Source organism: Rhineura floridana, chromosome 5 (assembly GCF_030035675.1).
Source record: "Rhineura floridana isolate rRhiFlo1 chromosome 5, rRhiFlo1.hap2, whole genome shotgun sequence".
Taxonomy (NCBI): domain Eukaryota; kingdom Metazoa; phylum Chordata; class Lepidosauria; order Squamata; family Rhineuridae; genus Rhineura; species Rhineura floridana.
The window spans coordinates 123,651,976-123,719,670 of NC_084484.1; the positions used below are offsets into that span (position 1 = coordinate 123,651,976).

At 42.2% G+C, this 67,695-nt stretch overlaps 1 protein-coding gene across 2 annotated transcripts; it reads right to left on the reverse strand.

The window, feature by feature from the left end:
• Positions 1-1,564: 1,564 nt before the first annotated feature.
• Positions 1,565-45,520, reverse strand: VGLL3 (vestigial like family member 3). 2 transcript variants are annotated; one of them, XM_061629504.1, is made up of 4 exons: positions 43,172-43,237; positions 33,043-33,298; positions 27,975-28,478; positions 1,565-3,308 (listed from the first exon to the last, which is right to left on the reverse strand). In XM_061629504.1, the coding sequence occupies exons 2-4, from the start codon at positions 33,272-33,274 to the stop codon at positions 3,265-3,267; spliced, it is 780 nt and encodes a 259-aa protein (XP_061485488.1). In that variant the 5' UTR covers positions 33,275-33,298; positions 43,172-43,237; the 3' UTR covers positions 1,565-3,264. The 2 variants fall into 2 exon arrangements, with proteins under 2 accessions (XP_061485488.1, XP_061485487.1); XM_061629503.1 differs by lacking the exon at positions 43,172-43,237 and adding an exon at positions 45,020-45,520 and having other exon boundaries at positions 1,566-3,308.
• Positions 45,521-67,695: the final 22,175 nt, after the last annotated feature.

The following is a 67,695-nucleotide window of genomic DNA, read 5'->3' on the forward strand; positions in this document are numbered from 1 at the left end:
CACAATTGGAGTGTGGTCAGGGCAAGGGGTTGACAGATTGCACCCCTTTGCCCGACAGGGGTTTGGGTCGCCCAAATAGCTGCAAGCAGGCTTTGCCTGACTCACCAGTTGAATCCCACACTTATGTTCCCCTTTGCAGGTTCATTATCATAATATGAATTTGGTTTAATAAAGTGGCCCGTTGTTTAACCCATCATATTGTGTCTGCGTCTTATTTCACCCCTGGGTCAAAATCACCCTATGCTGCAATTGGCAACACTGGGAGCTTTTTTCCTGAGACTAATTGCTGCATGGGACAATATTTGATGGGTTCACAGATGCGGAGGAAAGGGTTAGACCTTTTCCTGCACACAGTAGTCTTAGTGCAAATGCCCTGCACCTGTAATTAAAGAACGGGGAGGGGGGAGAACCACCTTCTTGTCTACCTTTTAGAAGTAATGTCTAGTTTGGCTCTAACTCTAGCAGGTGGGCAGCAGAACTTTTGTAGTTTTGAGTGAAGGTCAGCATTGAAAATGATTCTTGATAATTAGCACCAGAGCAGGAGCAAACTTTGCAATTGGGTGCTAGGCTGCTAATGTAGATGCAAAGGGATGTGGCTCTGAGCAGCAGCTACCATTGTGATAGCAGTACTTATCAACCTGACAGGGATTGTGTCAGTGGCTTTGCAGGGATCCTAAAATAGACCAGATATTCCTGGTACAGACACAACTTTGTTATACAAGTAAAGAGTTTTATGTGCATGTGTGTGTGTTTGTAGAGCACTTGGAAAAAAATGTATAGCTCTGCCATGCTTTGACAAAACAGGATTGTGCTTCACATGTTATGGTACAAACGTCTGCTTATGTTACCCCAGTTCAAGTGGTGCAGTTGGACTGAGATACCTGGCAGAAATGAGACTGCAAACAAAAAGCAATAGATGAGTAGTAAGGATTCACATTTCAAACTCACTACACCAGGGGTTACAACATGTGCCTGTTTGCATAATGGCATCCTTGGAGCCTTTCGCTGGTGTCCATGAGGCTTTTGAGGATCTTCTACTCACTGTCCCCCTTGGTCATGAGGTGATACAGGTGGTTGCCCTTTTCTCCCTTGGAAAGTACATACAGCTGGAGAAGAAAGTTGCAAGTGGGATGATCAGTCCCACTTCTTCTTTCAAGGTTCAGATTAATTCTGCTGGATCTAACTTTTACCGTGTGTGTGTGTTTGTTCCTGGAGGGTGGGGGACTGAGGAGGGGAGAAGTCACTGGAGGGTGTTTTCTTGTAAGGATCATCATCCCAAAGATGTTTAAGGGGATATTTGCACACAACGAGCAGCTTTTGTTTTATTCTTCCAAACAGGAGGAACTTGCTCTGCATTGGAAGCTCCTTCAAGTTTAAAAGCAGTTTGCAAGTGCAGGGGAGCTGCTGCTTGGCAACAGTAAGCATAAATCATGTTGCAGGCATGCTGTTTCATAACCTTGCTTTAGACCGCAGACTAGTGAGGTCTTAAATTTAAGCACTGGGTTAATTCTAGCACGTCCTCTAAATGTCTTGTAGAGCTAGGGACCAATAGGTGCACTCAATAGACTGCCAGCTTAGAACAGATTGTAGAAAATGCGTAGCTTTATTCCAGTATTTGAAAATACTGAGCTTTTGGGAATATACAAAGTTTTCTTGCCAAAAGAGGGCTGATTCAGAATGCAAAAGCCACCACTGGAAGGGTTTTCTCCCTTACAGATACCTTCAAAATATGCCCCAGGCTTTAATTCCTGTTAGAGTATTTTTTAATTGCAAGAATGGTTCATTGGAAATATATATTTTCCCCAAAACAAGACTAGCTAGTAAGTTTTATTATGAGCTAGGTGATTAATGGCCTGATACTTAACATACTTGTGTGCTCCATTGATATGCAATGAAATTTTCAATGAATATCCTGTTCCTATGAGCTACTAACGCAGCAGCTCATAGGATAAAACTTAATGGTCTCCACAGTGCTATAAAGTGCCATCACCAGAACTGTAGCAGTACCAATAACCGACTGTGCTGTGTTCATGCTTCCACTTATACAACTGTTCTAGTGCCTCTATGCAGGGCATTCTAGACAAATATATAAGCTACACAGACTGGTGCAATTGTTTGCTAGCTCTGGCCTGGATCCAAAGAACTGTATGACTAGGAAGGACCTTCTAAAGCAGTCTGCTTGAACAGGGAAAAAGTGAAAAATTTCACTGGGCACATCCAGTCCCTTGAACATGCTTAAGCTTGTTCTCTGGATCCCAGTTTGGATGTTCTAATAGGTACAGGTGGAGGATAGTAGGAAATTAGGGCAGGATCAGAAAGATTACCCCAAGCAACAAGGCACTGAATCTCTCTTCAGCTGCTGCCATATCAATCAACACCGTAGCTGAAGTCAATTTAAAGGCTCAAGCTGTTCATGGGCTTAGGATTTCAGTTAAAAACATCTGCACCTCCTTGTTTCAACAACGTACTGTCATTAAGTGCCCAGCTGAAAGTTGTCTTCAGAAGCAGAGGCAAAGTGAATAATCATTTTTCAATGATAGAGCACTGCCATGGGAACTATTTTACATCTGAACAATTGCTCAAGCGAAAGGCAAAGTACATTCAAGATCTTGAGGGATTGTTATATGTAGGACTGAACCATTTGATCATGACAAGTTGCTTCACGTAACAAGAACATCTCATACAAGTATATCAGACATCTAAAAACCTATGCATTTTACAATTTTGCCAGTGCATCTGAGAGCAAGTTCTTTAAACAGAACTTTAAAATTTCAAAACTTTAAATTTTAAAAAAATACATTGTTCTAAAATAGCCCATCAATGCTTATGCAAACTTTCTGTATTTCTACAAAAATAGATGCACAAAGAGCTATAAAAACTGTATTCCTGAAGGAGGACTACTAGTCAAGGCTAGGTCTCTCCTGACAATCGAGGATGTGAATTAGTTTATAGACAACATACAGCCAAGCAAAACACTGTTAAAAGGAGTAAAAAGAAGTTAGGCTGAAGAAATGCTGCAGCAGGCTCAGATGACAAATGATTATACAAAAGAAAGGTATTGGATTTTCTTTTCTTAACATCCTGGGATTTAGTAATGGCCTTCTGGAAGTAAAGGCTCAGTCTGAAAATTATGCCTGGCTGGATCATCATCTGCTTAGCAGTATGTCCACTGCCACTGTGAAGAGGTTGTAAAAAAAGAGTGTAGTATCTCCTTCACAAGATGGGAATGCTTAACACTGGTTACTGGTAAAATCCATTTGTACTTCAGAACCATGATGTCTCCTTACTTTTGTCCTGATGTTGGATGCCTATTTTGAAAGAAAGAAGAAAGCAGTTTAAACAGTTACACTTTGCACATTTTCAAAAGCCACCGTTTCAGTGACTTATTTTAATCAGTCATCATATTGCATTTACATCTCACCTTTTCCCATTATGGAACTTATGGCAACATATATGTGACTCCCATGTGGTCATTCATCCAGGCACTGACCATACCTGCTTAACCTCACTAGGTGGTGACCTCGTGCCATCAGAGTATAGTTTAGGACCAAAGTTAATTACTGAAATTTGTATTAGATTGTAGCTGATTTTTTTTCTAATTTTAACAAGTAATACTAGGTATAAAATATATTGATTAAAATCCTCTGACATGAACTTCATTTCTCAGTAAAACTAGATAAATAGCTGTTTTGTTTAAATATGTTTTTAATTACTTGTTTTTAACTGTTTTATTGATAATTTTAATGTTTTTTGTAAACTGCTTAGAGGCCTTTACATTCAACTGGTATATAAATACTATTAAATAAATAAAATAAAATAATCTGATGTCTATGTGTCTGAGATGCATCATAATGATTTGAAAGAGGAAGCATTGTTTGTATTGTGTACATTTTACCCACTTTTGCTTCTGGTACACAGATTGTTGCATTGTTTCAGAAACTTGCAAGGCCTGTTTGACAAGAGGAGACAGTGGGATAAAATTTGGCCAGCCCTACCATTAGGCCACGTGAAGGGGCCATTTCAGGTCCTAACGGATAGGGAGTGGACAGAGCTGCACTGGCTCCATGCCTTGCCCTGAAGCCCCCCGAGCCAGCCTGTTGCCATCAATTGCTTTGGAAGATGCTTGTCCAGTTGAGTCAAGCTTTTGGAATGGAGAATGGAGAGAGGATTCATCTTGTCTTTCATCTCAGACTTAAACCCATCAGAATTATCCCTTTCAAGCCACTTTTAACTCCTTTCCACACACTTTCTTTAGTTTTAGCAAACATAAAAGCATATACAATCATAAAACAGCAAATCAATACAGAATATAATATAAAAGACTATCCAACACAATAAAAACACTAAGAGAAAAATTAAAATAATTAACTTGCCAAACATAATAATAAAAATAAGTTTCCCAAAAATAATTTACCAAACAGATGAATCCAATAACAATCATTTACAAATTTAAGCAGAGAGAAAACTGAAAGAGCTGAGACTATTATCTGTTTCCATCTTAAATTATACTAAAATATTTCCATGAAATTGAAGATTGTGCTGAAGTTCCTGCACTCAAAGGGGATGGGTGGCCACAGTCTTGAAATTACTTACTGTTGAATCATTTCCTTATGCTTTGGTAGAACTGGCCCAGATTAATTTATGTGCACTTTTGTAATCTTTTAACATCAACAAGGTATTCAGAATTTGTATCTGGTCAGCAGCCTCCTCAGTTCACAAAGATGTCTTTCTGAGGAGCTAAGAGTGATCTAGCCAGTGATTCTTGAAGGCAGATTTGAAGTCTTTTAGGAAACAATATAATTTTTCTCAGTCACTCTTCCTTGGTAAGCATTCCCTTGAATGTGTGCAGTCTTATCTTTAATAATGCTAGTTTTCATTTTCAATCATTTTTAGGATGTAGTTAAATAAGATTTTGCTACATTGATGCAGATTCAAAAGAAAGCTTTGATGCTGTTAAATGGTGGTGGTGGAGGAGGAGGAGATGAGTTTGGGCAGCTGTTTCTTCCAGAAATTTGTGTGAATCCACTCCTACAGTCCCAGTGTTTATTGAACTGTTACGGCCCTTCTCTGTAGACTGTGGAAATCCCATCCCTCCTAGCAGTGTTCCATGGGTGTTCTCTGTGGGTCATCCCAATTGCATATAACTTCTACATGCCAGCCCTGTTGCCTCCAGGGATATACAACACTGCATGTGATTAGGGCAATGCACACCTGCTTGCAGAGCACCATCATAAGTAAATCCTGTTTTGTGGTCTCTGTGCACGGCTGTAATTTTAAAGCGGCATTTGAAGTCAACAAAATCCACATGAGTGCCCATTAGCTACTGAGCCAAGTTCAAGGTTCTGGTTTTGGTGTACAGAGCCCTATGCAGCTTGGGACCAAGATACTTGAAAGATTTTTACCTCTTATATACCCAGGTGATCACTGCAGCAGTGAGGGCTTCCTGAAGATACCATCTTATCAAGAGGTCTGTTTTGCACAACATAGGAAGCGGACCTTTAGTGTTGTGGCACCTACCCTTAAATATTAAATACCCTTGAAATTCCCTCCCCTTAAATATTAGACAGCTACCATCTCTGTTATCTTTCTGGCACCTACTGAAGACCTTCTTTCAACAAGAAACCTTATCCCAGTCTGTGTCTGTGTTGGAATTTCTTTTAAAAATATTTTTAAAGATTTTTTTTTAAAAAAAGATGTTTTGTTTTAATATGTTTTTAAAGATGTTTTATTTTAATATTTTAAAGATGTTTTAGAATATTTTAAGTTTTTGTTTGCCACCCTGGGCTCCTTCTGAGAGGAAGTGTGGGATATAAAATATATAAATAAATAAGTGGAGTTTTACTCTTGCATAAATCGTCTGATTGGACAAATGACTCTGCAGAATTTCGTATTTCCCCCTTCCCCTGAAACTTTGACTGAAGATCTAGGAATATGTCATATGTTTCACACCTGTTTTTGCCCTATTTCATCCTTTTAGGCCTGTTTTAAGACCCTTCAATTTCTGGCCCACATGTCTCTAGTCACTGGTATACATCTGCTTCTTCTACTGCTACCTCCTTGAATTGTTATTCCTCTGCCTTTTTCTTTGTCTTCACCTTTGCCATAGCCTCAAGCGGTACCTTTTGGTAAATGTACAGACCGCTAGATCTGACTCTAAACCTCTGCTACAGATTCACTTCTGAACTTTTCTGAAAACCCAGTTCAAGGTAGGTAGCATCTATGAGCTTATCCACATGGGAGCCTAACTTCGCACTAAAGAAGCTGCTTTTACCATTGCAATAGCTTTTCAGGGTCCACACTTCTTGCTCAATGGTAGCTTCCAATCTACTGTTTTCTTTTCACACAAGTAGGCCTTCCTCTGGAAAGGTATACTAGCACTGTTTCCTTGTGGCCCCACCCCCAATTTTACATGTTTACTCCCTCCAGAGTATCAATATTGCTAAAGGAGAAGGGGAGGTTTTTTTTGTCAGGTTCATTGTTTATTGTCAATTGCACGCCTGTTGGGCTTCAGCTGGGAGAGTGTTGGGGTGCAATGGACACCAAACTATATGAAACTGATTAGAGGAGGGAGGGAGTGAAAAGCAAAGGAGGCAGCGGCTGTGGCAGATTTTGTGGGTGGCAGACAGAGAGGGAATGGGTGATGGAGCATAAGAGAGCCCACCCACTAAAAAAAATCAAGCACTGACATGGAGGAGTGCAGCAAAGCTGAGATGCTTTTTCCTTTCCTTTTTGCATTATAATTGGACTGAGTTGATACAGATTTAAAGGGAGAAACTGTGTTATAGGTTCTGCTTGCCTGCAACATCATGTGAACCATACGAATTACAAAGGGATGCAAGTAGCACCAGACACACATAAAATCACCATGTGGATGACCCCTACAAGGCTATGTGTTAGTGTAATACCCTTTACCCTTGTCCTTATAAGGCTTTTGTATAACATCAAGATTCAGAGTGGAAGATCTGTCCCTTGCCTCTTCTTTAGGAGGCTACAGAGAGGTTTGCAGCTGATGCTACTCAAATGACAGGGCTCTGACACTGGAGAGGGCAAAAAGAGGCATTTGGGAGATATGTAAGGAGAGGTTGTGTATTTGCAAGATCTACAGCCCTTCCTTTCCCTTGACATATCCTGAAATGGGAGACAAACTATGCCAGCCCTGGAGCAGGCATAGATTATTTTATTTATTTATTTATTTACATGGTGCAGCTCGAGGAAGTGGACAAGGTGCTTGGAATGGTCCGGGCAACCACGTCTGTTCTGGATCCTTGCCCATCTTGGCTAGTGAAAGCTAGCAGGGCTGGAACCACCGGCTGGGCCAAGGAAGTGGTTAATGCCTCCTTGAGAGAGGGAGTAGTCCCTAGTAGCCTCAAGGAGGCAATAGTGAGACCTCTTTTAAAGAAACCTTCCCTGGACCCAGATAATTTGAACAACTACAGACCGGTGGCGAATGTCCCCTTTTTGGGCAAGGTTTTGGAGCGGGTGGTTGCTAACCAGCTCCAGGTGCTCTTGGATGAAACCGATTATCTGGATCCGTTTCAATCCGGTTTTAGGCCCGGTTTCGGCACTGAAACAGCCTTGGTCGCCCTGTATGATGACCTTTGTCGGGAGAGGGACAGGGGGAGTGTGACTTTGTTGATTCTCCTTGATCTCTCAGCGGCGTTTGATACCATCGACCATGGTATCCTTCTGGGGAGACTCGCGGAGTTGGGAGTTGGGGGTACTGCTTGGCAGTGGTTCCGCTCCTACTTCGCGGATCATCGCCAGAAGGTAGTGCTTGGGGAACATTACTCGACACCCTGCACTCTCCATTGTGGAGTCCCTCAGGGGTCGGTTTTGTTCCCCATGCTTTTTAACATCTACATGAAGCCTCTGGGTGCGGTCATCAGGAGTTTTGGAGTGCGTTTTCATCAGTATGCTGATGACATGCAACTCTATTTCTCCTTTTCATCTTCTTCAGGTGAGTCTGTTGATGTGCTGAACCATTGCCTGACCGTGATAATGGACTGGATGAGAGCTAATAAACTGAGACTCAATCCAGACAAGACTGAGACACTGTTGGTGAACGCCTTCCCCGCTCAGATGGTGGATGTGCATCCTGTTCTGGATGGGGTTACACTCCCCCTGAAAGAACAGGTCCATAGTTTGGGGGTCCTTTTTGACCCTTCCTTGTCTCTTGAGGCTCAAGTGGCCTCGGTGGCACGGAACGCATTTTACCATCTCCGTTTGGTAGCCCAACTACGCCCCTATCTGGATGGCGACGACCTCGCCTCAGTTGTTCATGCTCTGGTAACTTCGAGATTGGATTACTGTAATCCGCTCTACATAGGGCTACCCTTGAAGACAGTTTGGAAGCTTCAGCTAGTGCAGAATGCAGCAGCTAGACTATTGACGAGGACCAGTCAGTCTTCGCACATAACTCCTGTTCTGGCTCGTCTGCACTGGCTACCTATTTGCTTCCGGGCGAGATTCAAGGTGCTGGTTATGACCTATAAAGCCTTACATGGCGTGGGACCGCAATACCTGGTGGAACACCTCTCCCGCTATGAACCTACCCACTCACTTCGTTCAGCATCTAAGGCCCTCCTCCGGGTACCAGCTCATCGGGAAGCCCGGAGGGTGGTTACTAGATCTAGGGCCTTTTCTGTGGTGGCCCCCGAGTTGTGGAATAGCCTCCCCGAAGAGGTACGCCTGACGCCTACATTATTATCTTTCCAGGTACCTTTGCCAGGTAAAGACCTTCTTATGCTCCCAGGCATTTTAATCATTTTAATCTTTTTATCTTTTTAATCTTGTAATACTAATCCTTTTATCATCTTATATTTTGTTTAATTGTATTTTGTTTTCATTGTGTCTTATATGTTTTGTGATTTTATTATTATGATGTATGTATTTTATCCTATTATGTTTACCGCCCTGAGAGCTACTTGCTATGGGCGGTATATAAATGCAACAAAATAAATAAATAAATAAATAAATTTGGAATCAAATTTCAATGGAACCAGTATAATCAAGAAATAATAAACGAAGCATCAACTTCTTCTGCAGTTGACAAAGGAGATGTGTTCCTGGACATTATTTCTTTAACAGAAACTTTGGTAGGAATAACGTGGAAAGAATAGGGATAGGTTCCTACACCCACTCATAGATGGTAAGGACAGCTTCAACAGAGGCTTTAAAGGGTGTCTACCTGGCACCCCCCTCCTCCTCACTTCTCATCTCCTCCTCCTCTGAATCATATTGAATCCTTCCCTCCCCTGTAGTGGGAGAAAGCAAGAGATCTCTTTATTTATTTAATTTGTATCCTGCCCTTCCTCCCAGCAGGAGCCCAGGGCGGCAAGCAAAGCACTAAAACACTTTAAAACATCATAAAACAGATCTTAAAATACATTAAAACAAAACAGCATTAAAAACATTTTAAAAAACAACCTTAAAAAAGGATTAAAAACATTATTAAAAACATATTAAACAATTCTGACACAGATGCAGACTGGGATAGGTCTCAACTTAAAAGGCTTGTTGAAAGAGGAAAGTCTTCACAAGGCACCGAAAAGATAGCAGAGATTGCACCTGCCTAATATTCAAAGGGAGGGAATTCCACAGGGTAGCTGCCGCCACACTAAAGGTCTGTTTCCTATATTGTGCAGAACAAACCTCCTGATAAGATGGTATCTGGAGGAGGCCCTCACCTGCAGAGCGCAGTGATCGACTGGGTATGTAAGGGATAAGATGGTCTTTCAGGTATCCTGGTCCCGAGCTGTATAGGGCTTTGTACACCAAAACTAGAACCTTGAACTTGGCCTGGTAGCAAATGGGCAGCCAGTGCAATTTTTTCCGCAGCGGAGTGACATGTTGGCGATACCCTGCTCCAGTGAGCAGTCTTGCTGCCGCATTTTGCACCAGCTGAAGCTTCCGGACCAACCTCAAGGGCAGCCCCACATAGAGCGCATTACAGTAATCCAGCCTAGAGGTTACCAGTGCGTGGACAACAGTGGTCAGGCTATCCCGGTCCAGAAACGGCCACAGCTGTCTCACCAGCTGAAGCTGGTAAAAGGCACTCCTAGCCACTTAGGTCACCTGGGCCTCTAGCGACAAAGACGGATCCAGGAGCACCCCCAGGCTACGGACCTGCTCTTTCAGAGGGAGTACGACCCCATCGAAAGCAGGCAACTGACCAATTATCCGAACTCGGGAACCACCAACCCACAGCGCCTCCATCTTGTTAGGATTCAGACTCAGTTTACTGGCCCTCATCCAGCCCACCACCGAGTCCAGGCAGCAGTCCAGGGCTTGCATGGCCTCTCCCAAATCAGATGTTATGGAGAAATAGAGCTGGGTATCATCAGCATGCTGCTGACACCTCACCTCAAAGCTCCTGATGACTGCTCCCAAGGCCTTCATATAGATGTTAAACAGCATGGGGGACAAGATGGTACCCTGCGGCACCCCACAGCACAGCTGCCAGGGGGCCGAAAGACAGTCACCCAATGCTATTCTCTGAGAATGACCTTGGAGATAGGATCGGAACCACTGTAAAACAGTGCCTCCAGTACCCATCTCACCAAGTCGGCCCAGAAGGATACCATGGTCAATGGTATCAAAAGCCGCTGAGAGATCAAGTAAGAATAACAGGGTCGCACTCCCCCTGTCCTTCTCCCGATAAAGGTCATCCATCAGGGTGACCAAGGCCAATTCAGTCCCATAACCAGGCCTGAACCCAAACTGGAATGAGTCAAGATAATCTGTTTCATCCAAGAGCACTTGCAGTTGCTGCGCCACAACCCTCTCAATCACCTTCCCTAAGCAGGGGGTATTTGCAACCGGTCGGTAGTTGTCAGAAACCAATGGGTCCAGGGTGGGATTTTTAAGGAGTGGTTGAATCACTGCCTCTTTCAAGGTGGCTGGAACCACTCCCTCTCGCAATGATGCATTGACCACACCCTGGGTCCACTTGGTCAGACACCCTCGGCAAGCTTTAATAAGGCAAGAAGGGCAAGGGTCGAGAGGACACATTGCTGGCTGCATCATCACAAGCACCTTGTCCATGTCATCAGGCTGCATCAACTGAAACCATTCCCAAGAAGTTGCAGCAGACGTTGCACTGGACACCTCATTGGGGACTACAGTAGATGTGGATGGGGCATCAAGACTGCTACGGAGGCAAGCAACTTTACCCTCAAAGTGCCTTACAAACAATTCACAGTGGGCCTCCAAATGGTCTAAGACTCCATTTCCTGGAGTTGATGTCAACAGACCCCTGACAATAAGGAAAAGCTCCACCGGACAGCTACTTGAGGATGCGATGGAGGTAGAGAAGTGGGCCTTCTTTGCCACCCTCACCACCACACAGTAGGCACAGTTATGATGTTTTACTCATGCCCGATTAGCCTCACAGCACGTCTTTCACTACTTGCTTTCTAGCCGTCGTCCAGCCTGTTTCATTGCCCTTACCTCTCTGGTGTACCAAGGTGCAAGCCGGGCTCCACAGTGCCGGAGAGGGCGCTCGGGGGCAACCGTGTCAAGACCCCGACGCGCCTCGCTGTTCCACAGCATGACAAGGGCTTCAACAGGGTCACCTGCTCTATCTACTGGGAACTCCCCCAGGGCATTCAGGAATCCAGTGGATTCCATTAAGCTCCAGGGGTGGACCATCTTAATCTGTTCGCCACCCCTGCAGGGAAGGATCGGAGCCATAAGTCTAAACTTCACCAGGAAGTGATCTGACCATGACAATGGGGTGACATCCACCCCCGCTATCTCCAGACCTCCATCTGGGGCAAAAACCAAGTCGAGGGTGTGCCCTGACCTATGTGTTGGGCCAGTAACAAACTAAGACAACCCCATGGTCATCATGTAGGCCATGAAGTCCTGAGCCGGAACACTAGAGGCAGCCTCAGCATGGACATTGAAATCACCCAGCACTATCGTTCTGGGCTCCTCCAACGCCACAGCCAAGATGACCTCCACCAGCTCAGTCAGAGAAGCTGCCGGGCAGCAGGGTGGATGGTACACCAGCAGCAACCCTAGTTTACTGTCTCCTCAGCCCAACACCAGGTGCAGGCCCTCACAGCCAGCTCCAAGCCAGAGTGGTTTCCTGGTGACAGAGATGGAAGTTCTGTAGACCACAGCAACTCCTCCCCCTGTCCCTGCAGCCTGTGCTGGTGCTGCAGCGAGTATCCAGGTGGGCAAAGCTGGGTCAGATCAACCCCTTCAAGCTCACCCACCCAGGTCTCGATAATACACACCAAATCGGCACCTTCATCCACAATCAAGTCATGGATGAGAGTGGTCTTATTATGTACTGATCTGGCGTTAAACAACAACACACACAGGCCAGTGGGCACAGCAGATGGGCAATGAGGAACCAAACTATGAGAGGAGTGGCAGCAAGGAACAAGGCGCAGATAGCCTTGTCTTTGCCTTCTCTGGTAATTCACCACCTCCCCATGGCTATATTTCCCTCTGCCCGTAATCACTGAAATTGAGGTGCAATCACCCATGTTCCTCCGTACTAAGATTCCTCCTAAACACCTAATATGGGCCCAACACAAGCCCACCAACAAAGCCTGCTGGAGCGAATTATCCCAGTAGGCCTCTGCGAACAATCACACCCATTCAAACTTTTTCACACAGGGCCCATCTACTCCCCCTCCTGTCTCACACCCAGGGAAGGCCAGCCTTCTGCCAGTTACTGACTCTCACTCTGAAGGCATGTGGTGACTTTCTCCTCTCATTCAGTTCACTGCACAGGCTCCCACCCTGTGCAGGAACTACACATGCACCACAGGCCCTCCACACCACCAATCTCCTCTAGACTAGTTTAACAGAAAACAAATTAAAGGAAAAAACACAAGAAAAAGTAATAGAAGGGGGTAGCGCCCTCGGGACTCCCTAAGACAGCCTTTCCCAACCAATGTGCCTCCAGATGTTGTTGGACCACAATCCCCACCTTTCCTGGCCATTGGCAATGCTGGCTGAGGCTGATGGGAGTTGTGGTCCAACAACATCTGGAGGCACACTGGTTGGGAAAGGCTGGTATAATGCATGACCATATACAGATGTTGACAATCATTGTAATGTCCCACATGCTTTTAGGGACAAAAGCAAATGTCAGGATTGTGTATATTCACCAATGCAGATAGGGAGAAGCATGTGACCCAGATATAATCACTAACAGGCAAAAAACCTTGCGGTTTAAGAACATACCTGTAGCCCACAACTATTTCTATCCAACTTTAAAAAGCAGGGAAATTGGGCAGCTAGAGTGAATGCACCAGGGGAGCAGGAGACCTGACCTCCTCTCTGAGATATTGTACTGCCCTACAAATTTGTCAAAATGCAAACACAATTTGGGTTGGTCTTTCACAGTCCAATCCACTTGCTGTGTAGCTTGCAAGAATTTGGTAACATGTGCCTCTGAGCATATGGTGAGTGGTGGCAACACCTGCCATCTTCAAAGATAATTATATTTTTGAATGCTTGTTGGTGTTCTTACTTTGCTTCTTTCCTATGTTACTAATGTTTCTACAGAGAATCTAAACTAGAAAATTTTATTTCCCTCATTATTCATCCAGAAATCTGTGTCAAATTTATTTTATTAATTTCAAAGCCTTTTTATTGGTCAATCTCATATGATGGTGAAGACAGCCTTTTGTGTTTCAACTTGGAGGTTATGCTCTATTTCTCTTTTGGGTGCATTGACAGTTGAATCTGAAACTGCAGTTTGTTGTAATATCAGACTGATTACAATATGTTGCTACTTCAGCAATGACTATTAGCTGTGGGGGAAAAGAGGATGCATGTGTACAGCCTGCTATGTTTCAACCACTTCATTTAAAGCAAGGTGGGCACTGTCAATTAAAAACATAGAGCACACCTAGAATTTTGCTAGAATATATTTCTCCTCCGACTGTTTTCTCTTGTGCAAATTGAGACACTCCTGAGGTCCACTGGAGACTATTCTGCAGAAGTCAGTGCCATTATTCCGCAATTATGTTTGGAGTTTTTTTAGTGCAAATTTTGTTCTACTTCACATATTCACAGAAATAGAAACAAAAGAAAATGATTCCCTATAAGAAACTTCACTAAAATGGCAAAGTAAATCAGACATATTTAAAGTGACCATCTGAACTATATCAACTGTCTTAATATTGTTGCTTCCTCCCTGCTAAAACAAGATCAGCACAGCACATGTCTTCTTTCTATTATTTGGGCTGATTGCAGGTGTTGCCACCACTCACCATATGCTCAGAGGCACATGTTACCAAATTCTTGCAAGCTACACAGCAAGTGGATTGGACTGTGAAAGACCAACCCAAATGGTGTTTGCATTCTGACAAATTTGTAGGGCAGTCCAATATGTCAGAGAGGAGATCAGGTCTCCTGCTTCCCTGGTGCATTCACTATAGCTGCCCAATTTCCCTGCTTTTTAAAGTTGGATAGAAATAGCTGTGGGCTATAGGTACATTCTTAAACTGCAAAGTATTTTGCCTTTTAGTGAATTTCCCTGCTTTTTAATCCGGGAGGTAACAAATGGGATCCTGACCAAGTTTGCTGAGAATGGATTGATCATTTGCATGCTTATTGAGTTCAGTGGGATTTACTGCCCTGCAATCATGCTTAGGATAGGTGAAACTGACCACAGGGGATGAGGGGAGGAAACACAGAGGGGAGGACTCGGATGGGAGCAGGCAGGATGGGGAGGGAAGAAGAACAGGTTTGATCATTTGCATGTTTATTGAATTCAGTGCGATTAACTCCTGTGCAATCATGCTTAGGATAGGTAAAACTGACCGGGGGGGGAGGGAGGGAGGGCTGGAGTGGGCAGGGGAGGAGGAAGAAGGAAGAGGGGAGGGGAGGAGGAAGAAGGAAGAGGAGAGGGGAGGAGGAAGAAGGAAGAGGAGAGGGGAGGAGGAAGAAGGAAGAGGAGAGGGGAAGGAGGGAAAAAAGTAGGTCTGATCATTTGCATGCTTATTGAGTTCAATGGTATTTACTCCTATGCAATCATGGTTAGGATAGGAAAAACTGACCATGGGGGAGGAGGAGGGGGAAGGACTGTATTGGAGGGGGCAAAGGAAGGGGGACGGAAGGCAAGGTTTGATCATTTGGAGGCTTATAGAGTTCAATGGTATTTGCTTCCGTGCAATCATGCTTAAGATAGGTAAAACTGACCATGGGGAGGGGGAGGGGTTGGAGGAGGGGGAGGAGGGGATTGGAAGGGAAGGGCAAAGGAAGGGGGAGGGAAGAGGCAAGAGGGAGGGAATAGGAGGGAGGAGAAGGGAGGGTGGGTTTGATTGTTTGCATACTTTTTGAGTTGTAACTGATTTTAGATTTCTTATTTTTATATGTTTCTGTTGTATCATATTATGGAATTTTATTGTATATATTTGTATTCTTTGTTGTACACCGCCCAGAGAGCTATGCTAGTGGGGCGGTATAAAAATCTAATAAATAAATAAAATAAATAAATTTCTGTGCAATCATGTTTGAAAATGGAAATGGACTGCCTTCAAGTCAATCCCAACTTATGTTGACCCTATGAATAGGGTTTTCATGGTAAGCTGTATTCAGAGGTGGTTTTACCATTGCCTTCCTCTGAGGCTGAGAGGCAGTGACTGGCCCAAGGTCGCCCAGTGAGCTTCATGGCTGTGTGGGGATTCGAACCCTGGTCTCCCAGTTCATAGTCCAACACTGACGTGGGGGAGGGGCAGGGAGGGGAGAGGGAGATTGGGTGGGTGGGTACTGGGCAGAAGGGTAGCCTCTTTCCTTTATTTATTTATTTATTTATTTATTTATTTATTTATTTATTTATTTATTTATTATTTGATTTATATCCCGCCCTTCCTCCCAGCAGTAGCCCAGGGCGGCAAACAGAAATGATAAAAACACTTTAAAACATCATAAAAAGACCTTAAAATACATTAAAACAAAACATTAAAAACATTTTTTAAAAAGCTTTAAAAACATCTTTTTTTAAAAAAAATGTTAAAAACATTATTAAAGAAAACATATTAAAAGCAATTCTAACACAGATGCAGACTGGGATAGGTCTCAACTTAAAAGGCTAGTTAAAAGAGGAAGTCTTTGAAATGCGCCCAAAAGATAGCAGAGAGCAAAAGGAAAACATTGTGAACAGTATCATTGCTTTTCAGCATTTCCCCCACCGTTTTATTCTACAGCAGGCACATGTAGCCTCCCACCCAAATTTAAATCAAAGCTGTCCCTGGCCACATCCACACCAGGCCTTGATTTCACTTTGGACAGTCATGGCTTCTCTCAAAGAATCCTGGGAAGTGTTAGTGAAGGGTGCTGAGCATTGCTAGGAGATGCCCTGTTCCCCTCACAGACCTTCAATCAGAGTGGCTGACTGTTGAACCAGTCTGGCCACTGAAGCTCTGTCAGTGGAATAGCAGTCTCCTCTCAGCACCCTTCACAAACTACACTTCCCAGGATTCTCTGAGGGAAGCCCTGACTGTCTCAAGTGAAATCAAAATCTGGTGTGGGTGTGGCCCCCTGATTAGCCAAGTCCAGCAGCTGTGAGGCTTTTAAAACACTGACAGTTGGTTCTTACTGAGCATGCCCCGCGTTGTCATAGGGTTCCAGCCAAAATTTCTTAAATTAATTAAAAATCAGCCAGGCATTTTTTTAACTTTCAAACTGCAGAAGATGAAGGTCAGAGGATGGGGCAAGGTCAGTAGTAGGATTACAGGTACTCTGTGAACATGGCTGATTTTTAATGAATTTCAACAGATTATGAGAACTCTCAGAGAAAAAAGTCCAAAAGGGCTCTGAGGGTTTTTTCCCTCTTTTTAGACTTTGAACTCTCTATTCTCTCTGACTGTTTTGTGTATCACCATGAGAATGGAGAGGGTTGTTAAGCAAGCATTTCTGAGTTCAGAACTATAAGTTTTGTAAGGTTTTGTTTTGAAATGAGCTTATGGGAAGCATCAGAATGGCATGGGGGTATTTTCAACACTGCGGAATGTGAAAAATCCATGCTGGCTAAAAACTCTCTCTCTCTCTCCCTCTCCCTCTCCCTCTCCCTCTCCCCCCCTCTCCCTCCCTCCCTCTCTCTCTCTCACACACACACCCCCTCTCCACCTCCATCCTACATTCATACAAGCAGAATGATCACACTTGTAAGACACATTCCAACCAGGCAAAGACACTTGAGAAGTGCACAGTGCTGGGCTGTTGACAGGTGTGGCCTGGGGAGGGAGATCATGGAATGGGGACAGCCCTAGAAAGATCTAGAAGCATTCAGCTCCTGGGCCTGAGGTTCACCACTCTTGGGCTATGCTCTGTATTTCTTATAGCATTCTAGTTTATAAAAGAGATTGTAAAGGGTTTATCTTTCCCTTTCCTGCCTTTCCCCTTCTCAAAGGATTAATAAAAAGCAAATAAATGCACAGGAACTTGTCTGTGTCTTACATGTACGTGAAAAGCTTTACCTGCATTCAAAGAAATGCAAGTTAATTGATTAATATATGCTATATTGTGCAAAATGATAATTCATGATGTAACTCAGCTAAAGCAAAAGCCATAAATAAATGCATGAAAAATAAACATTATGCATGTGGTTATGGAGTGGATCTATCCTTGATGACGAATCTATGACCCGTATACTCCAGTTCTGAAACAAAAAGCTGAATTGGGTTATTAGTATTCAACTCTGAAAGAAAATTAAGTAATGACAATAGTTAGCTAAGAGCTATGACTCATCCACCCCAATTCCCCCCCACACCATTATATTAATTCATTTCTTGCTACTTTCACTTAGCCAGGAACAAATTGTAGCTTTTTTAAAAAATTAATCCTTTCTTTTAAAAATATATTATCCTTAAAACAAGAATCTTTCCTCAGCCTTGTTGTTGTTGTTATGTGCCTTCAAGTCAATTACAACTTATGGTGACCCTATGAATCAGCGACATCCAGTAGCATCTGTTATAAACCAACCTGTTCAGATCTTGGAAGTTCAGGTCTGTGGTTTCTTTTATGGAATCAATCTATCTCTTGTTTGGTCTTCCTCTTTTTCTACTCTTTTCTGTTTTTCCCAGCATTATTATCTTTTCTAGTGAATCATGTCTTCTCATTATGTGTCCAAAGTATGATAACTTCAGTTTCATCATTTTAGCTTCTAGTGATAGTTCTGGTTTAATTTGTTGTAACACCCAACTATTTGTCTTTTTTGCCAATTATTTGTCTTTTTGTCACATTTCAAATGAGTTGATTTTTCTCTAATCCACTTTTTCCCCTGTCCAACTTTCACATCCATACATAGAGATCGGGAATACCATACTCTGAATGATCCTGACTTTAGTGTGCAGTGATACATCTTTGCATTTGAGGACCTTTTCTAGTTCTCTCAAAGCTGCCCTCCTCAGTCCTAGCCTTCTTCTGATTTCTTGAGTATTGTCTCCATTTTGGTTAATGATTGTGCCAAGATATTGATTATCCTTGACAAGTTCAATGTCTTCATTGTCAACTGTAAAGTTGCATAAATCCTGTGTTGTCATTACTTTAGTCTTTTTGACGTACAGCTGTAGTCCTGCTTTTGTGCTTTCCTCTTTAACTTTCATCAGCATTCGTTTCAAATCATTACTGGTTTCTGATAAGAGTATGGTATCGTCTGCATATCTTAAATTATTGATGTTTCTCCCTCCAATTTTCACACCTCCTTCATCTTGGTCCAATCCCGCTTTCCGTATGATATGTTCTGCGTACAGATTAAACAAATAGGGTGATAAAATACACCCCTGTCTCACACCCTTTCCAATTGGGAACCAGTCGGTTTCTCCATATTCTGTCCTTACAGTAGCCTCTCATCCAGAGTATAGGTTGCACATCAGGACAATCAGATGCTGTGGTACCCCCATTTCTTTTAAAGCGTCCATAGTTTTTCATGATCTACACAATCAAAGGCTTTGCTGTAATCTATAAAGCACAGGATAATTTCCTTCTGAAATTCCTTGGTCTGTTCCATTATCCACCATATGTTTGCAATATAATCTCTGGTACCTCTTCCCTTTCTAAATCCAGCTTGGACATCTAGCATTTCTTGCTCCATATATGGTAAGAGCATTAGTAGAATCTTGAGCATTACTTTACTTGCATGGGATATTAAGGCAATAGTGCAATAATTACTGCATTCCCTGGGATCCCCTTTCTTTGGAATTGGGATGTATATTTAACACTTCCAGTCTGTGGGGCATTGTTTAGTTTTCCATATTTCTTTACAATTTTTTTGTCAAAATTTGGACAGATTCAGTCTCAGTAACTTTCAGCAACTCTATTGGTATGCCATCTGTTCCTGGTGATCTGTTTCTTCCAAATATTTTAAGAGCAACTTTCACCTCATATTCTAAAATTTCTGGTTCTACATCATACGGTTCCTCCATGAATGAATCTGTCATCTTTGCGTCTCTTTTATAGAGTTCTTTAGTGTACTGTTTCTATCTTCCTTTTATTTCATCTCGGTCAGTCAGTGTGTTTCCCTGTTGATTATTCAACATCCCTACTCTTGGTTTAAATTTCCCTTTAAGTTCTCTAATCTTTTGGAATAGGGCTCTTGTTCTACCCTTTTTGTTGTCCTCTTCTATTACTATACAATAACTATTGTAATAGTTCTCTTTGTCCCTATGTACTAGTTGCTGTATTATTGCATTTAGAGTTCTAACCATGTCCCTATCTCCTTATGCTTTTGCTTTCCTTCTCTCTTTAACCATTTTAAGAGTTTCTTCAGTCATCCATTGTGGCCTTTCTTTTTAACTAGAGGTATTGTCTTTTTGCATTCTTCCCTGATAATGTCTCTGACTTCACTCCATAGTTCTTCTGGTTCTCTGTCAACTAAGTTTAAAGCCTCAAATCTGTTGCTTATTTGATCTTTATATTCTTCTGGGATGTTATTTAAATTGTATTTTGGCATTATGATTGCTTTGTTCTTCTTTAGCTTTACGCTGATTTTCAATATTAAAATGTAAATGTACTGCCTTCAAGCTGACCCCGACTTATGGTGGCCCTATGAACAGGGTTTTCATGGTAAGCGGTATTCAGAAGGGGTTTACCATTGCCTCCGTTTGAGGCTGAGAGGCAGTGACTTGCCCAAGATCACCCAGTGAGCTTCATGGCTGTGTGGGGATTCAAAATCTGGTCTCCGAGGTTGTAGTCTCGTCCTGGTCTTGTTTTCACAGAAAGTATTCCTACTGTGTGCTTTGTACAACTCCATACTCTCCTTTCGCATCTGTGCGCATCAGCCTCTGGGCTTCCTTTCGGCTTTGACCCGGCTGCATCATTAGTCACAGAGCTACTCGTACTTGTCCTTTGTTTTTCCCCAGTAGCTCGTTTAGTGCCTTCTGACCTGGGGGGTCTCATCTTCCAGCATTCTCATGTTGCATTTTGGATAGTCTATTCATAGGGTTTTCATGGTAAAAGGTATTCAGAGGTGGTTTACCATTACCTTCCTCTGAGTTTGGATGCATCTTAATCTGGTGTCTCAGCTTTGACCATTCCGCCTTGGGTGACCCTGCTAGGAGTCTAGCCTCTTGATCTAGAATCCCGACATTGCTGTCAGCTTCTTTGACACTCTCAAACCCTTACCACTTTAAGATTTGCATCCTAGAGGGATGCAATTGTCTAGGCAACAAGAAACACTGGAACTGCTATATTAGATGCACGTTTATGTCTATTACTAATGATCACAAGCTTCATAGAAAGCTGAAATCTCCTCATAAATATAGATTGCCAAAGGGCAGACCCATGAAGAGAGAGAAAAAACTGCTCCTAGTCCGGGCAGATAATTACTTTACAACCCAGAGCATGTAATTTAATTACTCTTGTGTCATCTGTACAGCTGCAAAGATAATGGCCATAAAATTGTCCGGACCTTTTAAGAATCCAGTTAAGCTATTTTTCTTAATTTCCTGAGGTGGCAAGTAGCATTGTCTGACTTTCTCACTGTATAACGATGAATGTGAGAATGAAGCTTGCTGAGGTGCAGCAGCTAGTACAGAAAAGGGAGACGGCAGAAAATAGAGTCACAAAAATCAGCGTACTTAGCTTTTGACATTTGTTTTTTTAAAAAAATAGTCAGATTTTGTTAAAAGTTATTTTTCCTAGGGAGGGCAGATTGCGGATCCCCTTCCTCTTGTATTTTTAAACTCCCTCCTGTGCTGAAGTATTTAACTAAAAGATTGAACCATGCTGCTTTACTCTCCTAAAACCCAAATCCAAACCACCTCTAAAATAAATGGACAATCATCTAATGTTATTTGAATGGTACAATTGCAAATGCATGGACAGAGATACAAAAAAAACCCAAAACTCAATGGCATGTACTTGTGACAGCCATTTACTATACTGTTTCCCATATAAACTTCTATGTTGAAGCTGCAAATAATAATGCCAGATAATGGGAAATAACTTGTTGGTTTCCTGTCCGTAATGATAAAAACTATAGTCTCACAATCAAAACCATAGTTTCATTTGAGTACAGGAAAATAAATGTATTTATGGTGTGGCATAGCTTGATAAGGCCTAAAATGTCTGTAATCTACTAGCCTACATTAATTGTTAAAATAAAAAAAGAATTATACTGTGTATGTGAGCCTTGATCTTTTTCCCAGTCTGCTCTTAGCTTAAGCATCACTTGGACTACATCCTATCTCAACTGAGCTTCCCTGAGATGTACCACTTCTCCACACCTGGCCTGGGAGAAGTCCTATAAGTACATATCTCAACACACCCAGGACAGGAGGAGCTGGCTCCCTGCAACTGGATGACCTATGCAATTGCATGGACCAGTTACATATATGAAATTGTTCCATCGGGCAAATGCTATATTTGTCCAATTCATTGTTAGGTCAGCGATGGCTGCTTCACCCTTTGACACAATTGGATTATACCAGTGTCCTCCACAATATGTATAAAAAGACAGGCACAAGTCCCAGATCATGTTGGGAGATGTACCAGGCAGCTAAAATCAGATTTAGCTCCTTGGCAGATGTGGCTCCATATTTTACTTGTTTTTCATAGCAATACCAATGGAATATGGTAAATCACCTACCACATATCAGGTTAAGCTAAGTATATGGAATGTTTCGATTCAAAGACAGTATGACTTTGAATATCAGGTGCCGGAAGACAAACAATGGGGCAGGCATGTTTCCCTTATGCCCTCCTTGTGAGCTTCACAAAAGCATCTGGCTAGTTTGTGCAAAAAACAGTATGCTGGATTTCATGGGCTTTCCAAATGAGCAGGTATATGCAAAATATGACCAAACTCTGAGATTCTATTCAATCTAAAAGAAGTTTTAGTATCTATAAATTTAGAGATCACTGCCTGAACCAAGTAAGGCCTTTGATTTAACTTGCCTGTTCGGAATCTTCTGTTCTTTGTGATAACATCTACCTTGAAGCAGAGCTTGGAAGTAATTCATTACAAGTAACAAATTACTTGTAATTCATTACTTTTTTGAGGAACAAGTGGGTAATTCCTTTACATTTTGATTGTAATAGAACTAGGACTAATGTTATTACTTTTGTGAAGTAATTGTAATGTTTCCAGCACTACTTTTGGGCATTACTTGGGGGGGAGGAGAGCAGGGGAAGTCTTCTGCTCCTCTGATTTGTGGATGAAAATCGTGTGCCTCAAACTGGGCTTCTGTGCAGCATTATTCTTTCCTCATGCTCTCTGGGTGGGTAGGAGGTGACAAGGGAGGAGGTGGAGAGTGAGACGGGGTGGAGTGGAGAAAACAATTGTTTTAAACAATGGATGGTGGTGCTGAAGAATGGAGTGGAGGGAAAAAGGAGCCGGAGGGTAAGAACATGGATAAAGGAGAAGGAGGCAGCAGCAGAATGGAGATAAAGAACCGTGGAGGTGAATGATGACACCATGTGTGTGTGTTTGTGTGTGTGTGTACTGTGTTTGCACTTGGCACACAAAGTGGTCTCCACCACCCTCTTTGGCTGCTTTGCTGCATTTGCAGTATTTTAACTTTTTTGCATCTCAGGGGAAAATGTTTGTTTGGATGGGTGGCAGAGTAGGATCCGGGAGGTGGTTAAGTGAGAGAGATTATGCTTGCTGGCTGAGTGGGGGGGGCATGCACTTGGTTTGACGTGCAAAGATCTGAGTAGTGGCCTCAGCCTCTCTCCCCACCTCCCTTACCAGCAGAGAGACCACCATTGCTATCTTATGGATAAAAATAATTATTCTACTACCTCTGTGTGTGTTTATTTTTAATGTTGTTTTAGGCTACTTAGATGTGCAGCAGCCAAGGCCAGCACCTTGCAGGCGTTTTTTTTTTAAAGTAACTGAAATGTAATTGTAGTTATTACTTTTGAGAAAAAGTAATCAGTTACTTTCAGAGCAATTGTAATTGTAACAGTAATTACTACTTTTTGGGTCATGTAATTGTAACTGTAATTTATTACTTTTTAAAAGTAATCTTCCAAGCTCTGCCTTGAAGACAGATATCTGAATGAAAGCTGGTGCACACATTCAAGATACAATTGGTATACAGTAGGGCCCCACTCATACAGCGGGTTACATTCCAGACCCCCACTGAAAAGTGAAACCCGCCGAAAAGCGGACATCAATAAAATGGCACCCAATGCCCGAAAAACACCGTAAAAGAGGAACAAGTGCCGTGTGAGTGGGGTCTTACTCTAATTGAAAGCTGCCGTATTAGTGGAACGCCGAAAAGTGGAGCACATTGAGCAGGCACACTGATAACCTGGCCACAGGCTTCCCCATATATATTATATTTCATTTTAAATTATTTGTATTTATACATAAAATGAACAAATTGTGCTCTCTTTTGTCCTCTTTTTTAGTGATGCATATCCTATTTTTTTGGCAATATGTATGTGGCCACTCTAATCTATTTTCAAGGGGCCATAAAACATAATGCTATATGTCTTAAATATTGAACAATCATAATGTACCTAGGAAGGTACGCATGTTTATGTTGCAATTCTTTGCAATTCAAGTGCTACCTTTGTAGTTCAAGTGCTAACAGAGAATCCTGCAGCAATGTAAAAGACAAGATCAGATGTCATCCCAAAATTGTGAAGTTTCTGGGTCCAAAGTATGGAGATAACAGAGAAAAACTCTGTCTTTCATTTCAGATAGTAAGAACATAAGAAAAGCCTGCTGGATCAGGCCAGTGGCCCATCTAGTCCAGCATCCTGTTCTCACAGTGGCCAACCAGGTGCCTGGGGGAAGCCCGCAAGCAGGACCTGAGTGCAAGAACACTGTCCCCTCCTGAGGCTCCCGGCAACTGGTTTTCAGAAGCATGCTGCCTCTGACTAGGGTGGCACAGCACAGCCATCATGGCTAGTAGCCATTGATAGCCCTGTCCTCCATGAATTTGTCTAATCTTCTTTTAAAGCCATCCAAGCTGGTGGCCGTTACTGCATCTTGTGGGAGCAAATTCCATAGTTTAACTATGCGCTGAGTAAAGAAGTACTTCCTTTTGTCTGTCCTGAATCTTCCAACATTCAGCTTCTTTGAATGTCCACGAGTTCTTGTATTATGAGAGAGGGAGAAGAACTTTTCTCTATCCACTTTCTCAATGCCATGCATAATTTTATACACTTCTATCATGTCTCCTCTGACCTGCCTTTTCTCTAAACTAAAAAGCCCCAAAGCTGCAACCTTTCCTCGTAAGGGAGTCGCTCCATCCCCTTGATCATTCTGGTTGCCCTCTTCTGAACCTTTTCCAACTCTATAATATCCTTTTTGAGATGAGACGACCAGAACTGTACACAGTATTCCAAATGCAGCCGCACCACAGATTTATACAATGGTGTTATGATATTGGCTGTTTTATTTTCAATACCTTTCCTAATTATCGCTAGCATGGAATTTGCCTTTTTCACAGCTGCCACACACTGGGTCGACATTTTCATCGTGCTGTCCACTACAACCCCGAGGTCCCTCTCCTGGTCGGTCACCACCAGTTCAGACCCCATGAGCGTATATGTGAAATTAAGATTTTTTGCTCCAATATGCATAATTTTACACTTGTTTATATTGAATTGGATTTGCCATTTTCCCGCCCATTCACTCAGTTTGGAGAGGTCTTTTTGGAGCTCTTCACAATCCCTTTTTGTTTTAACAACCCTGAACAATTTAGTGTTGTCAGCAAACTTGGCCACTTCACTGCTCACTCCTAATTCTAGGTCATTAATGAACAAGTTGAAAAGTACAGGTCCCAATACCGATCCTTGAGGGACTCCATTTTCTACAGCCCTCCATTGGGAGAACTGTCCATTTATTCCTACTCTCTGCTTTCTGCTTCTTAACCAATCCCTTATCCACAAGAGGACCTCTCCTCTTATTCCATGACTGCTAAGCTTCCTCAGAAGTCTTTGGTGAGGTACCTTGTCAAACGCTTTTTGAAAGTCTAAGTACACTATGTCCACTGGATCACCTCTATCTATATGCTTGTTGACACTCTCAAAGAATTCTAGTAGGTTACTGAGACAGGACTTTCCCTTGCAGAAGCCATGCTGGTTCTGCTTCAGCAAGGCTTGTTCTTCTATGTGCTTAGTTAATCTGGCTTTAATAATACTTTCTACCAGTTTCCCAGGGACAGAGGTTAAGCTAACTGGCCTGTAATTTCCGGGATCCCCTCTGGATCCCTTTTTGAAGATTGGCGTTACATTTGCCACTTTCCAGTCCTCAGGCTCAGAGGAGGACCCGAGGGACAAGTTACATATTTTAGTTAGCAGATCAGCAATTTCACATTTGAGTTCTTTGAGAACTCTCGGGTGGATGCCATCCGGGCCCGGTGATTTGTCAGTTTTTATATTGTCCATTAAGCCTAGAACTTCCTCTCTCGTTACCACTATTTGTCTCAGTTCCTCAGAATCCCTTCCTGCAAATGTTAGTTCAGGTTCAGGGATCTGCCCTATATCTTCCACTGTGAAGACAGATGCAAAGAATTCATTTAGCTTCTCTGCAATCTCCTTATCGTTCTTTAGTACACCTTTGACTCCCTTATCATCCAAGGGTCCAATCGCCTCCCTAGATGGTCTCCTTCTTTGAATGTATTTATAGAATTTTTTGTGGTTGGTTTTTATGTTCTTAGCAATGTGCTCCTCAAATTCTTTTTTAGCATCCCTTATTGTCTTCTTGCATTTCTTTTGCCAGAGTTTGTGTTCTTTTTTATTTTCTTCATTCGGACAAGACTTCCATTTTCTGAAGGAAGACTTTTTGCCTCTAAGAGCTTCCTTGACTTTGCTCGTTAACCATGCTGGCATCTTCTTGGCCCTGGAGTTACCTTTTCTGATCTGCGGTATGCACTCCAGTTGAGCTTCTAATATAGTGTTTTTAAACAACTTCCAAGCATTTTCGAGTGATGTGACCCTCTGGACTTTGTTTTTCAGCTTTCTTTTTACCACTAGTATCTCAAAACATTAAAATTGTATCACATAGGTACTGCAGAGTAGCATCCAAAAACGTTATTTGAGCAAAAGTGTTCTGTGCTTGTAATAAATTTATTTGTAAGCACTATCCTGTAGAATGACTGTTTTATTTTACACTGGGTTGTTTTTAGGGAGTTTTATACATAACATTTGGATTGGATTTTGAAAAACATTTTAGGATCCCTTGGGTCCACATTGAGTGAATTCAGAACATCCTATTCTTGAACAGGACTGATTAACAAACCAGATTCATTGCAGATGCGTAGAGAAAGAAGAATCCTAAGTTTTCTGATTTGAACAAAGCCTTCTTGCAAGTAAGGGTACTTAGGACTGTAACAAAAGAAAACCAGTATCGAATTCCTACTGACGTTGCATGATAACAGGATGTTTATTAGATTTTTGCTACAAGCAGTAAAGATTTGAATCCTGGGATTGCTCACCTATATTAAGTGTGTTGTTTATCCATATTTTTATTTCACTGGGAGTCAACACCTAAGACTGCAATCCAATACACATTTACCTGGGAGTAAGTCCCATTGAACCCAATGGAACTTATTTCTGAGTAGACATTACTGGATTGCAGCTTAATTCTTCTAGGTTCTCTTTGCTAATCTTAGCATTCTTATGACTTCAGTCCTATCTAACTATGGGCTGGTTCACACGGTGACTTACTGTAAGATTGGTGCTACTTGCATCCCCATTTAATTTGTATGGTTCACATGACATTGCAGGCAATAAGCAGCTATCACACAGTTTCCCCATATCAAACCAATCCAATTTTAAGAAAGGAAAGGAAAAACTGTTTCAGGTTCACTGTGCTCCTCCATGTAGGCACTTTGCCTTGATGTTTTTTTAGTGGACAGGCTTTCTTATGCCACATCACCAGCTCCCTCTCTCTCTGCTGCCTGCAAAAGCTGCCTTTCACTCACTTCCTCCTCTATTCAGTTTCATACAGTTTCATGTCAATTGCACCCTCATGCTCTGGGGAGAGGCGTGCAACTGACAAGCAACAACAAAGCTGACCAAAAAAACCCTCCCCTTCTCCATTAGCAATATGGGTACTCCAGAGGGAGTAAGCATGCAAAATTAGGGGTGGGACCACAAGGAAACAGTGATACTAAACCTTTCCAGAGGAACGCCTACTTGTGTGAAAGGAAAACAGCAGATTTGAAGGTAGAAAGTGAACCTTGCAAATCTATCACTATGGCAAAAGCTGCATCTTTACTGCGTGTTCAGCTCCCGTGTGAATGACCCCATGTTGGGGATAGCAGATCAGGTGAAAGAATCAGGGCTGGGAAACCTGTGGTCCTCCAGATGTTCTTGGACTATAACTTCCATCATTCACTATTCGCTATGGGCGGTTTAAAAATGAAATAAATAAATAAATAAATAAATAAATCATCCTTGACTGTTGGCCATGGTGACTGGGAGCCCAGCAACATCTGGAGTGTCACAGCTGCCCACTGAATTAGAGAGCTTGGTGAGAATTTGCTCAGTTATGATATCTTTCTTGAAACATGAACCATGCACAAGAGTAAACTGCAGCTTACCTGTGTCAAACCCAAAAGTTGGCACAATGTCAACTGTTCCATGAAAGGCTCCTGCCCATGCTGAGGTAGCACTGGTGACAGCAGTAGGATCTGTTTTTGTTGCATCACACTGTGGTGGAGGAATCTTGCCTGCACAAACTGAAGGCATCAGCAAAGATCTGTACCGTGGGTCAAGGTGCGAAGTTGCGTGGTGGTGATGATGCATGTGTGCATGAGGATGGTGGTGATGCATGTACACATCATGCATGTGTCCATATGAAGGGCTCACCTGAGATGCTAATGGGTAATGCCAAGACTCTGACATACTAGGCGGAGGAGGTGGAGCACTCTGATGCAAGGTATGTCCTGGCCAGCTGCTAGGATCCGCTGTTGAGAAGGTGCCTGGTGCAGTAACGGGAAAATCATGATGAACTCCACTTAAGCATGGTGGAGGCGGAGTTTGGTAAGAACTGGTCCAAAATGAAGCTGGGAAACCACTCCTTTGGTTTGCTATTGTTACATTCTCTTTTAAAATAAAAGTCAAAAAGAGGATAAATTCTTAAATGGATCTTTAGTAACAAACAGCTTCGCTAACATGAATAAAGAAATGAACAGAGGTACATACATGATAAGTATTTTAAAATGTTGATGAAAGCACAAGTACCCATCCGGACCCTAAGGTAATCTACAAAGCTTCTTCCTCATGTGCCCCTCAATCTGAAAATTAGAGGAAGACCATGAGAGAGGAAACCTTTTTGGTGGTGACCCCTGACTATGCAATGTTCTCCCTAGGATAGCTCACATGGCACCCACATTGCTGTATTTTCAGTGTCTGGTTAAGACTCTTATGTTCTACCAGGCCTTTTAAAATTCTTTTAAGGTTTTAAGTCCCAATCAGCAGTTTTAATATATGTTTGGTTCTGTGCTGCATATAGTAGTTTATTATTCTGTTTTTATTGTGCTGGTTTTGTATCTAAGATTATTGTGGGGGGGTTTAACGGTATGGTTTTATTGTCATGTTTTTATTCAGTTGTATTTGTACAATGTCTAGAGAAATTGTTCTGTGAGGCATTTCATAAATATGCTAGTGACAGGCGCATAGACAGTAGACAATCACAAATGACAAAATTGAACCAGCATTGTAATATTTTGTGATCAACCACTGGAGTGACCAGTTACTTATATTTATGTTCTTTTAGATGAACTCTGGGATCTAAAAGAATTTTAACAAAAGCTATTTAATTCTAAATGCATTTGGAAATTCTAAATGCATTTGGCTGATTTAAGAAGACTGAAATTCAAGCACCGCAAAAATCCAATGCCATTGTGTTATGAAATCACATATTTTAAACCCCATATTTCTGAGGAGTGGTTAATGCTTTTACTATGTAATGACAGTGCTGGCACAGATACTGTGAGTACTGTTGCCAAAGCCTTGATTTGAAGTAAAGTATAAAGGACAATGCTTTGGGGGAAAGGATGAGAGTTAGAGATGATGTCATGTAAGAAAATGCCTATAGCTGATGACAAGGAAATAATGCCATAGAAATATCTCAAATATAAGAACATTTCACGGTTGTTGTTTTTATCAAAACAGTCAAGAAGTGCTACCCATTCCCCCTTTTCTGTATATATTTCCAATTGGCAATTACAAATGTTTCTTTTGTTAAACTTAAGAGTTTTCATGACTAAAAAATAAATTAAAACTCAGTGAATTTCCACATTGCTCTTTTTTATTCTCTTAACAAAAGAAGCAGCTTTCCCAGTTAATCAATTCTATACAAAAAAATATTCATCAGCATTACTGAGACCCCTGCCGTAAACTAGTAGAGACCTGTGCAGGGACAACTGAAGCATTTTACTCAGAATTTAATAGAGATCCCAAGCCTCTATTAAGAAAAAAACCTACTCTAGTCAGGGATACTTTCTAATATATCGTTCAGCATCAGCAAAAAGGCTTTGGAAGGAAAAAGCAAACTAGAAATGTAAGGAACACAGTCCAATCCATTTTCCCCTCTTTTGGAAACTTTAGTTTGCCTTTGCACAAAACTGATAGAAAATGTTACTCAGTGTCCAAAAGATATGGTATACTTCTCTATTGCATGCTAAATATGCACAGAGAAGATTAAGCCTGCGAAATGTAGAGTTTTAAAATCACATTCCTGAATATTTGCGAAATGTCATAATGTTTCCACACCCAATTCATAAACACTTCACCTCTTGCACAACTAAATTCTTGGATACAACCCTCAATATTTTTCTTGTTGATTTCACTGAAAATCAGTTCTGACAAGGCCTATCTAGTGAGGTGACCTCCTAGAGTTTTCACATATATTTTTAATTTCTCAGAAGTTACCTCTACTCCGGTTGATATCACCAGAGAATGTCATTGTTAACCAATGCGATCCCATTTCAGGATGTCATTATTTATTCACTAATAGGCAAAAAACCTTGCGGTTTAAGAATGTACCTATAGCCCACAGATATTTCTATCAAACTTTAAAAAACAGGGAAATTGGGCAGCTAGACTGAATGCACCAGGGGAGCAGGAGACCTGACCTCTCCTCTGAGATATTGGACTGCCCTATAAATTTGTCAAAATGCAAACACAATTTGGGTTGGTCTTTCACAGTCCAATCCACTTCCTATGTAGCTTAGAAGAATTTGGTAACATGTGCCTCTGAGCATATGGTGAGTGGTGGCAACATCTGTAGTCAGCCCAAATAATCGAAAAAAGACATGTGCTGTGCTGATCTTGTTTTAGCAGGGAGGAAGCAACAATATTTTGTTAACAAAATAGTTAACAAACTGAAGCTCAATCCAGACAAGACTGAGATGCTGTTGGTGGACGGGTTCTCTGATCAGATGGTGGATATATACCCTGTCCTGGACGGGGTTACACTCCCCCTAAAGGACCGGGTTCGTAGTCTGGGAGTCTTTTTAGACTCTTCCCTCTCACTTGAGGCTCAAGTAGCCTCGGTGGTTAGGAATGCGTTTTACCAACTTCGGTTGGTAGCCCAGCTACGTCCCTATTTGAGTAAAGAGGACCTTACATCAGTGGTACATGCTCTGGTAACCTCACGTTTGGATTACTGTAATGCGCTTTACGTAGGGCTACCTTTGAAGACAGTTCGGAAGCTACAACTAGTGCAAAATGCGGCGGCCAGATTGCTGACAAGGACCAAGCGGTCCGAGCATATAACACCTGTTCTGGCCAGCTTGCACTGGTTGCCAATATGTTTCCGGGCTAGATTCAAAGTGTTGGTATTAACCTATAAAGCCTTATACGGTGCGGGACCACGATACCTTGCGGAACGCCTCTTCCGATATGAACCGGCCCGTGCACTACGTTCTGCTACGAAGGCCCTCCTCCGGGTTCCAACTCACAGGGAGGCCCGGAGGGTGATGACAAGATCTAGGGCCTTCTCAGTGGTGGCCCCCGAACTATGGAACAGTCTCCCTGAGGAAGTACGCCTGGCGCCGACTCTGCTCTCCTTCCGGCGCCAGGTCAAAACCTTCCTATTCTCTGAAGCATTTTAAGTTACACTGATTTAATTTTAAAAATGTTTATTGTGTTGGATTGTTGCTTGTATTTTAGTATTGTTTTGTTATTTATTGTATTTTTATGCTGTTTTATGTTCACCGCCCAGAGAGCTATTGCTAGTCGGGCGGTATATAAATTTAATAAATAAATAAATAATAAAATATTAAAACCGTTGATATAGTTCAGATGGTCACTTTAAATATGTTTGATTTACTTTGCAATTTTAGTGAACTTTCCATTTTAGTGTTGCTCCCATCCCTCTCCTCCCCCTCTTTACCGCAGTGTGCAGCAGCAACCTGACTGGAGGGAAGTGCAGTAAGCAGCGCAGCCCCACTGCACTCTCCCCTACTGCCTTCCTCACATTATTTTCCCCTCAGATATTTAATTCTAAGTGCATGAACTTAAGGCTAAAGTTGGTGGATCATGGGGTTCTAACTAAGGATATCCCACATGTCTTCAGTCTGCCTATCCTTGTGCTAAAGATTGTCAACTAAGTACAATTTCTTCTCTAAGCTATTCTGTAGTGTAATAGATCAGCTATTAAAAGAGGGCACAATCCTTTTAAGCAACTGTTTTAATATCATTTGATTTCAGTGAAAAAAAATAAGCACATGCTCAGTACCTCCACTGAAATAAATGAAATTTCAGTGGTGCTTAACTGACTAGATTACGCTGATACTGCTTACAGCGTTCAGTTGATTGGAGAAAGCCAGATATATACCAAATACAGCTCTCATTTCATTCTCCAAATTTCATGACATATTAAGCAATCACATCTGCCTGACATGGAGTCATGATGCTTATTTATCGCAAAACTAAAATGGGATGATAAGACAGCAGTTCCTGCATTGCCAGTCTATAATATCTTACAGGAAAGTGAAATCATCAAGGTGAGAATATTAAATAATTTTCTACATGGCAGCCTTCCATTCTTTCAGTCCAATGTGGTCATGTGAGTCACACTAGATGTGATGCACAACCAAAATGCACAACCACAGATCTTTCTAAGGGTTTTATTATTACTAATTAGCAGCCCCACATGTCTGCTCTGAAGATGAAGAAAGTGAAGCTAGGCAAGAGTGCAGGGTCAATGTGTATAGTGCCTGCATGTTTCCCTACTGATCTAGTAACTATTTGGAGGGACAATTTAGAAAGGCAAAATAGACTGATGGGGAGGGGTTTCCCTCTACCCAAATGCCATTTCTCCAGTCATCAAAGCCACCACTTGGAATTGCTAGTTAGGATAAAGAAACCCTAGTTACTGATCTCCTGCATCACACCTAGTTTGATGCTGAAGGGTAACTTTTCTCAGGAATTTCCAAATTCTTTATGTGGCTAGTCAAACTGCATGGGCAACACTGGTTTTGCAGGCCAGATCTTTGTATATCAGTGTCCTGCCCTCCAGGTGTTGCATGAGAACCTAATGGTTAAAAAGAATGCCATGTGATTGTGCCCAAAAGCATATATATAACCCAGTTCATGTGACCCCAAAATTAATGGTATAAAGTAAACAAAATGTAACTAGATTTTGCTTCTAAACCTTACCTTTCCATAGAGGATTTAGCCCTGTCTTGCTTTTTGAATTGGCAGCCTCTGAACTGAAGCGGCTAGCTTGATTTAAAGCTCTTGAGAAGTGTTCATCCACTACTGACCCAATGTCTCCCTGAAAGTAAGTGAAAAGGACGCAGCGAGAATTAAGGTATTCCATATCAGTGGGCTGGTCTTTCTCATCTTCCTCTTGTTTATTAGGAAGGGTCACTTCCAGAGATTCCTGCATCTTGCTGTATACAGCTAACTTACTCTGGTATAAGAGGGGGGAAAAAGAGAAAGACAGAGAATAAGATAAAACCATGTACAGAACAGTGATGCAAATATTCATTTAATTCATGGCTATGGAGATACATTTTATATTTTATAGATTTACTTGTAGCCAGCCCTAACTATACTGTGCCTACTAAAGCCAACTGTCAAATGATGTGTCATGTGTCATGTAGAGATGGAAGACCATTTATTTTGGTCAACATTTTTAAACAAACTGACCTAAAAGACACCTCTCAGATTAATGCACAGATCGGAACACAATTCCTTCCATTATTCCAGAGATGGCCAACAAGGTGATGGGCAACTCCCATCATACCTCATCCTTGGCCATGCTGGCTGAGCAGATGGGAGTTGTCATCCAACTACATGAGGAAGGCACAACGTTGGCTACCATTACGTTTTACCAACAGAGCCATGAACACTTTTGTTTGAAAGGGATCAGGTAGCTTAAGCTCATGTTATTGTGGTACATTCCTAAGTACAATATCCTATTGAACTCAGTAGGAATTATTCATGATAGGTATGCTTAAGATTGCCTGCTAGTAGCTTATTATTTCACTGCTTATCAATCATCTAGTGAATTATTATTCTTGGTCAAGCTATATATATTTTTCCAACCCCAACTTCTGAGCAGCAATTGTTATAAAATATTCTAGCTCCAAAGTTTAATTTCAGGCATTCTTCACTATCCTGCACTCATCGTAGTTTTCCTGGGCTTAGTATCATTTGTGGAGGAGTATGCTGCTACACATAGATGTGGGTGGCAGAATCAAGCCCTTTGTGAGAAAAAAAAACTAAGCATTGCCAAAGATACAAAACAAATCTGCATTCTTCTCATATTCAAGCATGTTGCATTGTTTTACATAACACCAGTTTATAAAAAATTGCCCATAAAAGATTATTAAACGTGATGAGATTAGTGTGAGATAAACAAACCTTTTTAAAGTAGAAAAAAGGGAAAATGATTAAAAGCAATGTTGGATGATGAAAGCCTCTGCATATCTTTCCCAATTTTTCTGTCAAATCAAACCAAAATGTCAAAATAAATTAAGTGTGAAGATCAATTTTACATGGAACATATTTTTCATATGTTCCACTTTACAAATGTTTTCCAAGAAGCTCAAATCCCCACCCCTCTGGCAATGAGCATCCCTTTGTGCCCAGCATGGAGGAAAGAAGAAATGGGTGTGAATGCTGGTGCGATTGCCAGACATGCCACCTGCTACATATGCTTCACCCTCCAGCTGGCTTGCATGAGGAAGACCAGAGTGGAAACTGAGGAACAAATAGAGAGCTCTTGCCTTATCTCCCACTCTGCTATCATATGCAGATTATCCAGGGCTATTTGTTCTCATAAGAAATTATTTTTCTGCCACAACTGGCACTTCAGCATCAGAGAGAAACCATAATTGGGGAAGTAAAAGGCTTCAAGGAACTGGCAGGCAGTCAACACCCACCCCCCACCCCAGCTTGGTGGTGGCAGGCAACTTGAATGGTTCACACAGCCTGTTTGTCTTAAGCCACATTTCCTCCCGGGATGAAAATAATTTCTCCACTATTTGCAGAAGGAGTTGTCACCAATGTTAGAATGTCCCTACTTGCATCACACCAAATTCAAAGAAGCTGTAAGCAAAAAGGTTATGGACTATTTTTGATGCAGTTTTCCCATCCTGTCTCTCTCTCTCCCTCTTTTCTTGTGCAGGCACAAAGGATGCTTGCTACAATGGGTCTCAAAGAACAAGTATGTGAAATAATTTTGTATTAACAGCATCAGCACTACAGATAGACAGACACAAATTACACATATAGTGCAACTGCACAGCTTCTTTGACACAACTGTATAGCTATAGCTTTCTACCTGGTTACCTCTGAGTATTTGACTGTATTCAACTTGAAAATAAACAGCTTTGGGGTATAGTAGAGTTAGAAAGGGGCATCCATGGGTCACTATAGTCTAAACCAGCCTTTTTCAACTTACTGTCCTCCAGATGTTTTGGACTACAACTATCATCAGCCCAAGCTAACACATTATGCATGACAACAGTTATTTTGGCTAGGGATTATTGGAGTTGTAGTCCAAAACATCTGGAGGACACCAATTGGGAAAGGCTTGTCAAACCTCTTATCTTTGCAGGGTAAGATACAGGATAAGACATCCCAGACAGATACAGGAAATCCGTACACTGATTAGGGAATTTACAATATCCCTAATCAATTATGAATAGTAATTGCAACTATTTGTTTTCTAATTTTGTTAGATATGCAACACAGCACCCTAGCAAACGAACAAAACCGCATTATATTTTATGGTAAAAAATTATCTTAAAACAAGATTTATGCTACTCTTTAAAGAGGTATATCTCTCTGGCACTTAACGACGAGCAGGTAGGATGATGGATCTGAGGGTGTGCAAATGTATGCAACAGGAGAAATGCCCAGTGTTTTACATGTATATGTTTATTTAAGGCATTTATATCTTGCTTTTCAGGCAGATCTCACAAAGTTTACATAAGGTTATTAGCACAGCATCACATTGGGGATTTTATCAAAAGTGACTTAGATCATTTACTGCATTTCCCACAGCTTGACAGTATCACAATGACCACACTGTACATATTCAAAAGTTAGTATTTTCACTTTCTTAGAAAGGCCACATCACCCCCAATACAACAGAATAGGGTGGGGAAGCTCAGGTCCCAGGGCCAAATGCAGCCCTCCAAGCCTCTCTGTCTGGCCCTCGGGAATCTCCTGAGGCTAGACACCTTTCCACACTGTCATTCATAATCATCTCTATCTTTCATCATGGGTCAGTTTGAGATTTCCTCCCAGAATGTAACATTTCAACCTTGTCCTTTACTGAATTCAGTTTGAGTTTTCAGCTTATTGAGATCATTTTCAAATGGTGAAAAAGGCAAGGTAGGCCAAGGGGGCAATGTTGAACCATGTTGCCAGGATCCAGATGCTATTGTCTGGAAGCCTGTTAGTGTTTGCATATTGAGAGTGGAATTCAGGAAATTAAAACTCATGTCCAGAGCTGCTGCTCAGTGCAGCAATGCTCTTCTTTTCATAGTCAAGACTATCTCAGTATTTGCATTTCACTCTTTCTTGTTTCTCATCCCAAGTATTATTGCTGAAAGTTATTTTGGGCAATTTTAGAAAACAAAGCTGAATTGTTAATACATCTCTTTTATCCTGGGATACTAGCACTTTGCCAGCCGAGTAACAAATTTTCTCTAAATACATAGAATGTTTGTTTGAATAACAAGGCAATATTATATATACATTTTCCAGCAGCAGAAACTAAATAAATTTCCTCTCCCTAAAGTAAGACAATTTTTAAGGTGCCACTTTGAGCCTTAACATTATTCACATTTATGAAGCTAGATTTTTATTGGCAGTTTTAAAAGACGTGGGAAAATCCAAGCCATGAAATGTACTAAACAATCTTTACTAACACTTTTAAATCAAATTATGCCTTTTAATGTCATGGCTCTTCCAAAGCACCTTGCCATAAACACAGAATTAGGCGTCCCTATTTGTTTCAATGAATAAATTGACTAAAATTAATGAGGAAGCCTTTGCACATATGGAGTTCTGAGTGTTCATTTCATAGGACAGCTTATATTGCAACTTGTGCTATTTTACCATTATTGACAGCTAACCCTTTGGCAGCAAAGTGGCAACAGTCAACAGTGCTGTAACCATAACTATACATTGCATGTGGTGTGCACCATAATAGCAGCATGCTGTGCTATGTTGTAGTTTAGAAATAAACACCTTGCAGAGATGGAATAGGGCAAAACTGGGAATTATTCAGTTCCATGATCCCCTAAAGGTCTCTCACCCATCCCTAAACACCCACACTGGCACAGCTCCTTAAAAAAACACAAGAACCTTGCTGGGGCACACCAAAGACCTATCAAGCCCATAGGCAGGATGTAAAGTCAATTGTCTTCTCCTGCTCTTGTTCCTCATTTACTGTGAACCTGGAGGTATATAGGCATCATGACTAGTAGCAACTGACAGCCTTATCCCCCATGAAGTTATCTAATTCAGTTTTAAAGTTGTCTGTGTTGGGTAGGGATGGAAAGATCTGTCAATTTCAGTTCTCTCAGTTTCTCATTTTTCCAATCTTAAATTCAGTTCTCCACATTTCTGCAGCAATTTGCAAAAAATAAAAAATAAATCCTGATTAAAATTCTCCACTTTAGTGCAAATGTCTCGTAATAAACACATTTTGGTAGGCAGTTTTGACTAATGTACGCATTTTTGCACGCAATTTCTCATCATATAATGCATTTTTGTATGTTATTTTCACTCATATATTCATTTTATGCATACTTTTACCTAATATATGCATTTTGTAAACAATGTTTGGTTGGTGAATTGCATTGCAAAATTTGAATAAATGTAAATTTTAAAGGATGGCTGTATTCTTGGTTCTCATATTGTTTCAGAAAGTGCAAATTTGATATATTTGGCTTGAAATGTATACTGAATCTAATTTCTTGACAGTCCCTAATGTTAGTGACCATCACAACATCCTTGGGTAGCAAATTCCACAGTTTAACTATGCACTGTATGAAGAAATCCTCTCATCTGTTATGAATCCCTCCTTATTCAGCTTCATTGGAAGATCATAGGTTTTAGTATTAGGAATGAGGAGGAAAGGATCTCTTTTTATTTTTTCCACATAACCAATAGTTATATACCTCTCATAGCATGATCCATCTTACTCATCTTTTTTCTAAACTAAAGAGCAGCAGTAACCTTTCCTCGCACTGGAGTTGCTCCAGTCCACTGGTAATTTTGGTTGTCACTTTTTGCAATATATTGTAACATGTTTTACAGCAAGAATGTTTTATAGTGAGAACACTTTCACAGTAATATCTTGCAGGCAGCATAGTAACATATACAGCTCCAATGTCCCACCTAAAATCACAGCAGTTACACACAGTGTGAGATACTCTGTGCATGATCGCTTATGAATACATCTGAAGTATCAGATGAAACACTTTTTTCAGTAGAAAGACACATTTTACCAGGTCAGATTATTTGTCCATCCATCTAGCCCAATATTGTCTACATTACCTGGCAGCTGCTCTCTGGGATCTCAGGCACAGATTTCTCCCCTCACTCTGCTATCTTACTCTTTAAAACTAGAGACTGAACCCCGTGCCTTCTACATGCAAAGCATGTCCTTTGGCACTGAGAATATGGTCTTTCCCATATTTATGAAATAATATCCTGGTTCTCTTGAGAGAAGAACCCCTCCAAATTAAAAATCTTTCCAGTGATGAAAAGCAAGATTAGCTCGATTTGCAACCCCACTGAAATGAACTGAATAATAAAGGACGAGAACAAAAAAGTTTTAAAAATATGAAGGATATATCCCCAAATAGTGATGGACAAATTGCATGTCTAGTCAGTGCAAACACCCTAAAAATTCCTAAGTCAGTGCAGATGCATTCACATAATTTGCACTACTGATAATTTTAAACCAAAACCCTTTTTCAAACATGTAGCATATTTCAGTGCTTTTCCACCATTATTTCTAACGCCAACAAATTTGGAAACAAAAAATATTGGTTGATGGATCCTATTGTTGTCCTCAGCTCATGGAAGGCTCTTCAGTCCAGCAGAAGCATTCATGAACTGAAGGGAGGAAAGCAGTATTTGCTCATTTCTCCTTCCGTGCCCTGTCCCCACCACAAATCTGCTCCAGAAGGTTGGGAGGCTCTTTGGAACACTGCACAAGGTAACGTGTATGTGTGTGGAGAGGGCAGTTACAAAGAAAGAAGTAATTTGTAAAAACTGCCTTCTTCCCTCTTCCATTCATAGAAGCCTCCACAGAAGCAAAGAGCCTTCCATAAGCAGAAGGACATAATTGGATATAAGCAACTGATATTTTTGCTCAGAATTTCATAATGCTCTCTTGTCACTGCTTTCATCAATGGTTATAAAACTTTTAAATAATGGTGTGAAGTGCTAAAAATTGTTAACTGATAATTGGATATTAGCGGCAAGGTTTAGTGCACATGTTCTATAACTGTTGATATGAACACAATTGCTTTGATATGAAATGGATAATTAGACCACAGGCCAAATGTGTGTTGCCCAGTCTGATGTCCGTCTGCTGGGAATTGCAAATTTCTGCCTCTCTACCACTTTCTCCCTTTCTCCACCTAACTATAGCAGCATGTCCAATTCCCCCATCATTTCCTTTCCATTCCCACCAACTCAATGCCACCTCTGCATTTAAAGTCTCACCAGGTTAAGAGGATTCACTGATAAGTAAATATGAGAATGGAGAACAAGAGATATGTGGGAGCATTCTAACTGCATTCTAACTGTATCATGTGAAGTAGACAGTGAGGTGGTGAAATTTAGTCACTGCCTACTAGTATAAGCAGTCACTTGGCCATTGCTACCTATGGTCATTAATGCCACTTTCTTTTCCACCTAGCATAAGAATCATACAGGGTGCACATGAAGCATACTTTATGCAAAAGGAACCAAGACAGGGCAATTTATGGCCTTCCAGATCTTGCTGGATTCCAACTCCCATCAGTCCCACTCAGTATGGCCAATAGTCAGGGATTAGGGTGATGGAGTCAAACAACATCAGAAGAGCCACAGATTGTCCAACCTGGAAGTAGCGCATGCTCTAGCCAAAAGGTATACACTTTACTATCCCAATGGTTCAGTGGAAAAGATTTAAATATGTGCTGAAATCTCCCAATTGAAATCAATGGGATCTGAAAGGTCTTCACTTTGACAGGATCAAGGTTTAAGTGTTTAGTCATCTATTGTACAGTTTTAGTTCAGAAACCATCAGCTTGTGGGGATGTCCATGATTAAATTATAATTAATAGAAAATGAATTTGGAATTATTTTTCCATTGTATTTTGACAACACCAAAAGCAGAACAGACTAGACGGAGCCAAGGAAAAAGGGGAAAAATGAAACTGTATAAAGATGTTGTTTATGTTAGGATATATGTAAGCCAGGGTTAGGGTTACTATTAATTTGGGGGGGTCCTTATTTTTGTGCCTGTTGCAGGCTTATAAGACATTACATAGCCAAACAAATATTCCAAATTCCCAAAAATAACCCTGGCAATGTAATCTGAATTATACTGATTACAAGTGTTGACATTCTAGCCCCTTCATAACTAATCAGGTGTGTAAATATAAATATAAGGAAAGTTTGATTGCTTTTTAAATTTTAGGCAGTGGCCCTAAACCAAAGATTCCTCAAGTGTATTCCCCTGGATGGGTACCTCCATGAAAATCTGTCCACATGTACCTGTGAAACAGATGGCCAACGCAGTCAACTAAGCTCTGAGTATGTCTATCACTTGTTTGAGGAGTGGCCTAGATTTGGTCCTCTTCTTTCTAGAAAGCAACCAGTGCTTTCAAAGCTTACCATATTGATGTAATTTGGAATGTATACTAGACTGAATCAACATACATTCAGCCTTGGGTGCTGTACTGAGGATTTTTGGAACATGACCCAGCAAGGAAAACAATATGTGGAAGCTGCTCCGTGCAAATTACCCATGCTGAATAGGATTGAGAGTTTGGGTTCTTATCAATGTTTAGCAATACAATATTTATTATCTATGGTTTTATTATCTCTGAAATTCATAAATATTTGAAATGAACAGGGTCATTACAAAGTTATCAGTTTGGAAATACAAAAAAGTAGAAAGATCATGCCAAATAGAAGTAAACTAAACTGTGTTTAGGTGATTAAGCATACCGATGTTCAGGTTGTTAATAGTTAAAATTTACAGATCACTGTTAAAATGCATATAGAAAAACTGAAGCACAAGCGTAAGGAGCAAGGCAAGAAAACATAGGGACAGTGGAATATAGAAGGAAGTTTGATCTAACAATTTGTCATACCTTGTATAAGTATAATTTCAGTAAAGCACAAGAGATAAATTTACATATTTAAATATATGTTTGGCCAAACATACTCAGTAGTCTAAAAAAAGTGCTTCGTTTGAAAAATAAATACTGAGATGGGAAAACATGCTCAAAACCTGAAACTATAAGAACAAAACATAAAGATGGCAAAATTTAAGGAATATAAACCACTGTATTTTTCCACTTTAATGTTATATTTCCAAGTATGATAGCAAACTTGAACATTTCTTTGCTTGTATTCAGTTTCAGAAGATAATACTTGAAATTGTGGAACACTTAAAAAGTAACATTACAAATCAATAAAATGTTTTCAACTGCAACTGTAATAAACTAGGTTGCAAAATTAATTTTAATACAGATGTTTTTGTTTGTTTATTTGTTTTTGGAGGGGGATCCCAAATCCTATATGCTCTTACCATCCATGCATTATGGACCTGAAAAGATTAGCCAAGGATTGCTAAAACTGCCTTGGCAATAAATAAAGAGGAAAAAATAAACTTGAAATAGGGATTTTGTATTTTAGCCCATATTTGTATCTCTCAGGCAAGCTGGTATTAAGTAAGGGTCACTTCCCATGTACGGAGAAAACAATTTTTGTGAATAATAATGATAAAACCTTATGGAATGCAGCAACAATAAAAAAATGTATTCTCAGATGACTGCATTGGGGCCAAGTCAATATTAGTCCCACTTCACCCACGCACAAGCATAGTCTAAAAATGCTGTCAGTCTGATAAGAATTTCCTGGTTTACTTTGTTACATCAGATTCTTAAGTTAAAGGGTAAAACAGCCCTTGCTGAATTGCTAGAAGAACAAGATGTTGGGCTTTCTTAAAAAAAAAAACACAACTCCCTCTTTTGCTGCCTTTAGATTGGTAAAAGAACTTATTACTTTAAAACAACAAAGCGTTGACGTTTGTTTCACTACTTGTGGTGCTCTGCACACATATTAGACTTACAGACAATCCTGTACATGTTTACTCAGAAGTAAGACCTACTGTGTTCAATGGGGCTTAGTATATGTGTTCGGAACTGCTGCCATGGTAATAATATGCAGATGGTTCACTCAGACCATTGTTAGAGTTAATTATAATGAATTAAGTTTGGTACAGAAATAACATTGTTTACATCCAGACAGTAATGCTCTTAATTAAAAACACAGAGCAACCAGTTAAAACAGTAAAAGCAACGAAAATTGCAGTCCTATACACATTTAGCTGTGCTTTAAGCTCTATTGAAGTCAATGGGGCTTACTTCTGAGTTGACACGTATAGAATTGTACTGGAAGACTCTTGTGGCACATAAAATAACAGATTTATTGTAGTGTACATTTTTGTATACGAGAGTCCACTTTGTCAGAGGCATCTGATGAAGAGGGCTTCCTTTAGTCCACAAAAGTGTATATCAAAATAAATCTGGTAGTCTTTAAAGTGTTACAAAACTCTTTTGTTACTGTCCTTGTTGCCGCAACAGACTGGCACAGTTAACCCTCTGGAATTATGAAAATGAAGTTCTGGTGACACAGTTGAAAGACCAACAACTACAAGTCTGACTGGGATCCCAATTTAAGGAACACACATTTACTTGGAAGTAAGCTCCTACATACCATAATCCAAAATACATGGTATGGGCAGGAAGACCTACTGATTTGGCTGGATCTCACTTCCAAGCAACTGTATTCAGAATGTGTGTTAGAAGCAAGGAAACTAACTTCCAAATAAATGGATCTGGCAGTCCATCCAGTTCTAAACATATTTACTTGGAAATGAAGTCCTACTGAAATCAATGGAACTTGGTTTCGAAACCATACGTTCAGAAATAAGGATCTGCATGGAACCTTCATTCTAACGGTACCACCCCAGCATTCATTCAGAAATCGGGGGGGGGAGGGTGAGCCAGATAAGCAAAAGGCCAGCTACCAAGGTAAGCTCTCTCCCCGCTCCAAACCTGTCTTCTCCCCGCGTTCTCGCAGAGCCTCCTTCTGATTCAGGGGTCTGAACAGCCCTGTGGCTGCTGCGTCATGGCTAGGTAATGCGGCAGAGCTCTCCGTCTGCCCTGACCTCAACCCCTGCTTGAAACTCCGCTCCCAGTTGGCAACTTCTGCATCGGGCTGGCCTCGCGCTCCCAGCAGCCCCACGCGCTTTTTACCAGGAGCGGAGGCGAGTGCCGCGCGCGGGCCCATTGCGGGCCTGCCCTTCCCTTCAGGTGCCGGAGGAAGGATACAGCAGGCAGCCCAGGAGAGACGCCTCTAGCTCGCCTTGCTCAGCTTACCTGGCTAGGCTCTCCCAACCTAAAGGCTGTAGAGAAAAAGGACACACACACACGAGTCCATACCCTTCTCAAGTATTCTCTCTCACACACGCACACCCTCCCTCTCTCGCCTACGCTGTTTAAGGCGCACAGACACGCGTTCTCGAGGTCCTCCTGCGCGTCACCCATTCACATTTCATTGCGGCCTCTTCACTCACAGCCAGACACACTTTCTCTGGAGAGAGAGGTAGACGTTGTGAGGTAACCCGCCAGAGGGGGCAACTTGGGGGGGGACCATTGAAATACAATTATTACCTTCCCGCTATTAGGTTTTGATCGCCCCAAGGATTTTCTGACTTGGGTACTAAGCTGCCTTGGGTCTTCTCTGTTGATGCTTTCACACTAGTGAGGCCCTAAAACCCCACTTCAGTCTATGTCATAGACACAGAGTTGTATTTGAATCCTACTCAAAGTAAACCCACTGAAATTAATGAACCTGAGTTGGTCGGGAAGGGCAGTACCTCAGTGGCAGAGCGTCTGCTTTGCATGCAGAAGGTCGTAGGTTCAGTCCCCAGGATCTCAAGGTAGGGCTGCGAGAGACTCCTACCTGAAACCCTGGAGAGCCACTGCCACTCAGTGTGGACAGGACTGAACTGAATGGACCAACTGTCTGATTCGGTATAAGACAGCTTCTTATGAACTTCAATGGGTCTCGTCTGAGTAGGACTAGCGCTGAATACCACCCACAGTCGCCTTCAGCCTCTTCTCAGCACCTTAGCCCTCAGGCGTGTTCTTTATTTATGGACCTGTGCACCTGGCATTCACACTTCTGCTTGGTTTTGTGTGGGGGGGGGCACACACACAGTGACAAGCAGAAACCTCAATTCACTATTTCTCACAAGTAGCGGCTGGTAATTTGTGCCATAGCCAAGTGAATGTATGTGCCTGCGACGTGGGAGACTCTGGCGGAGAGACAAAGCGAGCGTCTGTGCGAGGAAGAACGGGTGACAGTAAAAGGCCGCACAGACATTCCTAAGATAGGAGTTGTGACGCACATCGACACTTATATCAACATTCCTGTGTAGTCACGCATACTTAATATTATGTAACCACACACCCATAGGACATGCTTAGGACGGATTCACACGTGCACCAACCGCCGGACAGTAGCATCACACAGTCACTTGCGTGTCAAGACAGAACTTCCGCGTCTGCTGGCGTCAGAGCCAAGACCGTGTTTTGCAAGGGAGTCTCTTCACCCAATGAGCGGACGCCCTGGCTCATAAGTATGCGAGGCACCTAGACACGTGTAAACCAGCGGAAGAGCCACCGAGTCCCTAGCCAGAAAAGAGTTCCAGCACTCCTTATTCACCCGGACACTTCCTCCAAACTTTGCTGCCACCTGGCCTTCTTCCTATCCATCCCACACCCGCCGCTGCGGTCCTTCTTCCACTCCTAGAATAAAAACTGTCCCGCCTCCTGTCCGTCCTCTCCCACCCGCCGACGGAAGGTCTCACCTGTTGGCTCTGCGTGAACGGCGGCGCAGAGCAAGGGACCGAGGGGCACGCTGCCACAGCACTGCGCACCTTCAACTGGGGCGGGCAGCACGTCGCCTGCGGCTGGTGCCTCACCACGTCCGAGCAGCTCATGGCAGCAGCGGGACTTGCTAATGCCACCGTCCGGAGGAGTTGAAGTCGAGCCTGCCAGCCGCCACCGCGATTCCTGGGCACCGAGCTGCCTTCTCCCAGCTGGGCTCGGGAACGGAGCCTTGGGGTACGGAGCCAAGTGGCGGAAGCGCCTTCATCTTCAGGAGTCTCAGGGAGCCGTTCTGGCACTTATATAGAAGTCCGGCGGCAGCGGCGACGCTGGCTGCATAGGGCGGAGGAGGCACCGTAGCCCGGCGAGGCAGAGAGGGGCAGCACGCCTCCGCCGGCCTGATTATCATACACACAATGAAGGGCTTTTGCTCTCTGCCAATAGCCGGAGCGCGGGGGAGCTGCTGCGTCCCAACTTGGGAAACTCCACCCCTCCGCCTTTGGATTGGAGCAAAGTTTGTGTCCGGACGCAGTGGGGTGGAAAGTGGATTGGCAAAAAAAGAAGGCGTGGGGAGAAAGCGGAACCCGCCCTTTTCTACGGGCTGCTTTTGCCGGCGTGAGTTTTCTATATCAGACTGGAGACCGATAGCATCTGAAGGGCAAAAGTGAGGCTTTGGGCAAGGCGAGGCTCAACCGTCGCCCAGGTCAAGAAGAGACAAACGAGGAAACGAGGAGCCCATTGATAGAGCAGCTTTGTTAGTGACCTGGTCAGTAAGGATGTAAGTACAGGTGAGGTAAAACCTTCCATTCCTGTGCCTGGACTGGATGACAGCGATACAAAATGGGCAATAGGTGCACGAGGATGCTTTGAATGCTGAGCTGAAATGGCACACGCACCCAGCAAAAACCCTGCCTATTGCTCTCCAGCATAGCAGGGGCTGGATCATGTCTTGGTTAAAACACAATGCGTTCGGTACACTTGTTCATTTTGTACCCATTAATGTGGTTAAGGTGTTGGACTATGACCTGGGAGACCAGGGTTCAAACTCCCACACAACCATTGAGCTCACTGGGTGACCTTGGGCCAGTCACTGCCTGTCAGCCTCAGAGGAAGGCAATTGTAAACCACCTCTGAATACCGCCTACCATGAAAACCCTATACATAGGGTTGCCATAAGTCGGAATCAACTTGAAGGCAGTCCATTTCCATTTTTTCAACATAACTTTACATATTGTAAAGTTGAATTTAGAAAACTGTAACTTGTAATGGCATCACAAGCTTCATGTACAATTTTTTATTTCTGTTCAAATATGATTTTATAGGTAATACTGTATGTATAGTATGTTATTTTTTGGGAAAAAAATTAAAACCTGCATGTACACTTTTATTATCATAATCACTGAAATTGTTTACTGTGCATGCCTACCAAGAACCTGCTGTCCTGTGTGTGCTTCTTTGATTCTCTGGATCTTGTGCTGGATGTGCACAGAGAGAGAACGTAGGTGGGCGGGCAGGCACACATGCTGCTGCTGAAAACTATAAGCATACTCAACTCATATGATGTACAGAAGTACACCATTAACCAATACGCAGAGACAAGCAGGAAAAGGCAGCTCTTTTCAGCACTTGCACAGGTTTCTGGCTATTGCCTGGTGTTCAACAAGTCTCTTGTCAATCACAGCTCTGACTTCACTCATTGGCTAACAACGTGAAAGCAGGGGGATTAGAGCCACTGGCTAGCTCATTTCACAGAAATTGTGGGAGGGGCCAATTTACTTTTTGGTGTATAACTTTTGTTCCAGAGCACTTAGAAACTTACTTTTTTAAAAAAAAATGAATGCTAAAAGTCTGGGTCCTCTGCTGGCCCTGGGCCTGGTGGAAATGGACCCTTTCTACCCATCTGTCAGCGGCCTGTCCAACTGATCTTTTGACGTACTACAGTCTGGTTTCTGCACTCCGCTCTCCACTGAAATTGCCCTCACCAAATCAACATTCAACTCCTTATTTTCAAAACCAAATATCCTGACCTTTTCTAAAATGTATCACGGAAACTAATAAGCTAACTAGCAAAAAGCATTGGGTGGTATTCAATGCTAGGCCTACTCAGAGTAGGCCCATTAAAGTTAATAGGCATGACTAACTTAGATTCATTAGTTTTAATGGGTCTACTCTGAGTAGGGCCTAGCTGAATACAACCTGTTGATTGAGCACTATACTTCCATTTCATTTAAAACAGGCACTGTCAATGTAAAGGCAAAAAAAGAGGAGAAACTAACACAAGAAAATAATTACTACGTCTTTTTCAGGCTGTGAGTGTAGAAGCTAGTGGAAAAACCAGGGAGACAATTCTGTCCCCCTTTCTTCATGAGTTCATACTACAATACTAATTAATGTTTCAGTAGGGCTCATGTGTTTGTGCTGAAGTAGCTGCAGACTTACATGTCAGGGATGGCCAATGTGTCACTACAAGAAAAGAAAAAAGGTACGCTAAATGCTATAATGCTCCTATATCATGAATCCATCTTCTCTTGATCTCACCACAATCAGTGGTGGGATCAGGGCTGGTGTCATGGGCTGGATTCATCAGGCATCTGCTGAGGTCCACATCTCAGTAGGGGACCCAATGTCAACTCCTGGAGGTATATAGCCCTCCTTCTCTTTCTTCTTGCTGTCATTCCTATTTACCTATGTTCTCTGAGTTAGCAGAGAAGTGAGGAGAAGGAACAGCAGCCTCCTTCTCCATCTGGGCCAACAGACAGTGAATGGGTAGTGGTAGGAAGGAAGGGAGCTCACTTAAAGAGGAAGTCCCACAGAGACCATCTGCTAAAGAAATCCCAGAGCTTGGAGTGGGCACTGAGTGAGACTTGATGACTAGAGTTATGGCCTACTCTGTGGTGGCAGCCTGGCTTTCGTACTCTAAGCCAGAAGTTTGCCTGGTATGTCTTTTGTCACCACTGAAACCTTTTATTTTCCCAGGCCTTTTTAGATAGTTGTTTTAATATAATTTATGTATGTAAACGCATTTATATAGTTGCCTCACAAATGAATTTTTTGGGTGGCTCACGAAGCAAAAAATAAAAATGATACAACATTAAAATATAGTATCACACTATATATAAACAGCACAGTAATTTAAAACTCAGTTTAAAATTAAGAGGCCCAGACTGTGAAACATCGGTTGTTTAAAAAGCCTGGCTACTCAAAAAAGTCTTAACCTGGCACCCAAAAGACCAAAAGGTGGTGCCGAATGAACCTCCCTGGGAAACCTATTCCATAACTAGGATGCCACTACTGAAAAGGCCCCACCTCTGATGTTTAGCTGCTTTATTCGTTTATTAGAGGCACATGAAGTAGAGTCTCTCAAGAGGATCTTAAGGTTCAGGTTGGGAGAAGGCAACTGTTGTGTTTTATTTTAACGTTACTGATTTTAATGTGTTACTATTTTGTATTTTTCATAAGGAAGGTGCTCTGAGAATTTGTTTTGACGAATGGGGTATAAATATCTCAAGCAAGGGTTGTATGCGTTAGTCATACTCAAAGTAGAACCACTGAAATGAAGTTAGTCATGTACATAATGGATACATTTGCTGTTATTTATAGAATTAAAGATAATGTAAACTCACACGATTTCATTTTTATATCATATTATCATACCAGTCCATTGAACAACGCCAATCAGAACATGTTTGAGCAAAATGACAAAATGTCTGGGACTGGACTCTTTTTTTGCACATGCACTGTGTGTCTGTTTTCCAAAACTGTACTTAAAATAATCTCAATTTTCTTATTTCCATTAGTCTGCAGTATAGATGGGGAGTGCATTAATGGAGAGATGAGAGCAGTCCTTGAGTTATTCGTAAATGGAATTGATGCAGGGAGACAGTAGCAGAAGAGCTGCCCTGCATCATGATACTCTGTGTCTACTATTAAGAGTCTGCCACTAAAAAAATTGGAATTTAGCATTCCAATTGCGTTCCACTCCCCAAGTCACTGACCACTAGCTTTTATCAAACATGTGGGGTTTGTTTGAAGTCAAGAATGTGAGGACTTGGGCCTGTTTTTGAACAGAAGAAAAAAGGATAAAATTCTAAGCAGAGTTACTAAGGAATAAGCCCCATTGGACACAGCAGGTCTTACTTCTGAGTAGACATGAATAGAATTGGGCTGTAAAACAGAAAGTGCCTTTAATGCTTTTCATGTACCTCTTTTTCTCACAGCAAAGCATCCAGGTTGGTCTATGTTTTGGCACCTTTTAAATTAACTACTTCAGTCAAAGGATCCTATGTAAGGGGGCCAAACTAGATCCAGGAGATCTGTGGTTGGGTTTCCTGATGTTTCCTTTGTTTGTTTATTTAAAAGATTTCTAACCCACCTTTCAAGGCATAGCTTTCCCAGGCCGACTCTTCATCCTAATCTGTGGGAGTAGATTATCAGGCCTTCCTTCTTCCATGCTGCTCCTCCTGTGGGGCTGACTCTTCATCCTAAGCAGTGGCAGAAGCAGATCCCCAAGCTGGCCTGGAGGAAGGTGACCAACCTGGGACTCTGGATTCCAGGGGCAGAGGCCCCAGGGCTGGCAGGGCTGGCAGGGCGAGCTGGCGGAACTGGCGGCTGCTGCAGTCTGTTCTGGCTGTCCCTTTACAGCTGGTCTGGGCCGCCCATCCATTGCCTCTTTTGATGCTGTAGGTCACAGCGCCAGCTGTCTTTGACCAAGTGAACTGCTGTAGTATGATGACAGGCTTGCCTTTTCATTATATGTTAAGTGCACTCCGCCTAATGTGCCTATGTAATATAAAATGAGGACAGTCTTGATATGATAACAGGTGAATATTATTTATTTGGAACTAAATGGTGGTGGTGAAACTATAAAAGGAGTAAGGAAAGCATGTACTTATAATGTATAGTACATGTGGCAGGGATTCTGCATATGATGATATAAAGGTGAGAGCTTACAGATAACACCCACACACACCCATATGGAAAATAAAAGGACAGCTTGGTGGTGCAGCAGTGAGAGATCAAACTTCATGGGGATCCATTTGCTGGGTAGTGGTTGGATAAATAAATCACAGTAGCCCACCCATCCCCATTAACATGAGCCAAATAAAAAGACAGTGTGTTTATTAAAGCTTCCTGCAGCCAGTGGAAAAGGCGCAATAAGTAAGCAGTGGAGGCTGGTGCATTGGGGTTAGTGGGGCATTGCCCCATCAACAGTCTGCCCTCAACCAGCCTGGCTTTTTACTTATAACCTGTCCAGAGTGTGGCCCTGGCTGTCAGCTTCCTTCTTTTTAGTCTCCCTTGTAGAACTCAGCAGAGAGGAGAATGGGGACAAAAACTGAATTAGTTGGCTTGACCTTTCATTGGCTTTGCCTGTCATTGGCTCTGGCTCCACCTACTATTGGGGTCCATGCCTTCCACCCCACCAGTATCAATGGGCACCAGCCACAACTGTAAGTAAATGAATTAATTAAAAATCTACAAAAATCTTATATTTGCTTTGACTTTGCAAAAAGCTCAAGGCATGTTGCTGCCTGAGGCAAATGGCAAGATGGTGCCCTTCTCCCTATTCCATGTACAGCAGCCAACCATACTTGCAGGTGAATCTTACACAATGGTGACAAGACACCACATCTTTGGACAGCAGGCTAGCTTAAGGGGCGCAGAGCTGGCTGCATGATATGCAGCCACTGTGTGCCCCCCTCATCACCTGTCTTTTGAGGCTGCTCCCTCACTCTGTCTAATGTAGGACTGGCTCTGTTGACAGTGTCACCAGATTGCTACTCCCCCATCTGTTCCTATACAACCTAAAATGGTATCTGCAGCTGTGCTTAAACTATTCTATCACTTCCAGAAACAAAGATGAACACTAAGCAGAACAAATGTCCCAGATCCTGGATGGAAACTGAACAAACAGGAGTTTATATATGAATGCATTAGTCTGTCACACAATGACCTACATACAGAGTTAACACAATAAGATGCATTAGGAATATAGATGACTATTAGATCCAGCTCTCCAGTTAAGAGCTTGTAGTGGGTGAGCACTGTTGAGAGAAGGAAGCACTTTATGGCAAGTGGACATTTCAAGCTTTTATTGGATCTTCCTTCTTACATAGCAAAAAGAAACAAGAAAAAGAAAGAAAAACAAACTAAAACAAGCTAACCTCCTGATTGCTTCAGAAGAGGGACCAGAGTGGTCAGCGTAGGTGGAACTGCTCTGTGCATTCACATGATGTTTCAACTGTGAGCCATAAAAGCCTAAGAACACTAGGACGAAGGGGCAGCAGGAGAGTTATCTTGTGTATATGGAAAAAACCTGACCCACCCATTCTCACATGGGAATCAGATGTTGTCAATATGCCAGCTATATCAGTTCTGGGCAATATAGAGACCCCGGGGTTTCTAAGATTCTTCTGAGCTGCTGAGAATTCATATTCTTCAGGGCCAAGGCACAGCACTATGAAAAGGTTAGTGGGTTAACATAGTAGAAAGCCCCTTGCCATGGGCTCCCCAAATAATAATATAATAAAATTTTATTTAGCAGACGTCCATCTGTCCGACTGAACGGACACTCTGGGCGACGTACAATATAAAATACAATATAAAATACAATCTCCTTATATACATAATCATCACATTATTAATGTCATAACATCTCATCTAAAGACCATCTTACGCTGATACAGTGTAAAACCTAACCCACCCCAGAGATCCCATAAGCCTGCCTGAAGAGCCAGGTCTTCAAGGCTCGGCGAAAAGTCAACAGGGAGGGGGCATGCCGAAGGTCAAAGGGAAGTAAGTTCCAGAGGGTGGGGGCCATGATCGAAAAAGCCCTCTCCCTGGTCCGCACCAACCTAGTTGTCTTAGTCGGTGGGACCGAGAGAAGGTCCTGTGAGGCTGATCTTGTTTGGCGGCATATTTGGTGATACTGGAGGCGCTCCTTCAGATAAACTGGGCCGGAACTGTATAGGGTTTTAAAGGTTAAAACCAACACCTTGAATTGGGCCCAGTATACAACTGGCAACCAGTGTAATTCAATCAACACTGGGGTGATATGATCGCGGCGGCGGGTCTGCTTTATTAAGCGTGCCACCGCATTTTGTACCAGTTTCCAGACCGTCTTCAAGGGTAACCCCACGTAGAGCGCATTACAGTAGTCTAATTGAGAGGAGATCAGGGCATGTATCACCAAAGTTATTAATATACCCAGAATCAGGGCATCAGAATCCTCAGCAGGAGATCTGCACATATGTGTGTGTATGGCTATTCAACAAAATATCACAAGGTCTTCTGCACTGGGCTTGTAGTTTAAAAATTAGAAACACTGGATGACATTATGTTGATAACCATTGCAACCCAAAACTAATTCCACCGACATGAATGCATTTTTACTGACAAATAAATCTACCATAAAGGTCAGATATAGGCACTTGTCATCACCATGGTGCCTGTGCACTGACGCATCATGTTATGAAACAAGACCAGCTTTCAAAGTGGTTTAAAGGATGTTATCAAGTATAATGATATTCTATTCTAGGGGTCTTTGTAATAAAAGCCTAAATGATGCTGAAGTTTTCTTTCCTACTAGTATGAGGTAGGAGAAAGGAGGGAATGAATGTGGAGTACCACTGGTAGAGACTTCTGGGACATATACTTAACATTTTGCAGGGCTCAACAACAGGTGAATCTGCATTCATCATGGCTATTAATTTATTTCACAGCCCGTATTGATATCAAGGACTGTTCCTTGCTCTGTAAAAGCTATCCAAAGCAGTCTTTGGGAGTACTTCTTTGTGCAGAAAGAAAAAATGCCCTTAATTTTTTGGAGGGGAGAATAAAATATAATAACATTTCCAACGGCAAAACATGCATCTACAATGCTACCTCTCTTCTTTAAAATTCTTCCTCAAAACCCATTATTTCTGTTAAGCCTTTGGCTCAGCTTTCTAGTTCCCACACTCTGCTGCAGCTAAGCCTGTAACCAAGCCTACGCACCTATGGTTGCAGATTCTTTCCCTGTTTATCCCTACGTTTCCTTCTCCTTCCTCTGGCATTTTCCCCTGTCTCAAATGTTAGATTGTAAGCTCTTTGGGACAGGGACCCTGTCTTCTTGTGCTCTGCATACTTCTGTACATACAGATAAAAATATGGACTAGTGCCACAGAGAGAGGACAAATGGCCATATTCTAGAAGTGAATGTAATTAGGATTCCTCCATCCTTGTTGCCATCTTGTTCTGTTGGCCAAGTTCTAAAGGATGTGCTTCTCTTCCAGTTCTGTTGTCATGACCACATCCCTTTGTTCCATATCTGTCAGCTTCACATATCCAGACACCTGCTCAAAACTTATCCCTCTCAAGTAGTTGCTACATTGATTGATTGATTGATTGATTGATTGATTGATTGATTGATTGATTGATTGATTGATTGATTGATTGATTGATTGATTGATTGAGTGAGTGAGTGAGTGAGTGAGTGAGTGAGTGAGTGAGTGAGTGCATTTGTATACCGCCCCATAGCCAAAGCTCTCTGGGCAGTTTACAACAATTAAAAACATTAAAAACAAATATACAAATTTAAAAACACATTTTTTAAAAAGCAATTTAAAAACACATGGTAACATGCTGGGGAGAAGAGGAAAGTCTTGATCTGGCACTGGAAAGAAAACAGTGTTGGCACCAGGCGCACCTCGCCAGAGAAATCATTCCATAATTTGGGGGCCACCACTGAGAAGGCCCTCTCCCTTGTTGCCAGACTCCCAGCTTTCCACAGAGTAGGCACCCCGAGGAGGGCCTTGGATGTTGAGCATAGTGTACAGGTGGATTCATGTCAGGAGAGGCGTTCCATCAGGTATTGTGGTCCTAAGCCGTGTAAGGCTTTATAGGTTAAAACCAGCACCTTGAATCGAGCTTGGAAACATACAGGCAGGCAATGCAAGCAGGCCAGAATCAGTTTTATATGTTCGAACCATCTAGCTGCTGCATTTTGCACAAGCTGCAGGTTCCAAACCGTCTTCAAAGGCAGCCCCACATAGAGTGCATTGCAGTAATCTAACTTGGAGGTTACCAGAGCATGGACAACTGAAGCCAGGTTATCCCTGTCCAGATAGGGGCATAGCTGGGCCACCAACCGAAGTTAGTAGAAGGCACTCAGTGCCACCGAGGCTACCTGAGCCTCAAGTGACAGAGATGGTTCTAGGAGAACCCCCAAGCTACGAACCTGCTCCTTCAGGGGAAGTGCAACCCCATCCAGGACATGTTGGACACCCACCATCTGGTCAGAAGTACCACCCACTAGCAGCATCTGTCTTGTCTGGATTGAGCCTCAGTTTATTAGCCCTCATCCAGTCCATTGTCGCAGCCAGGCACTGGTTCAGCACATTGACAGCCTCACCTGAAGAAGATGAGAAGGAGAAATAGAGCTGTGTGTCATCATCATACTGATGGCAATGCACTCCAAAGCTCTGGATGACCTCACCCAACAGTTTCATGTAGATGTTGAACAGCATGGGAGACAGAACTGACCCTTGTGGAACCCCATACTGGAGAGTCCAGGATGCTGAGCAATGTTCCCCAAACACCACCTTCTGGAGCCAACCCGCCAAGTAGAAGTGGAACCACCGCCATGCAGTCCCTCCCACTCCCAACTCAGCCAGTCTTCCCAGAAGGATACCATGGTCGATGGTATCGAAAGCCGCTGAGAGATCAAGGAGAATCAACAGAGTCACACTCCCCCTGTCTCTCTCCCGACAGAGGTCATCATACAGGGTGACCAAGGCTGTTTCCATGCCAAAACCAGGCCTGAAACCCGACTGAAATGGATCCAGATAATCGGTCTCATCCAAGAGTGTCTGGAGCTGGGCTGCCACCACTCGTTCCAGGACATTGCCCAGGAATGGAACATTTGCTACCACCCTATAGTTTTTAAGATTTTCTGGGTCCAGGGAGGGTCTCTTCAGGAGTGGTCTCACTACCGCCTCTTTCAGGCAGCCAGGGACCATCCCCTCTTGCAGAGAGGCATTAATCACTTCCCTGGCCCAGCCAGCTGTTCTATCCCTGCTAGCTTTTGTTAGCCAAGAAGGACAAGGATCCAGCACAGAAGTGGTTGCATGAACATGTCCAAGCACCTTGTCAACGTTCTCAAGCTGTACCAACTGAAACTCATCCAAGAAATCAGGACAAGGCTGTGCTCTGGATAAATCGCTTGATTCACCTGCTATAACACTGGAGTCTAAGTCCTGGCAGATGCTAAAGATTTTATCCTGGAAGTGCCTAGCAAATTCATTACATCGGGCCTCAGATGGTTCTACCATGTCCCTGGGGCCAGAGTGTAATAGCTCCTGGACAAATCTGAAGAGCTCCCCTGGGCAGCAGAGTGATGATTTGATAGTGGCAGCAAAATATTGGTTTTTTGCTGCCCTCACTGCCCCTAAATACAGCTTACCATAGGCACTTACCAGTGTGTAATTGCATCCACCAGGAGTTCATCTCCATCTGCACTCAAGCCGTCTCCTATATTGTTTCATCGCTCTCAGCTCTGGGGTATACCATGGAGCCGTACAAGCTCTACACAGGAGAGGGCGCTCAGGAGCAATCCTGTAAACCGCCCGGGTCATTTCTGTATTCCACAGTTCAACCAAGGTTTCCACAGGAGCACCAGCCCTATCAGCCGGAAAACTCCCCAGAGCCCTTTGGAAACCATCCGGATCTATTAGTCTCTATGGACGGACCAACTTAATAGGTCCCCCATCTTTGCAGAGAGGAAAGGCCGCTGTAAGTCTAAACTTCAGCAAGCAGTGTTCTGTCCATGACAGAGGGACTGATGTGAGGCCCCCCACATTCAGATCACCATCTCCATGTCCAGTTGCAAAAACCAAGTCTAGAGTATGCCCTGCTACATGTGTTGGGCTAATGGCATATTGGGACAGTTCCATGGCTGTCATGGAAACCATGAAATCCTGAGCCACCTGGATAAGGTGGCCTCAGCATGGATGTTGACATCCCCCAGAACCAAGAGTCTGGGGGATCTCAACAGTACACCAGAGACCACCTCCGTCAGCTCAGCTAGGGAGTCTGTTGGGCAGCAGGGTTGGTGGTACACCAACAGAATGCCCAGTCCGTCCCGCTGACCCAACATAAGGTGCAAACACTCCAGACCAGTAGTCTCATGGACAGGGTGCTTGCAGAGGCAGATGGAGCTCCTATAGACCACAGCAACCCCCCCTCACCGACCCTCAGGTCTACCCTGATGCTAAACCAGGTACTCTGGCGGACATAGCTTGGTCTCGGTTATACATGCCGGATCAGCTGCCTCATCCACAAATCATGAATGAGGGAGATCTTATTATACACTGATCTGACGTTTAGGAGCAGCATCCGGAGGTCTTAGAGCTGGCTGATAAGGCAACCAACAAATCTGCAGGTGTGGGGAGGACTGGAACAAGGCACAGCCGTTTACTGCCTGGGCTGCATTCCCCTTACCTGGCAAGTCCTCCTCACAATGCCATATCTCCCTCTACTTGTCACTACACTAATTGGCCCCCCCTCAAGTCTCCCCACTTGGCTCTGAGTCCTCTCTCCCAGGCACATGACTCAAGACCCGCAAAAAGCCAGGCAATCTGCAAAGCAGGAGCCACCTCAGCCAGCCAGCTTCTGTATCCCCTTCAGGGAAGGGACAGGTGGATGATATCAGCAACAGCTGGCTGAGTACCTGAGGGCCTGGTCCTGCAAGGCGTGACACCTGCAGAGCAGAAGTCCAACAGGGAGAGGGTGATGGTGGTGGTAGCCAAGCAGCAGCAGCAGAAAGCAGGCAGGCAGGCAGACAGCAGCAGCAAATGGCTCTCCTTCCCTGGGTGATGGTGGTCCCCTTCATCCTGCAGGCACTGGGTCAACATTTATATTAAAAGACACTTGCACATTAAGATACTGTTCAGAGCAGAGCCTTCTTAGGCTCAGAGATAGGACTACATCAGTCACTTTCCCTCTGTTCTATGGACTATTCTTAGCATTTCACAATCCCTTACCCAGCAGGGTGTACACAGGGTCTCTGGTGCACAAATGCAGCTCTTAGCTGAGCAGAAGCTGTGCCATTCAATCTGATGGCAGGGATAACTATGCAAATACATTTCTGTTGTGCACATGGAGCTGTCCTTTACACAGAAATAAATAGGGATGCTTCAGATATGTGTAGGGAGCTCTATGTATGCAGCATAGCTCTCAGTGCAATCCAAAAATGTATATTCAGAAGTAAACCTGACTGACTGGGTTAAATGGTACTCCATGGTGAGTATAGGATTGCACCCTTATAGTCCTTAACTCACATATGCAAAGCTAATCAATGAGCCACATGCTGCTAGACAAGCCTATGGTCTGTGGGTCCTTTGTTTAATGCAATTCTCATTCATTGTCCTATTCCCTTTGTGACATGTGGGTTGGGTATGCCAGTGCTTGATTGTCTTTCTGCATTGCATCAGTTACAAAGATGGTTAAGCTCCTGTCAATACGTATAGGATTGCCTTCCGTTTCAGAGCTTCTTATGCCTCATTCACTTTTTCCATCTGATTGTGAAAATCCTTAAATGACAAAGTTGCATTAGTGCAGTGCAATAACACCTTCCTGAGGTGCTACACTAGTGCATTATCCTGATTTTTTTGCTGCACAACTGCAATATTGTAACACATGTAATTCCCTTGCTCCTGATTCTCCCTATTTTCTCCACCTCACAAGACATAGGATGGAGCTATTAAGCACAAGGCCAAAGTAAACATGACATCAGGAGATCAATGATGGGATTATCAATGACTTTTTTAAAGGTAAAATCAGCTGGGGGAGTGCAATTCAGATTGCCACAATGCTGGGGAAAGGGAGTCAACCTGTTTTTCCATACACACCATTTCCCCAATTTAAATTATTTGTCCTGTTGGAGAAAACATACATGTATCAATATTATACAGCCACAAGCGTGGCTGTATACTATAGCCAGTGTGGATTTTTCACATTCCACAATGTTACATTGAAAATACCCCCATGCCATTCTGATGCTTCCCATAAGCTCATTTCAAAACAAAACCTTACAAAACTTATAGTCCTGAACTCAGAAATGCTTGCTTAACAACCCTGTCAATTTTCATGGCGATACACAAAACAGTCGGAGAGAATAGAGAGTTCAAAGTCTGAAAAGAGAGGAAAAAACCCCAGAGCCCTTTTGGACTTTTTTCTCTCTGAGTTCCCATAATCTGTTGAAATTGATTAAAAATCAGCCATGTTCACAGAGTACCTGTAATCCTACTACTGACCTTGCCCCATACTCTGACCTTCATCTTCTGCAGTTTAAAAGTTTAAAAAATGCCTGGCTGATTTTTAATTAATTTAAGAAGTTTTGGCAGGAGCCCTATAATAACGCAGGCATGCTCAGTAAGAACAAACTGTCAGAGTTCTAAAAGCCAGCCTCACAGCTGCTGGGCTTGGCTAATCAGGTGGCCACACCCACACCAGACTTTGATTTCACTTGAGACAGTCATGGCTTCCCTCAAAGGATCCTGGGAAGTGTAGTTTGTGAAGGGTGCTGAGAGGAGACTGCTATTCCACTGACAGAGCTCAGTGGCCAGACTGGTTTAACAGTCAGCCACTCTGATTGAAGGTCTGTGTTACCAAATTCTTCCAAGCTATACAGCAAGTGGATTGGACTTTGAAAGACCAACCCAAATTGTGTTTGCATTTTGACAAATTTGTAGGGCAGTCCAATATCTCAGAGAGTAGGTCAGGTCTCCTGCTCCCCTAGTGCATCACTATAGCTGCCCAATTTCCCTGCTTTTTAAAGTTTGATAGAAATATCTGTGGGCTATAGGTATATTCTTGAACTGCAAGGTTTTTTTGCCTGTTAGTGAATAGTATCTATATGTTTTCCTCAGCAGAGATGATAGCAGCTTTTGAGAGAGGCAGGCAATTTGAACTGGGAGAACTGGGTAGCTCAGTAGTTTTTCCCCATTTTTCCCCACGGACCACTTAGAATCATAGAATAGTAGAGTTGGAAGGGGCCTATAAGGCCATCAAGTCCAAACCCCTGCGCAATGCAGGAATCCAAATCAAAGCATTCCCAACAGATGGCTGTCCAGCTGCCTCTTGAATGCCTCCAGTGTCAGACAACCCACTACCTCTCTAGGTAATTGATTCCATTGTCATATGGCTCTAACAGTTAGGAAATTTTTCCTGATGTCCAGTCGAAATCTGGCTTTCTGCAACTTGAGCCCATTATTCCGTGTCCTGCACTCTGGAACGATCGAGAAGAGATCCTGGCCCTTCTCTATGTGACAACTTTTCATGTACTTGAAGAGTGCTATCATATCTTCCCTCAGTCTTCTCGTCTCCAGGCTAAACATGCCCAGTTCTTTCAGTCTCTCCTCATAGAACTTTGTTTCTAGTCCCTTGATCATCCTTGTTGCCCTCCTCTGAACCTGTTCCAGTTTGTCTGCATCCTTCTTGAAGTGCGGAGACCAGAACTGGATGCAGTATTCAAGATGAGGCCTAACCAGTGCTGAATAGAGGGGAACTAATACTTCACTTACTAACTTCTAAGGGTCCTGGTGGACCACATAATCCTTTTTCTGCCTGTTGTAGCAATTGTAATGTGCTGTGCTAGATGCTGTATGGATTTTTAATTGTATTTTTATTCCTTTATTTCTTATATAGAAATATATTGTATAGAATTCAATATAATATAAAAATGAAAGAAGCAATAAAATACAATTAAAATTACTATGAACTTTTTTTTAAAAAATAATATGAATATTTCATGCAGACATGCCATGGACCACCTAGATGAAGCTCAAGGACTACTGGTGATCCACAGACCACAGTTTGGGAAGCCCTGGTATAGGTAAAATATGTTAACTCCCCTCTCCACCATTGTAGCCCTGATAATACAGAAGGCAGTTTACCTTTTCAAAATGCATAGATCTTCCAACATCACATCTGGTTTTACCACCAGAGCATAATTCATGCAAAATGAGTGTTTTTCTACTCTCAAACATACACATAGTTGATAGTCATCTGAGATCTCTAGATCTAACAAGTTGTTTGTTGGTAATTGGATTGACTGCTTAAATTACTTTAATTGCATTCAGTTGCCAAAGGCTTTCCAATATCTTGATGTTTCTTACAGAAATGATGCTCAGGGTGCCTAAATATGGCGATGACATCTTTGAGTTATTACATAGAATATATGAGCATATGTTTGAAAACTTTGAATTCACATTTGATAACCTCAGAATTTATGGGGATAATTCCAGAGCTATAGATGGAGCCAATGAATATTATTTATTTATTTATTAGATTTATATCCTGCCCTTCCTCCCGTAATATGATGCTTGTATTGTCTGAGGTTGAATAATTACAACACAATTCTGAATCTAATGCTCCATTAGGCAAAAGTTTTGCCAGCTTAACAGAAATTAGCTAAATCAGAGGTAGCCAATGTGGTGCCCTCCAAGTGTTTTTAGACACCAACTCCCATCAACCCCAGTCAGCATGGCCAATGGTCAGAAATGATGGAATTTGTAGTCCACCACATCTGGACATTGAGCTAGATGTTATCATGTGGCAGAATAAGTTACTAAAATGTTAAGCACGAATATATCAAGTGTGCCATTGTGGTACAAGCATTTTTTTAACTCCAAGCGTGTTATGCAGCCTTTTTATTTCCAGGGTTTGCTTTTGCGTAGGTTATCTTTCAGGACCAGAATTCCAACTCAAAACTGTAGCAAATGATTACACTAACTTTTTGAGTCTCAGCACCCAATTTTTCCAAGCTGTGTGCATATAGGAGGGAAACCATGCACACATCTGAGCGAACAAGGCTGTTTTGAATTTTGAAAATCAGCTTGCCTGATAAACTGCTGTTTTGGCAGTCAGATCTACATGTCGTTCTGTTCTTGCCAGCTGTTTAAGACAGAGGAGCTCTGTCCTTTAATCCGTCTGGTTCATTTTCGTTCTAGCAGAGAGAGAGATGAGGATGTATAAGCAGCACAAGTCAGGAGTGATGGCACACACTTTCATACAGGCTCACTATTTCTAGGGTTGTTGCTTTTACTAGACATTCTTGGCACAACAGATGACAGGGATGGCATTTTCTTTACCATTTAATATGTTATTCGTTGCTGAGAAAATGGTGTGGCTACAATCATGAAAACTAATGCCATCTTTTTGTTTTTGTTTTAAATTGCTTGAACTTTACAGTTCATGTATTCTGAATCACTGGCCTATGACTGTTTTATTCAAATATGTACTACATTTATTTCTACCAACCTGTTTTCTCACATGCTGCCCACCTTATGAAACATGAATGTAAATGGAATATGGAGACAGAGTGTCACAGTGTTATGGGGTGTTACAAAAGGAGAGGAAAGGGAGAGGGAACAATTTCAAGGGTTTTCAGCAGGTAGAGGGGGGGGACTTAGAAACTGGTCAGTTGGAAGGTGTGGATTATTTTCTAGCTCAGACTAACATTCCAGTTCTAGTTAATTTCTGAACTAAGATGTACAGTAAGTGTTTTGGGTGATTAAGGAATATGGACCCTATTTCAAAGAAAGGGAACTGAGGTTAGAATATATTGATTTGGTAAAATCAGTTCACCAGAACTTTGACATGAAATCAGGAGTCATCATTCCTACTCATCACAGAATATGGACTATTCCCCCCCACTCCCCAAGGATGGTCCAGTTGCCACAGAGACCAACACTACCTTCATCTGCTGTTTTGGATTTACCACCTCCACTTTGGCAGGTCTGAAATGTTGCTGGATATTGATGGTGGCAAGGTTATTCATCTTTTTAAATTAAACAGGTTGGGTGTGATAATGATTAAAAGTACAACCTCCTACCTTAACTGTGCATCACCAATACACTCCCCCTGCCATACAACACAAGCAAACAAGCAGAGGCATGAGTCACAAAATCATGTCATATGGTGCATTACCCAGTAATTTTTTTTAAAAAAAGAAAAACCTGAGAAATCATAAGGATTTTTGAAATGTGTGTGTGATACCCAGTTTTCAGAACCTTTCGTATGGCACATCCAAGCAACTGAGATACGTTAGCAAAGCTTCCTTTAACAAGAAGTTAGAACTTTAAAAAAGTTCCATAAACCTAATCATATTAATAACATAAACTTTCCTATACAATAATGAGCCCTACTAAAGTTGCAAAATGTGTGGACATTTGGTTGTAGGTGTGCCTCCATTCACTTGGAATTTTGGACAGCCAGGATGGCTGAGTAGCACCCAGATGGTGGACAGCTTGAGACACCCAGTCAAAAGGCAAATGCATTGGCAGAAGAAAGTAAGGTGCCTATGCCAATCATTAACCATTTCATCTCTTTCCAGAGAGTAAGTGTGCTTAAACCTGAGCAAATATGTTTACGTATATGCATTTCTTTATTAGAATAATTTCTACCCTGCCTTTCTAATTTAAAGATGGAGCCACTCAAAGCTGGTTACAAAATCAACTACTGTATCCATCACTATATTTTTTACAAAAATACAATAGCAATATAACAGCAGCAAAACCACCACCACCAAAACCACTAGCTAATTCTAACAAGAAAAAGATCACAATCCCTCCTCAAAAAATCCCTACCCCAAACCCCACAATAACTATGCATAAAAGCAATTTCCACAGACATTAATATACCATCAATAGAGGGGCATGACAGATTTTCTTGGGTAAGTACCACAGACTGGGTGCCTCACCTGGGTGTTCAAAGAATCAATGTGGATATGAAGTGTGGCCACACATGCCAGCCTTGCCCCAAATGTGCCCATTCCTGCTAGCTTTATTCCTGATTTTCCAGTTTGAGCAGTAAGAGGGATTTCAAGTGCCATCAGATGAATGCTCTTGTTAGGATCCTACCTGTATTTGGGAACCTAGTAATGCAGGGTAACCTGGGTCCTTCCATGAAAGCACAAAACCACAAAGAACTCCCTTTTCAGACCTTCCCAAGGTTGGGGGCTAAGCTGGTAGGAATGGGGATGCTAGGATGGAACAGGTGCACACACAGTCCTATGCTCCCTCTACACTCTTTGAAGCATGCTCTTTGAATGCATTTATAGGGCCACATCAAAGGGTTTTGTCTTGGATACATAGACACAATCAATCCAATTCAATCTAAACAAGTATAAAATTATGCATATTGGAGCAAAAAATCTTAATTTCACATATACGCTCATGGGGTCTGAATTGACAGTGACCGACCAGGAGAGAGACCTTGGGGTTGTAGTGGACAGCACGATGAAAATGTCGACCCAGTGTGCGACAGCTGTGAAAAAGGCAAATTCCATGCTAGGGATAATTAGGAAAGGTATTGAAAATAAAACAGCCGATATCATAATGCCGTTGTATAAATCTATGGTGCGGCCGCATTTGGAATACTGTGTACAGTTCTGGTCACCTCATCTCAAAAAGGATATTATAGAGTTGGAAAAGGTTCAGAAGAGGGCAACCAGAATGATCAAGGGAATGGAGCGACTCCCTTACAAGGAAAGGTTGCAGCATTTGGGGCTTTTTAGTTTAGAGAAAAGGCAGGTCAGAGGAGACATGATAAAAGTGTATAAAATTATGCATGGCATTGAGAAAGTGGATAGAGAAAAGTTCTTCTCCCTCTCTCATAATACTAGAACTCGTGGACATTCAAAGAAGCTGAATGTTGGAAGATTCAGGACAGACAAAAGGAAGTACTTCTTTACTCAGCGCATAGTCAAACTATGGAATTTGCTCCCACAAGATGCAGTAATGGCCACCAGCTTGGATGGCTTTAAAAGAAGATTAGACAAATTCATGGAGGACAGGGCTATCAATGGCTACTAGCTATGATGGCTGTGCTCTGCCACCCTAGTCAGAGGCAGCATGCTTCTGAAAACCAGTTGCCAGAAGCCTCAGGAGGGGACAGTGTTCTTGCACTCGGGTCCTGCTTGCGGGCTTCCCCCAGGCACCTGGTTGGCCACTGTGAGAACAGGATGCTGGACTAGATGGGCCACTGGCCTGATCCAGCAGGCTCTTCTTATGTTCTTATGTTCATTCATTTTCAGGCTCAGTTATAGGTGAAAAACAAGTGTTCAGTGTTGCTCTAGATCTGAGGTGAGGGAACAAGTAGCCCTCCAGATGTGGTTAGACCACAACTCCTATAAAGAAAAAGGATGGGGAGAGGGACTCCAGGTGCTTAGAAAAAGATTTGTTGTGTCCCATTTCTAAACATACGTTTCAAAGGTAACTCATGCACTGACAGGTCTAGTTTTCACATATGTGGACGATTGTGGATCATGAGCAGAATCCTAGATTTCTGTCTGGTGAAGTCCTTGGATTAGGTTGCTGGGTTAGGCTGTGGGTGACTATTATGGATTACAAACTTGGAAGGGGCCATAGTTCATTGGCAGAGCACATATTTTACATGCAGAATAACCATGCTGATCATTTAGATCACCTTTGTGAGTGTTCAAGGCTCTTCATGTGCATTATCTGGTTGTAACCCTTACAACAACTCTGTAGGATAAGTCAATATTATTATTTCATTCTCCACGAAGGGCTGAAACTGGCTTGCCTAAGGTAAACTAGTAAGTTTATCAAAGAGATAAAATGCAGATGAGGGATCTTCTTTCATAGCTCAGTGAAGCCTTTTTCATATATTCAAAAGAGTGTGTGTAGGTATAAAGTGTGCAGGTGGAGTGTGCATATGTGCTAGCTCCACCCACAATATCCCTGCACATGCTGGATGTTCTTGCTCCACCCTTGATCATTGAGCCAGAATGTTCCCAAATGGTTGGGGAATGTGCAGTTTCCCACTCTCCCTACACACTTTATGACCACATAGGTCTTGAGTGTCTTTGCCACTGTGCTACAGTGTCTCAGAAGGTCCTGGCATCTCCAGCTGAAGAATCTCAGTTTGTAAGTCTGGAAGAGATCTCTGGCTGAGACCTTGGAAAGCTGCTATTGGTATTTATGAGTAGACAGTATGGATTAGATGAAACAATGGCCTGACTCAGTCTATGGGAGCTTCAGATGCTCTCATATAAATATTTAAAGGCCATTGAAAAAGTAAATCTGCATGTGCCAAATGTTAGTATAAGCCCACAGTTGCCTTTGGTTTACAAAACCAAGCAAAAACCATTATATTAGAACTGAGCTCAGAAGTTGTCAGAAGTCAGTGAGAGGGGCAATGACTGTCCCATCTTCAAGTGGTCATTTCACCAAATAGTCTTCTACATTTGGGGGTGGGGTCACCATTTGCAGAAGCCATGTTGCTTTTTTTCTTTCCCCTTTGAGTTGTTTTGCTACCCTCACCAGCAGCATGAGCAATAGCAGAGCTCCTGAGTCAGTGGACTAGTAGTAATTTTGTATCCCGTCACAATGTCACAGATTTAGGATTGTATCCAATGAAAAAACATTAGTGCAAGAAGTCTGTACAACAGAAGTTCCTCTCCCTGTACATGCCCCATGCCCCCCTCCATCTGCTCCAGGGAATTTGCAGGAGGGGTATGGAGAGGGGAAAGGGAGAAGTACTGTTACACAGGTGGAAGTCCTTCCACTAACAGTATAACTTCACAGGCTACAACTGTTAGTGTTATTCAGTGGCATTGTGGGGAAAATTGGCAGCCACTATGGAAATAAAATTATTTCCCACAGTGCCCTGGAACTACATCTGTATTGTATGAATTATAAAATGGTGGCTGGTCCACCAACACAGGAGCTTTACTATTTCCATTGCTATCACTTGAGGTGGTGACAGAGAAGCAGGGGTGTAGTCATGTTTCAGGGGGGTCTTACTTTTTTGAGAACAATGAGAGAGGCAGAGAAAAAATGGTTTAAATAAATTTCAAAAACACAAATTCTACTGCACTCAGTGCCCTTTCAGATTACTTGCATATTTTATTTATTTGTTTGTTTGTTTGTTTATTATTTAATTTATATCCCGCCCTTCCTCCCAGCAGGAGCCCAGGGAGGCAAACAAAAGCAGTAAAAACACTTTAAAACATCATAAAAACAGACCTTAAAATACATTAAAACAAAACAACTTTAAAAACATTCTTTAAAAAAAGCTTTAAAAACATCTTAAATGAAAAGGGTTACTTGTATATCAGGAGAATTATAAAGGGTCCACAATAGGATCAACACATGGCTTTAAGAAATGGGATTTCTTTTCAGACTTTCTTTTTTGTAATCCATTCAAGGAAGCACCTGTTCTTGCCAATCTTCTGTTGTTTCGTTTTAACTTAACACTCTTGTTCACTCACTCAGCACGTCACTAATTTGTACAATATGCACTGTATGTTTATTAATAATAAGCACATGGATGTTCACAGAGCTCAAAATAATCTTTAACATTGATTTTCTGGGCCAAGAATGTATGTTTGGGAAAAGCCAACATGGCTGATGTGTTGCATATTTGCAGTTTATTAAAATCATATTTTTAACAAATCTGTTTTTGGTGTGTGCCTTTTAGAACACAAATGCAAAATTCCCCTCATTTCCTACACTAACCATACACATGCAGTCACTTAGATGTGCAACGAGAAAATACCTTTCAAATGAGTATAAAAATGGCAGATGCTAATGCTGGAAGCTTAAGAATGGAACAAAGCAAGCCACAAGTTGGCTTGTTTGACATTACTCACAGAAATCCATCCTTAGATATCACTGATTGCATACTAAATGATTTTGTACATGGGAACAATATCCAAGGAAATAGCAGGAACGCAGGGAGGATAAGGAGCAATGCTGTGCTGTAGAATGTGGTGATTCTGGATGCTGACAGAGCCAAATTAATCCAATATCAATGATTGGAGGTATGCAGCATTCATTTATTCTAGAGCTATGGGAGATCCACAAAAGGCTAGTGGCAGTCTTTTGGCAGTTTACCAAATGGTAATTTCCTGCAGGGGACATTGAGCCATATGAGAAGTTTGTTGCCTGTAGTGGCCTCCCATATAGTGAGGTATTTATCCTGCCTCTACTTCTCCAGATTTCTGACTGGGGATAGAGTCAAATAAAATTTGGACACATAGGAAGATGGTACATATTACTATTAGTTTCCCATATGGTTGTATGCCCACTCCTGCAAGTGGTTACTGATAAAAGATTGCTTGTATTCACCTTCTAATATTATGGCTTGGAAAGGACCATAGCTCAGTAGCAGAGCATCCGCTTTGCATGAAGAAGGTCCCAGGTTCAAGTCTCAGCATCTCCAGGTGGGGCTGGGAGAAAATCCCGGCCTGAAATCCTGGAGAGCTGCTTCCAGTCAGGGCAAATAATCCTGAGCTAGATGGACCCAGTGGTCTGACTCGGTATAAGACAGCTTCCTGTGTTTGCTATATTCCCTTATAACTACAGTGCTCCACTTGATTTACATTAATTCCAGATACATGAGAAGTTGTTTGGAGTGAGTAAAAGTCCCGTAAAACGGAGGTGTAATTTAAGGAGGAGAAGCCGTTCTACCCCGTTATATACCAGATAGCATTAATTCCTCAGTATCACCTGTGCCTGTAATAATAAAGTATAAAAAAGTAGCCACAGCAAATGCTCTTGAAATGCACTGGTGGTTTTTGTTTTGTTGTTGCCGACTTAATTCTAAATATATCCAAGACCAGAACTTTGAGTCTTGTGAATTCTTGGCTGATATG

Excerpts from the sequence above, each read along its gene's own strand:
- VGLL3 (XM_061629503.1), bottom strand. The coding sequence starts at position 45,151 with ATGAGCTGCTCGGACGTGGTGAGGCACCAGCCGCAGGCGACGTGCTGC. Across the intron at positions 28,479-33,042 it reads GCTAAATCCTCTATGGAAAG|AGAATGTAACAATAGCAAAC; the intron begins GTAAGGTTTAGA and ends TTATTTTAAAAG. Across the intron at positions 3,309-27,974 it reads AACTTTTGGGTTTGACACAG|GCATCCAACATCAGGACAAA; the intron begins GTAAGCTGCAGT and ends CTTTCAAAATAG.